This window comes from Rhododendron vialii, chromosome 8a, assembly GCF_030253575.1.
Source record: "Rhododendron vialii isolate Sample 1 chromosome 8a, ASM3025357v1".
NCBI classification, from domain to species: domain Eukaryota; kingdom Viridiplantae; phylum Streptophyta; class Magnoliopsida; order Ericales; family Ericaceae; genus Rhododendron; species Rhododendron vialii.
Window position 1 is genome coordinate 30403941 of NC_080564.1, and position 51573 is coordinate 30455513.

General features: G+C 39.7%; 6 protein-coding genes across 7 annotated transcripts in view; 4 read left to right on the plus strand and 2 right to left on the minus strand.

Annotated features, from left to right (window-relative positions):
* The first annotated feature begins 6661 nt into the window (after nt 1-6661).
* Nucleotides 6662-9366, plus strand: LOC131335216 (bidirectional sugar transporter NEC1-like). Its single transcript, XM_058370476.1, has 6 exons — nt 6662-6829; nt 7872-7908; nt 8016-8226; nt 8338-8499; nt 8628-8747; nt 8874-9366. The coding sequence occupies exons 1-6, from the start codon at nt 6778-6780 to the stop codon at nt 9144-9146; spliced, it is 855 nt and encodes a 284-aa protein (XP_058226459.1). The 5' UTR covers nt 6662-6777; the 3' UTR covers nt 9147-9366.
* Nucleotides 9367-12292: 2926 nt separating this feature from the next.
* On the plus strand, nt 12293-17893 carry LOC131335217 (probable protein S-acyltransferase 7). The gene is made up of 5 exons (XM_058370477.1): nt 12293-12788; nt 13779-13958; nt 15188-15475; nt 16534-16767; nt 17179-17893. Exons 1-5 carry the CDS (start codon nt 12684-12686, stop codon nt 17698-17700), a joined length of 1329 nt encoding a protein of 442 aa, XP_058226460.1. The 5' UTR covers nt 12293-12683; the 3' UTR covers nt 17701-17893.
* A 1614-nt stretch (nt 17894-19507) lies between these two features.
* Nucleotides 19508-22216, minus strand: LOC131335218 (mitochondrial import inner membrane translocase subunit TIM8-like). Its single transcript, XM_058370478.1, has 2 exons — nt 22034-22216; nt 19508-19868 (listed from the first exon to the last, which is right to left on the minus strand). The coding sequence occupies exons 1-2, from the start codon at nt 22079-22081 to the stop codon at nt 19671-19673; spliced, it is 246 nt and encodes an 81-aa protein (XP_058226461.1). The 5' UTR covers nt 22082-22216; the 3' UTR covers nt 19508-19670.
* A 5841-nt stretch (nt 22217-28057) lies between these two features.
* On the plus strand, nt 28058-30287 carry LOC131335220 (NAC domain-containing protein 83-like). Its single transcript, XM_058370479.1, has 3 exons — nt 28058-28365; nt 29215-29489; nt 29879-30287. Exons 1-3 carry the CDS (start codon nt 28185-28187, stop codon nt 30152-30154), a joined length of 732 nt encoding a protein of 243 aa, XP_058226462.1. The 5' UTR covers nt 28058-28184; the 3' UTR covers nt 30155-30287.
* A 4245-nt stretch (nt 30288-34532) lies between these two features.
* Nucleotides 34533-36194, plus strand: LOC131335222 (chromatin modification-related protein EAF7). 2 transcript variants are annotated; one of them, XM_058370481.1, is made up of 3 exons: nt 34533-35155; nt 35293-35354; nt 35765-36194. In XM_058370481.1, the coding sequence occupies exons 1-3, from the start codon at nt 34633-34635 to the stop codon at nt 35945-35947; spliced, it is 768 nt and encodes a 255-aa protein (XP_058226464.1). In that variant the 5' UTR covers nt 34533-34632; the 3' UTR covers nt 35948-36194. The 2 variants fall into 2 exon arrangements, with proteins under 2 accessions (XP_058226464.1, XP_058226465.1); XM_058370482.1 differs by having other exon boundaries at nt 35774-36194.
* Nucleotides 36195-36340: 146 nt separating this feature from the next.
* LOC131335221 (uncharacterized) overlaps nt 36341-51573 on the minus strand; it is a 19445-nt gene continuing 4212 nt past the window's right edge. The window contains exons 2-3 of the mRNA XM_058370480.1: nt 42511-42721; nt 36341-41357 (exon numbers count right to left, since the gene is read on the minus strand). Of these exons, the coding sequence (XP_058226463.1) occupies nt 36607-41357; nt 42511-42721 (4962 nt within the window). The 3' untranslated portion in view covers nt 36341-36606. The remainder of the gene's footprint in view (nt 41358-42510; nt 42722-51573) is intronic.

The window sequence follows — 51573 nt, forward strand, 5'->3', positions numbered from 1 at the left end:
ATGATTATTGAGCTAGCCACGTGAATAGGTCTTTTGTCACAATAAAATTAGGGTACATTAACCTCGCGTTTTGATATTTTCGCAACACATTTACGAATAGAAAAGAACACAGGTCATAAATGATTTATGACCATCAATAGATCGGACCATTAAAATCACGATCCAACGGCTGCCAGCGACATCCGCACTTTTCTTATTTGAGGGCGCCTCTCATAAGAAGCAGAGTGTAGAAAAGGATAATCAACATTGTCTGACCTCCGAATCGCATGTAAGCTAATTTGTTTGAAGTCTGTCTTAATTTCCACTAGAAAGCTCATTACACTACTCTCATGTACTACATTTGGCGTCGCGCAGTCTTCTCCCAAACTTAGAGAAGGGTGTATATAAGATCTAAATTGTCTTGCGTTTACAATATCTCGTAAAACCTACGGGACAACGAGACGTATACATGCTAAAAATAGAAACTACTTTGAATGATTGGAACCAATATTCATGTGCAACTTGTCACTCCCACAATTAACACGTAAAAGATTGGAAATGGATATGACCCGTTAAAGAAAAACATAATAAGTTGAGAGAAAAGATTGATGGGATAACGGATCAAAAGCGCAAATATTATACTCTACAATAATCAAAGAAAAAGCTTCTTAAGGATATTAGGCAATTATTCTTATTAAAGGGAAAAAGATAACAATGCCCCATGATGACATGCATACAAATTTGCTTCGTTAAGCCCTCCACTCAACAAGTTGCTTGGAAATCTCCCCAAGAACATATCAAATAAGTAAAATATCTTTTACAACATGATAACAATGGCCAGGATAGATGAACGAACCAAACGACTAGAGCCCGCAGTACATTGTTTGAGACTTTGAGTTAACTGTCTGCTTCAAACCCGGCTTGTTTACCGGACGAGCCGGTCTTCAACAACCTCTAATCGATGATCACGAGTAATTCTCGAGAAGTACGATTTTTTCAAGCATCATACAACTGAATGAACCAATTAAATCTTACCTTGTTTATGTATAATTTAAGGGCTTCATGACCAAAAAAAAAGGGGAAATTTACAGAAATAGTGCTCCTAATTTCACCCGAGTCTCATTTTCGTTCTCCAAATATCAATTGCAACTTTTTTAACCTTCAAGTTTGGTTTTTGTACCAAGTTGGTCTAATTGATAACGTCTGCCAGCTAAAATAGACAGAAAAAATTAGATTGAGGGCAGATGTTATCAATGGACCGACTTAGTACGAATTGAAACGTCCAAATTGCCATCGATCTGATTTTTTCTTTCCAATTTAACAAAAGTTATCAATTGGACCAATTTGGTAAACAAAACCAAACTTGAAGGTTAAAAGAGTTGTAATTGATACTTGGATGACGAAAATGAGACTCAGATGAAACTAGGAGGACCATTTATATAAATTTTCCAAAAAAAAAAAAAAAAAGGATCAAGCTAATTATTAGTTTGTGTGTGTAACGAACATATCTGAAACTCGAATAGCTTGGTTTGCTTTGCAACTAACACGGCTATTCCACAGCAAGTGGGTGGTGGGATTGGTCTCCTAAGATTAGTCGATCGAGATGCGTGTAAACTGACCCGACACCTGAATAGTTAAAAAAATATAGAAAGTCTACACACACAACAGATCTGTGCACAAATTGTGCACAGATTTCGTTGTGGGACCCACCACGGGTCCCACACAAATCATCCGAGCTGTTCATTAAATGTAAAACATTTTTTCAAGGGTCACCGTAAAAAATAAGCTCAATCCGATACCTATAGATACTCGATCCAACCATATAACTTTTCATTATCCGGAAATTTGAATGAAAAGTTAGATGATTGGATGAAGCATCTATAGGTATCGGATTGAGCTTATTTTTTACGGTGACCCTTGAAAAAATGTTTTACATTTAATGAACAGCTTGGATGATTTGTGTAGAACCTGTGGTGGGCCCCACAATGAAATTTGTGCACAGATCTGCTGTATGTGTAGCAGGACTCTAAAAAAAAACACAAGCGCTTCCAATAGAAGAAGGGCTGTTTATTTCAAATCTTGGTTGAATATTGGTACACAGGCCAAGTATTAATTAGTGGAGATAACCAAGCCGAAAAAGCTCATTAAAATTAACGGAGAATCGCGCTTACGGCTTGCCATTGGAGAAGCCAGATACGCTAGGCTAAACTTTAGATTATTGTAATTAATCAAACAATATACTACTTTAGGTGATTTGAACTACTAATTCTCCGCTAGGATGAACTGTGGAGTACGAGGTGGAGAGTTAATTAGAATTAAAATTTATTCGGTAAATGGATAAGGCTTCCTGTAGTGATCGAGTGTTGTACGAATTATATACGTCTTGTTTTGATTACAATATAATCTAAAGTTTAGCCTAGCGTATCTGGCTTCTCCAATGGCAAGCCGTAAGCCCGTTTTTCTGTTAATTTAATGAGCTTTCGGCTTGGTTATCTCCACTAATTAATACTCCTCCGTAGTTAGGTGTGCCAACATTCGACCAAGATTACTTATCAAAAAAAAAAAAACATTCGACCAAGATTTGAAATAAACAGCCCTTATTATATGGAAGCGCTTGTTTTTTTTTTTTGAACACTTAGATGTCCGGGACAGCTTACGGTAGGGGTGTAAACGAGCCGAATCGAACCGAATATCGCCATGTTCGAGCTCGGCTCGATCAGAATTCGTCTGGCTCGAGCTCGACTCGAGTTCGAATCGAGCCGGAAAAGTTCGGCTTGAGCTCGGCTCGACAAACATGTACAAAGCTCGAGCTCGGCTCGTTAGTATTCGGTCTGGAATAAACGAGCCGGCTCGGCTCGAATTCGAGCTCGAATTCGTCAACTTTTTGGCCTTGATATTAAAAATTGGTTAAACGAGCCGAGTCGAACCGAATATTGGCATATTCGAGCCGAGCAGAGCCAAGCAGAACCTATATATTTCGAGCAGAGACAAACCTGCTCGCGAACCTATATATTGGCATGTTCGAGCCGAGCCGAGCCGAATCTATATATTTTGAGTCGAGCCCTGCTAGGTTCGAGCTCGGTTCGTTTATCCTTCGAACCGAGCCGAACGAGCCCTTACCGAGCCGAACTCGCGAGCTGCTCAGCTCATTTACAGCCCTAGCTTACGGGCACCTCGATCGACTAATCTTGGGAAACTAATTCCACCACCTACTTGCGGTAGAATAGCCCTTGTTAGCTGCAAAGCAAACCAAGCTGATCGAGTTTCGTTACACACAAACTAATACTACTAATTAGCTTGATCCTTTTTTTTTTTCTTTTTCACGAAGCCTTTGAATTATACTTCAACAAGGTAATATTTGGTTCATTCGGTTTACGATGCTTGAAAAAAAATCTTACTTCTCGAGATTGAATTCTATTCTTATTTGATTGGATAGGAATTATGTTCGGGCTCTTGGCCTCTCTTCGGGCTGACCCGCATTTTGTCCATTTTGTGCCATGTGTCATCTCCCTCCGCATGCCATGTGTCCCACGAGTCTGTTGCCACACGTCAGTATCTTATTGGGCTGTCAACTGGTCCTTGGAGTCAAATTTTCCTTCAGACGCTGACCCTTCCCAACACAAATATATTATGCACATTCTGAGAAGAATTTTCAACTCGATCGTGGAATCAAAACCAAATTGAATTTATTAAAATTACATAATAGCATCACCATCATTGTTATCGCATCAAGTCACCTGTACCCATTTGGTGTTGTACCTCTGTTCTTGTACGAGTATACCGCAAAATCACACAAAAGATATTCAATAAATTGGTCAAAGTCTTTTTATATGATCATGTAACTGAAATTGCATGAAAACAAAAGTACAACTATTGTATTTGGATGAGTTTTTAAAAATTTTTGAATTTGGTTTTTGGAATAATAAATGGAGAAACAAATTAGGGTAGTAAAAAGACATAATAGAATCAATAAACGATATTCACAACTTCAACCGAATCAACCTTCATCGATCACAACAAGTAACTTAAGCCTCATACTCCGGTAACATGCCAAGCACTACCAAGGTCAAAATAATCGCATACGCCAGCAGGCCTTATGAAAAACAAATTTCTGATTTTCCCGGAGGACAATCAATCATATCCCATTAATCAATCAATCATTTCCTGGATCCGATGGACTTGCACGTATTCCCGTTTGCTTCATGATTATCAACCACACAAATATCTTACAAATATAATGGCATTACCGGAGTCAATCATAAGATTAGCAATACAAAAGAGTACAAACAGGGGATGATAAATAAAAATTAGTCCGATGACTTAGAATGTATTGTGTATACTTCCTAACTTATATTTGGGCAAAATGAATGTTTTTCTATTTTTATAAAGCTTAGAAGTTAATACTAGGAATTTCTATTAAAAGAAATGGGGCGTTACAATCTATCTCCTTGATTTAATTTCGTTCTCGAAATTTTGCGGCTCAAAATACAAGAACTATTAGTCTTTTCAGCAGAGACAAATACAGGGTATTACAAAGATTGTCTCTAAAATCCGGCCAATCATTATTGGGTACTCTTGGAGTACCAAGTGGCATTGTCACGTAGTAATCCATGCAAATTAACGATAACAGCCATACAACGTGGTTCACTACTCATTGTTTCTCAATCACTTAACAAAGTGAATGATAATCTCTCTACCTCGATCGCATCAATAGTTGGGATTATACCACATAGACAACTCCACTTGGTATTCCAGAAGGGCTGAATAACTACTCCTAAAACTTAGTTCATGTGCGCGTAAATTGACCGAGCACCCAAATACCAATTGCTGGCAGATACTACTACGTGCACCTGTACATTACCAATGGTTCTCGCTCCACGTTAAAAGAGACGATCTTTTGTGACATTTCAGTTTTGTCCCAGATTGCGTGCAAAGAAAGGAAACAATCATATCCCATGAAATCTTATCCAATATATTATTCGATGAAATTTTTTTTATTAGCAAAGAAAATTTTATAAATTTTTCAAAAATATTACAAAGATTTAACGGATCACAGGCACGCAGATAAAATCCCACCCAATAATCAAATTCAAAAGAAGGCAAAGAGCCAACCAAAACACCACAGAGAAAACCAAATCCGAAATAACCGCTGAACCAACACAAATATCATCGATGGAATTGGTGATATTTGTGGCGCACAACGTTAACTGCCTGCTAATTGGTTCACTGTTGGGGATCCACCCGAATTCACCCAATTTCTGCTTCTCTTCTTTATTGCAAGGCCGACAGGACAATGGTTTACTAAACAGAGAAATCCAATGAATGTGTGTTAGTAAATGATAGTATATGATACGTACACATACAATCAATGTTGTTAACCATTTTTACGGTACGAGAGAAATGCTACAATACACAATCACATTTGGAGTAATCAGACATTTGAGTTACTCCCATCATAATGGGTAATTTACACCAACCTCCGTGAGGTTTCTGATAAATACATTGCACCCCTAACCTTCCAACTTATTACACTGGACTCCCTTGCAGGCAAATAGCTTAGCTCAGTCAGATTGACTCCGATCCGTAACATCCTTAGTCCTCTGTTAGATTTGTGATTTCCAAGTTACTAAAAAATCTTTGTGTAGCTCCCATTTTTTCCTTAATTTTCCCTTCAGGCCAGAATCATGGCTATATATACCAGAGAACTAAGACCATTGAGGACTAAATTGGTTGGAAAGTAAAGCGAACTAATTAAGAAACTTGGAATCCACGAATCTTCGGAATACGAACGAAGTGTTATCTAACTGAGCTAAGTTATAATTCCCATTCAAGTGATGTTAGGGTAAAATTAATTAAAGATTGAGGGTGCAGTGTATTTGTAAGAAACCTCGGGGTGGTTGGTGTAAATTGGCCATTCGTTATCAAAAATATCCGTTTGGCTAGTGCTTATAATATTGCCGGCTTTAAGATTGTAAATAGTACGAAATACCGAACACTTGAGTTATGCAGATCATATTTTTGGGGTTCGAGCTGCTTCCAGACGGCACCTTCCTAACTTGAGATTTCTCATCTTTTGTGTTAAAAAGTTTTTTTTTTTTATCAGATAAAATGGTGGGAGGGAGCGACCGGAGTAGCAACTCCACTTGGGCGTAACCGTAGGGGCTTCCTACCCGCTGTGAAATGTCCGTTTTGAGCCATAGCTACTATCCTTGAGGACAGGCCATGGCACCACCTAGATACATGATGACAAGGGAACAAATCGTCCATTCCTTTGCCACTGACAAGACTCGAACCAGAGTTTTGCCTGGAAATGAAGGAGGCTTTTGCCATTCAGGCTACCACCATCGGTGGTTTTGTGTTAAAAAGTTAGGTGCATGTTTTTTTTCCAAGAGATAAACTTATTCATGGAGGCTCCGTGAGCCGGCGCAATCTCAGCGATCTATTCGAGCAATTAATGGTTGAGATCCTTTTTCAATTATGACCGGTCATAATTAATTGTTACTGGTCGTAATGGATTTTCAATCCAGACCGTCCTAAAACACTTTCAACGTGCGCGATTGACCTCCGTAAAGCCTTCTTTACAGATCAGCCCGCAAATAAGATTTTCTGTTTTCCCAATGTTCATTAAGCATTCTTGCAGTAATCTTTCACTCCCTATAAATATGGAATGCCCTTAAGCTCTGAGAATTACAGCATTGCTAATTCAAAGATACAGTGAGCTAGCTAGACAGGGTACCCTTAAGTGTCCTACTTATTTCTCTCAATCTTCGACCCTTTGAGTGCGAAAGAGGTCTAGAGATGGCCATTTTATCGATGGATGACCCATGGGTTTTTATCAGTGGTATTTTAGGTGAATTTACATCCATTTGAAAACTCACTTATTCATCTTTTGTCATGCCAGACGCGTGTTAGTCGTCTCTCTTACCTAGCATTACATGAGCTAGGCGTCGCTCCCTTTTTAATATTGATCGAGGAAAAAAAATCATCTTCTTTTTCTTTTCCTTGGAAATTACTTATTGGAAATGGAATGCGAGAAACGGTGTGTGTTTGCAATTTTCTTCCAAGGGCAGATTACCCCTAGTACAACAATGATTGATAACTACGATACAATGCTATCCATAGGCGCTAGGATAGAGTTAGATGGGGCTAGTAAGGATCGTCTTTTAACTCATTTGATTCAATAGTAAGTTCATTAGCATAATCTCTTGAATGAATTGAGGGAAAAAAAAGGAAACACCCCCTCCCCCTCTATAACATTGAAAAAAAAATTATCATCATATATATAGCCCCACTTCCTTAGAGATATAGCCCACCCCTCTCCGTTTTTTTTGTTAAAATAGGAGTAATAGTAATAGCTTTAATATTTTTTGAGGTTTAATTACAATCTTTTGAAAAAAATAAGAATACCAACAACAATTACTTAAAGTTATGGGCTAAAATAAAATAAATATTGTCAGTTAATCAAATATATATGCCTAATTTTAGTAGATAGGAGTAGAGAAACGTTAATACTTTTGCAATCTAAGTTGGTAAGTATAAGAAACATGTTTAAGGTTGATACGCATTGGTGCATGTTATTTTGTTTTTTTTTTTTTTTTGAGTTAATTAAAGTTCACATTGTTGTCTCTCTTTATTGTATTTTTTTTATTGTGAATATTTGCTCTCCCTAAGTAAAAATCCTGACTCTGTCCATAGACATAGATAAATAAAAAATGTGAGTAAAATTTGGGGATATATGAAAATTGATCCTCCATATGTTACTATTCTTCCTCTTAATTTTCAATATCGATCTTCTTTTCTTTCTTCTCTTTCACCTCGATCCATCTTTGATGGAAGACTATATTCGCTATTACGCTAAGAACTTACTCATTTCTATTAAAAACCTATTGCAGGTAACATTATCGCCTTCATGGTATTCCTTGCCCCGGTGTAAGTTCATCGTTTAATTTGATCTTCCTCAATAGTTGGTATATATATTCAATTTGGTAGCTAGGCATATGGTGACTAATGAGAAATGTACTCGTATTTCTTTGCAGGCCGACATTTTATACGATTGTGAAGAAAAAATCTTCCCAAGGATATGAATCAATCCCATATTTGGTTGCACTCTTCAGTTGCATGCTTTGGATATACTACGCGTTTGTCAAGACAAATTCTATGCCTATTATCACAATCAACTCGGTCGGTTGTGTTCTGGAGATAACATACATCGCGATCTACATTGCATATGCACCAGCGAGTGTCAGGGTATGCTAAAATTTACTCTATTAACTACGTCGCCCTTGAAATTTATTTATTTATTTCGATTCTTTGCTTAGTTTCGAATTGAAATACGGAGGGGGAATATTGTTGGTGCAGATGACGACTTTGAAGATACTTGGTTTCTTCAACCTTGGGGGATTTTCTTTAATTGCCGGTTTCTCCTATTTCTTCACCAAAGGACCCAACCGAGTCCAACTACTTGGATGGATAGGTCTTTGTTTTGGTGTGGGTGTGTTTGTGGCACCTTTGAGCGTTATGGTAAGAGTACTACTCAAGATATGCAACAAAATCTTTCTATTGCTTTCTCCCCGGGCGACGGCCGCAATTCTCTATTGTTTTCCTACATCGATCTTACGTTGAACTCTATTGTTTTGCAATTAATGCAGAGAACGGTCATACGTACCAAAAGCGTGGAGTTCATGCCATTCTCTCTATCTTTTTTCCTCACGCTGAATGCTGTGGCGTGGTTCTTTTACGGGTTTCTGAAAAATGACTTCTACATCTATGTGAGCTCCATATCTCTCTAAAATCATATCAAGCAAAATCAACTACGTACGAAATAAATGATCTATATTATCAATGTTTCTAATTCCTTTTTCCTTTTTTTTTTTTTTTTGGGGAATTTTGTGTAGCTTCCAAACATTCTTGGATTTGCTTTTGGGATAGTGCAAATGATTCTTTATGCATTCTACAAGTACTGCATCAAAGTCCCAGAAGAGGAAAAACAACAAAACGCTGGCCCCAACATAGTTCTTGAGATGCCTTCGGCCGATTCGTCTGAAATTAAAGAGACAAACGAGAAATTTGTCATTCACCAGATGAACCAGAGTACGCACAGAGAGTTGCCTCTTTCGAGTTTGGTTAAAAAAATCAAGAATTGCGCAATACTGAAGCCCGTAAGTTAGTTCGTGATCGAAGATTCGCGCTTGAGAGGGGCAGATGGGAGTGTTAAATTGTGTTTATCTTTCTTACGTACTTGTAACCGGTGGAATAAGTACTCGATATGTACTTCACTAGCTACATCTAGCTTGTTATATATGCTTATATGTGGCTTTATAAGCGTTTCCTCTTGTACGGGTATATCAATAACCAATAAAAGCTCCTACTCTTTAGTCTTTTCTAGTTCGTATTTACACTTTCTTGGATCTCTTAGTCACGTCAAATTGAGTAAAACTTTCATGTCATTCATTAAGTATTAGAGAGAAACGAATTTTGTGGTTACATTGGAGATGAGGGTATTGTTTAGCTCTTCTCGAGGAAGCCTTTCGAAATCCGAAATAGAGACGCCCCCTTTCCTTCTCAATCGGCTAAATTTGTTCATCGTACCAATTCACCTTAACCAACACCAGTGGCAGAGCCACTTGAGGACGAGCGGAGGCATGCGCCCCCACTGAATACTCTTCTTCTTCTTCTTCTTCTTCTTTTTTTTTTTTTTTTCAGATTTTGTATTTTTTCCTTGTAATTGGCTTCTTAAATTATTCTTTGTTTAATTACTTTAATACATTTTGTATATATTTCATTCTAAACTTTTTGTTTCCAATATTACAAGAATTCCACTACACTTGTGAAGTGAGATGTTTAATGAATAAAAAGAGTCACCACTCACTATTTGAAACTCGTCAATACATCATGTCCAAATTTGTAAGTGGCTAAACTATGGGTTATATGCATTATACTTCATTAATTATTCACTATTTTGAAAGTAATCTTGTCTATGTCGATAGAACTCACAACACGTGACGAAATTAGAGGTTTAAGCATAAAATTTGAAAAGAAAAGCACATTTTTTCTGATTGGATCAAGATTGCTAAATATTAACATTTTAGTTATTGTGTATCTAACTGCTATTAGACTTGGTCCATTAAGACAATTCAAACAATTGATTTATTTTGATAGTTTATGAAATTATTACCTTCCTTAGTAAATGTGTTACTGTAGCTTTTTTTAAAATTATTTTTAGCACAAGCATTCTTTTATTATTTTGGTGTTGCTAATTATGATTTTTTTTTTTGTTGAAGTGTGTTTAAAAAGTACCCCCACTATCGTTAATTATTAGCTACACCACTGACTGAAACCTTACAATCAGCAATCTAGCCTCTCGTGAACCGTCACCGCCCCTTCGTACGTATAGTTTGGTGAGCCCTTCACCGATCTGATCAGACGGCCAAAACTCAAACGTACATGGACCCGGCCCGTACCTTAGATTCCGCGGGAAACCGTTGGGTTGAACCTCGTGATGGCATGGGATGATTGAGAAATAGTAAAATCCAAAGAGAGATTTTTGCATGGCTGGCCAAAATAAGGTCCAAGTTTGACATTTTGGGCTGAGCCTGGTTCAAAATAATGATTCAAGATTCCAGAAGAAAGTCTTAATTAATTTGCAATCATTTACTGTACTAATCATTGATCATTGCTACCATTGAAAAATGAGAGAATTAGCCAAAGACGACTCTGAACCTCGGTATGATTAGTCATGATCAGGGTCAACATTAGTAGTGGTTGTGTTTTGATTCTTCTAAAATATGGTGCCTTGATCTCACCTACTTTCGAAAGTTGGAAAATTCTAAAATCAGTCCAATGGGCTGACAATAGTGAGTATGTGACGTGTATTAATGGGTATAAAAAGTACATAGAAATATGTGTTTTCCTACTTTCAAAGTTGAAAAATTCTAAAATCAGCCCAATGAGCTGACAATAGTGAGTGTGTGACGTGTATTAATGGGTATAAAAAGTACATAGAAATATGTGTTTTTCTTGTCTTCTAGTGTGTTTATCGTCAGCCCAGTAGGCTGACAATAGCAAGACCGTTCAAAGTTTGATTCTCAGAATATTATGAAAGCTCGTAGCCTCATAAGCCAAAACTGACTTTACAAAAAAAAAAGATCTTCGGAACCCAGCTCACAATAAATTTCTTTCCGAGAGATTCGGCCGAGCACAAAACTTACAAATGAGCATAAGAAATTAATACGAACAAAACCAAAAAACGGAAATTAACGGCCCCTTAGACTCAAAGGCAATGAATGATCTCCATGTATGAACCAATGAATCTCATAAGTCGTAAGTAACAAAAATTCTACATACGCGCAATTTTAGAAATACAACTTGAACGTGCTCATGATTTGCAAATTGAGTCGGGTTTGCATGCTATGGGATCCGGCCCATGTGCTTGATTCAACGACATTGACCGGTGATCACAAGAATTGCACTTGGGGTTTTACCTGGCCGGCTTGCTTAGTTGCGTTTAATGATTGCAAACCAACTGAACTAATTAATGAATTAAACCTCCGCCTTTTAATAAATCACGTTTCTTAATATTAAAATGTACATAGAAAAATGTTACAAAACGCACTTCTATTTGGGTCCGTATACGATACACACATTGAATAGTCTTGAGTTGGTTGTATTTTTGCATTAAAATTCAGAGCAATAGTCTTGCAATTCATAACTTTTTGTGTAGCAATTCATAATGTTTGGATAAAGATTCACAACATTTTTAAGTTACGATTTTTTTTTTATCTTGATCTTATGAATATTTTTAACTAGATGTTATAAATACCTATGCCCGCATTATGGCTCATTATACAAATGTTAAGTGGATGACGGTGACATTTCAAAAACATCAAGCGGTCTTTGATTTTGTCAGAAACCTGACGAGAAGTTGGTGAAATTTATCCAAATTATTACTCGTATACAACAATGGATTTTGATTTTGGCACTCCAAAATTTACTACCGGAACTCCACTTGTTAGAGCGCCGGCAGTAATTTTTCCTATTACAATTTTCAATTTAAAATATCTAAATCAACTGAGGCTAGTTTAGTTAGTCAAAAATTCGAATCTTCTTACCTACATATAGGTGTACCTTGGAGTAACAAACTTATTTCTTATGTTAATTTATTTGTCGGGATTGGTCATCTCATACACCCTATAACAGACTTGTTTCTTACTATATTAGTTGATTTGTCAGGATTGGTTGTCTCGTAAATTTTAAATTTTTTTTTAAAAATCTGCGTTGTGAGACTGCGATTAGGTCCTCCAATCACCCACTGCCACGTCAGGCAACACCTCGTAAATCAGTTAGAGAGAGAGAGACAGAGAGAGGGAAGGAATGTCTTTCCAAAGAAGAACAACCACCCAGAGTGCGTGCGTGAGCGTGTGCGCCATCACGACTCAGTCCATTTGCTCATATCACCTCTCTTCTTCATTGACTGTCGCCGTTCCCTTCAAATCGTGAATTCCAAGAAGAAGAAGAAGAAGAAGAAGAAGAAATAAAGCTAGGTTTTTTTTGGCCGCCGGCGACTGTTTCACCTTTTTGCCGCCGGTTAAGGAAGCCTGTTGGTCAAACCCTTCCAAAGGACCCACCTTTCTTACCCTTTTTCGCGTTTTTCAATCCATCTGTCCTAATCCTTATCGCGTTGAAAAAATAATCTTAGAGAGAGAGAGATGTATGGAGTGCCGCCTCCACATCAGCGTGCGGTTTCGGCCACCGGAACTGCCGATGCAACGGCGGCGTCGCTCCGCGCTTACGAGACCTGGAAAGGAAGCAACGTAAGTCGAGGTTTTTCACTCTCTGCGGATGTAGATATTAACAGATGCGCGACATATTTCTCAGTATGGATGATTAGATACACGTGTGTTTGTTCATTTTTCACTTGGATTGAAGCTAGGGTTTTGTTTTAACAGAATTTTGAATTAGGGTTTGATACTATGTATTTTATTAAGTAATCTACGTTAATTTTAGGCAGTGTTCTAAGAGTTTTAGGCGAGAGGGGTGTGTGGTGCCTAGAGGCCGACTAGCTCCGTAGGCGGCCGACTAGTCGGGGCATAGGACAATTTTTATCTAGGCGTTGGACCCCCACCTAGCACCTAGGCGCCGACTAGTCGGCCGCATAGACTAATTTTTAGTTTTTAGGTTTATAAGACCTGGATTGCGTCGATACTTTGGAAGTTTCTTTGATCGTTTTTGTTTTGTTTTTGTTTTGCTGCATCTGATTGTTAAGTTTCGATGTGCAATTGACATCTTCTCAGTTGTGTGTTTACCATTTATGCTTGTTAGTTAGGGTTCTATTTGGGAAAAACCAGATATTGTTTACTTTTGTAAACAAAGGAAAGTCTGTGGGTTAAACAGGTCCCATAGAATCAGTGAATTCCTTTTTGCATCAATCAACTGGCAGTTGAGATGCAGATTGGCTAATATGTCGTGTGAGCAATTGAGCTATTTTTACTTCGATTTTACTTGCTCACTAGGGTTTAACATGCTGCCCACATTCTTTACTGATTATCGATCAATTTGTTTTGCAACTCTGTTGTTGTAGTTTAGACTGCTGTAGTGATCTTGCCGTAAAAGGATAGGGCTAGGTAAGGAAGAAATGTAGTCCGCGTCTGTTGTATAGCTGGATAGTAAGATTGTGTTGACAGATTGTAATGTGATGGTGCCTAAGAATGGCAATGTTGTAAAGATTTAAACTTTTTAAATAATAGTTTCCAAGCTTGAGTTTGTTGCCTGTCAATCTCACTGTTTGTTTTTCCAATTTTTAGGTATTTCTTCTTCAGGGGAGATTCATATTTGGACCTGATGCGAGCTCACTTTTCTTCACGATATTCCTTATAGCTGCCCCAGTCGCCGTTTTCTGTGTTTTTGTTGCCAGAAAACTCCTGGACATTTCTCATCATTTGGGAATATTAATAATGGTGGTTGTAGTTGTATTGACATTATGGGTGAGTATTTTTCTCAATCCCATGTGTTACTTCTATTGTTTTATCTATTTAGACAGTTTGGTGAACTTTTTCCTTAAAAATCCTTGACAGTAATCATGTTTGACACAACTTGTTTCAACCTCTAATGAACTGGAAAAAGCTAGCTCACTATTGGCATCACTTATTTAATAGAACGACCACTTATTTCTTGTCATGCCACATTTTCTTTCCCTTTATTATTCTGGAATGTGGGTTATGGCGTTGGTTGGGATGCAGATTATGTTCTAGTATTTTTACCAGTCATTTAAAGACTTCAATTTGGTTCTTCTGTTAACTTCAGATCTAGATGGTTATATCAGAAGATATAAAATTAGGATTGATGGTGTTATAGTTGCCTGATCAGATAAACTTTGCTCAATAACCCTTCGTCTCAATTACATGCGGTCAGCTACAAGGGTCCATTTCTCCAATTTATCCTTACAGAATGAAGTCATAAAAACCAGAACTGAGACATACTAGAATGCAGTAGAACTATTCAAACTTGTTTGTTAATCTGGTCTTGAACAACTAGCATTATCTAAAAAGATTGTGACATGTAATTTGTTATGCTGACCAAAAACTTCAACTCCCTTTCCCTGGAGGTAGTCTGGTTCTTAGCAGTAGAAAGATGGTGCCTAGTCAAAGTTTCATACCATTTATCTCAGTCATTCTTTGCATCTTGTGTGTTGGTATATAGAGACATAGAGTTGATTTGTTCTACAAGAAGATTCTTATTCACAAGGACTCGATAGGAAACAACATTGAGAGAGCTTCTTTGCTAGGATATATGTGCTTTTCTATTTTATTATAAGTTAAATGTGTGATTTGTACATGCTGCCAAGTTCTTCCCAGTGGAAAATTTTCAGTGCACCGTTTCGAGAAAGGGATACGTATTGCTCATGTATCGTAACATTTTCAAAAAGTGCATTAAACAAGTTTCTGCAATGGCGTTTTGTCTGTTAGGTTATTTGAGTGTTGACAATGTATTCTGTAAGGACTGCAAACCGTAGTTGGTTGTCACATGTATTCTTGCAAGTTCTCTTTTTGTTTGTCCGGTTGCTAACATTAATGGGGGATTGCACTATTGTTACGTCAGGATTTATCCTGAAATCATGTTTGGACACACAAAAATTTGGTAACAGGGAGTGGTTGTTCTATATGATGTTGTCCTTTACTGAATAACAATATCAGCAGATAAAATTTACATGCAGGACTTAGTACTTCTTCTAATGACCTCTGGGAGAGACCCTGGTATAGTTCCTCGTAATGCTCACCCTCCAGAGCCCGAAAATTATGACGGAAATGCCGAAGTTGGGACACCACAGTTTCGTTGGCCTCGCGTAAAGGACGTACTTGTCAACGGCATAACAGTGAAGATCAAATACTGTGATACTTGCATGCTTTATCGACCTCCTCGTTGCTCACACTGTTCAATATGCAATAACTGTGTCGAACGGTTTGACCATCACTGCCCTTGGGTTGGACAATGCATTGGATTGGTAATGATTACTATTATTTATTTTCTTGGGCCCACCATTACTATGTTATATATATATATATACGGGGCGGTTCCGGGGACACCCAAAAAAACACCTCATATATATATCACTCCGTTTCACATGAGAGGGTCCTCATTTAGTTAAAATGCAGACCTCCCCATTTCTCCCCTTTCCCGATCAAATTTCAATGATCCGAGCCGCTCAATGTGATCAGAACATAATTTTAAGGGTACCCGCGAGAAATCTGCGAAAAAAATGACCGGAAAGGGCTTGATTTAAGCAGTTTTTATTTGAACCGTTCAATAAAAAACTGTTCGGGTGAAGCCCTTTCCGGTCATTTTTTTTGCCGATTTCTCGCGGGTACCCTTAAAATCACGGTCTGAACACAATGAGCGGCTCGGATTATCAAAATTTGATCGGGAAAGGGTGGTCGGCATTTTAACTAAAATGAGGACCCCCTTTTGAAACAAACTGTATATATTATATTTGCTTTTTCCGTTTAACTAGCCCTCTTAGACAATCATTAATAGGACTAGACAGCGCAGAGGTTTTTTTTTTTTTTTTTATAGTTATATTGTAAATAGCTGATGTTTAATTTTCAGATTCTAGTTGTTTAATCGGTCAATATGAACAAACATGGAGTTCTCCATTCTACATAGTTTGTACCTGGTAATGTAACAAAGACAAGGATCCGAATGAAATCTCAAGGCTGAGAAAGTTTGCATCTTAGAGAACCAACGCATGTAGAATCCAAAAGAGAACTCAATACAACAAAATTGTATTGTAAAGGAAAAGGAATAGAGAAGAAAAGCTCAAATGACCATTTCTGGCCACTGGCCTTGTTCAGTTTTTCTTTTACATCACGTAATTGAGACAGTATTCAGGTCGATTTGGCTTTTCTATAACCATTAGCTTGTTCTCTAATAAGCAAACTACTTTATCTACATACTTTTCTTTAGACATCTGAAAGTTCTTTCATACATTTGCTGAGGATTTATAAATTAGCTGATTTTATTAATGTGGTGTTGAATCTGAATTTCCATTCATTCTGGCTGCAGAGAAATTACCGATTCTTCTTCATGTTTGTCTCCTCATCAACCCTTCTTTGCATATATGTGTTTGGGTTTTGCTGGTTTTACATCATCAGGATCATGGATAGTGAGAGAACATCAATCTGGAAAGCGATGATTAAGACTCCTGCTTCCATTGCACTCATAATTTACACCTTCATAGCAGTCTGGTTCGTTGGTGGCCTAACTATATTTCATCTTTACCTCATCAGTACAAACCAGGTAAACACCACTCTTTCTAAATAATGACAACATCCTTTATCCTTTGGTATCACTTGGATGACCAATTTCTTATTGTATCGCTACACACGGACATGAGTATTTCATATCCTGTCGATATTTTTGTTTGAACCATTTCGTGGCATGCTTTTACTAGTGATAAGGATAACGATTTTGTTCACCTTCATCCAGCGAGGGTGAACAACACCCTCACTCTCATTGGTGGAGAGGGTCTTGGTCCCATAGAATCATCGCACTTTTACATATGAATAGGGTTACTTTTGGAGGGACCCGCTTTCTTTGCATCATTGAAAGTGGAGGTATTGTCAAAATGGACGCATTGAAAAGTGTTTACTGAACTTCCTCTGTCTTGTCATCAGATTCTTAGAGATCTCCTTTTATGTACTTTTGCAGTCCACTTACGAAAACTTTAGATACCGATACGAACGCAGAGACAACCCATATAACAGAGGGGTGATTGGGAATTTCAAAGAGATTTTCTGGACCAGTATTCCTCCTTCTAAGAACAAATTCAGGGCAAAGGTGCCAAAGGAGCAGGAAATTCCGTCTCGTACGGTGAGTAGCAGCTTTTCTGGCCCGTACATGCAAAAAAACATGGTTGATATGGAAATGGGAAGAAAGCCCGGTTGGGATAACAGTGCTGTCGACGATAATGATCTCGAAGGACAATTCAGCAGTGATGAGGCCAAGGAGAGTGAATTTGACAATGCATCTCCTGCACCTGATTTAAGCAGGAATCTTCTTGCTGAAAGTGCAGAGGTTCAAAATACGCTTCTTCCAAGGCGATCCAGTTGGGGAAGGAGAAGTGGGAGTTGGGACCTACCAAGCGAAATTCTCACCATTTCATCTCAAGCTGGGGACTCGAATCGGATCAGTGGAGTAAATGGAGGGAATTTGACAGAGTGTAGTCAATAACAGATGAACTCTTTCATCTTTGTAAAATAAGAATATAAAGTGGAGTTAACCACGAGTTAAAAGAACCATAAGAGAAAATTGGTTTTTAAAAGTTGATGCTAGCCATTGTTACTTTGTGCTTTTATGTGTATATGACTCTGGAAATGCTATGATGTTTGTTTCTTCTATGGCTATTTTTTCTTCTGTTTCTTTTTTTGAAGCTTGTCCTGCTCTCAGTGTGAATATTTTATCCCAACTGAAGAATGAATTCGAGTCTGTGTTTCTCCTTTCCTTTTAGCACTTGAGCCTTGGCCCTGTTGCTTCTGTGGGAAACTTGGATGTTTGATCAACAATCCAGGTTTCCTCCGCGGGCACATATTAAAATTGCCCTACCGGCCATCCCTGTTGGCTGGCTTGTTTTCGCAGCACCACAATGGACTTACCAAACCTAATTGGGTTTGCTAATCTCAAACTTTCTGGTAAGAACACCAAAACAAGAGGCTCCTAATGCGTAGACAGATCGCTCAGTTTTCCTCTTCACCCGTTACTGTTTCTTTATGCATCACTAGAGAATCAACATTGCTTCAAGAAAGCAAATGCCCCTTGGACTTGTACTCGACAGGTTTCTTCATTATCCGGAAGTTTGGGCACTACAAAGCCATGAAAATCCCAAGCTTAACGCTTTCACATTCATGGAAATGTTTCCCTCAGAAACAGGAAAGTGGAACTTTTGAGGCTGGAATTACCGTTCCCTTGCATGGCCCGCAGTGCAGTGTAATAACTCGCTGCTTTGGGTTGATGGGCTTGGCATGATCCTCAGCTTCAATGCTACCAAAGAGAAATTCAGTTTTCTTGAGCTTCCTTTCACTGGAACCTCCCAGTCCTTCCAACAAAATACAAGCTTGTTGCGTTCAAATATGGAGTTCTGGTGGGTTTCTTTCGTTCATGTTTTTGATTTATGTTCGCTTCAGCTTTGGGTGAGAGGGGGGAAATTGGGTGAAGTGGATGGTCATAGGTGGTGATTGTGAGCAACAATTTCGAAGTGTTGAGAAGATTGATTTAGTTTCAGAATAAAATTCAAATGGTGAATTGCATGTGGAGATCCGTAGGAGCTTATAGTTTAATCTGTTGAAACGTACCACTAACGGTTATATTGTATGTTCGAGCCCTTCTAAGCCTACCACCCTGATACTTAAAACAGAGCGGGGTAGACATACTTCTTAACCATCCGAACGTATTACTCCTATGCCATACCCCTCTGCTAGGGCAATCACTGCACTCTAAGCTCGCGTGCATGATAAGTTGGACTCACTGGTGTTGTTCGTGACAGGCTCATACTACAACTTTAAGCAGAAGATGGGTGAAGCAGTCCATGATTTCTCAGAGGAACAAAAGATTGAGGTTGTTCCTAACTCTGTGGAATTCCAGGGTTTGTGCAACACAGAACCCAGCTTGAGGCTTATGACTCGAGAGGTTAGAATTCTTTGTTTCCAATAAACGCCTAGGCTTATATTTAATTTTTTGTTTTATACTCCCTCCATTTTCGTAATTCCAATTTATTAAAAAGACATCATCATTACACATTTCATATAAACTTTTACGTTCATTTTCCAAAATTATCCTCAAACGTTTACTCGTTAACTTTTCAAAATGAACAGCCCAAAATGAAATACTGAACTATTATTTGGGGAAGGAAGGAGTACAATTTAATCAAAAAGCTAAACTTGTCTCTAACAAACCTGTTTGTAGAAAGATTCTGCAAATGTGGGAAACTAAATCAAATACAGAACAGAAACATCATTCCGAGTAGCATGTAAAACAGTAAAAGTTGATCAAGAAGTATACTTATCTCTGAGTGCTAAAATATTTAAATAAAACAGGAGGCTTTAGTAGTACTGCAATACAAAAAACTTTCAACTGTTTAACATGAAATGAATAGAAGCCATTATCTTTAAATCCGGGGAGAAGATGGGAGACAATGTCTGCGGCCTTCAGTGCATGGAATTCATGGACTGAAAGCGTTTCATGATAATTAGACTCATATCAAGATAGCGCTGAGCACAGTTTGAGAGGCAAGACGATTCGCTGGAGCTGAACTTGCTTCCAGGAGTACTTGTGACGCATTTGTCCCAGCACACGCTTGTAAGCTTTGCCACCATTTCATTAACCATAGCCTTTTCTTTCTCTTTCTGCATCGGTTCAGAAATTAAAACACTAAAATAGTCAGAAGCAATCAGTCTCTCAGTAAGCCGCAACACAGAACAAAAACAATCCATTGCATGAAGTTTGTTGGTCGGTAGCTTCTCTATCTGCTGGGTCAGTCAGATTTTTGAGTGTATGGAAATTACAAAGCAACAGGTGGTGTATGTAAAATTTCTTCAAAGTTTATACACACCCCCATTGCTTCACTAAAATTCATTTTCATCCTAAAACGCTTACCGAAGTTACCAATCTAAATAAAAAAGTGCCTAAGCTCATCTGGAGCCATCATATTCATCCCCCATTCAGCTTTGAACGGACATTTGGAGATGACACCTTGGTGTTCTCCTTTGACAGCTCTTCAATGTAACTTTGTCCACTGAAATCTAAATATTTAAGGAAGATGTGACGACCTACACAATCTAACAGGCATTCCACATTTGAGGTTCACTACAAATGTTCCTACATTCTTCTGTCAAGGACATTCCTGCCATTATATCAGAAAGCCTAACCAACACCTTTGAGAAAACCAGGTTTGGGTTTCTCTGCCAATATACCATCAACCAAATATTAGAGTCGTAGAAGATTTCCTTTTTGTGTTTTGATCAAACAAATCCACACGTCATAGCAGATTTACACACCCTGTTATCGCTACTTTTGCAATTGGCCCTCATTACAACCAAATCTCTTCAGTCTATATTGCCCTACATCATTAACTCGAGATATGATGCTCTGGCCTCCAAGTTCACAAAAAGTTACTTAAGTTACTTATCTAGCCTTCAAACTCATCTATCTCTGCATTGCTGCACCCTAATTCTTCAACAGATGTGATTCTGCCACACATGCAAAAAAGGGCACCAAAAGGAATAACCAGTTTTGTAACCATCTTGAGTCCTTGTATTCTACATCTATTTTCATAGTTATAACTTATACATCAGTTGAACAAAGCTCCTGTACCTCCATTGCATTTGGAGCATAAAAAGCTGATGTTTCATAGCAAAAGACGATTTGAGAAAGTAACCCTCAATAATTTTAACATGGTAATTGACAAGTGATAATTTAATTTCACACAAGCAAAAGAAGAGTAAAGCATAAACACCATACAGCAGTCGCCATAGCTGAAAAAGTGGAGGCATTACAACAATTACACCCATGTTTCCCCTAAAATAACCTTCCAATAGTCATTAATGAAACTACCACATTGGGTCAATTTTCTTTTTGGACACTTCATTTCAACAAATTAAAGCATTCACATAACTGCGGATTTATCTATGTATAGTTATATGGGTTGCTGACAGCCAGTCTCAAGACCAGATAAAGGAGGAGAGTTGTGTGTTAGGTCGTTGACAGCTAGCATAAAACAAAACCCTATTAGATCCTTACTACAAGAATCCAATTACGTATACAACTTATGCTAGGGCGTTACCTTCTTTGAGGTCCCATTTCAGCTAAACTACAAGTTGTAGACAACTTTTTTTTGTACTTTTAGGCTTTTTCTTGTATATTTCCTTAAAAATTTGAGTGTCATAATTTTTTAATTTTCCGATTTCTTGGCACAAAACTAACCAACGCACACAAAAAAAATTGAATAAGGACAACAAAAAAGTTGTAATCTACAACTTGTAGTTTAGCGGAAATGGGGCCTAATCATGGAGTGCAATGCCTCTATGTAGCCGACCCCAATTGATTGGAACTTAAGGCTTTGTTTGGTTTGGTTAGTTATCTCAGTGACTTTTATCATCCTGGCGGTTTATTACGATAACCCAAAACATTATCAGAACCCTAGAGTCTCAATCCATGGATATAGCTGTGGGATTGGTAAACAAACATAGGTTAATTTGATGATGCTAATTTGTAGCGAGCTGCTTACAGAACCTGCACATATTCATGTAATGTACGTATAATTTTGAATCTTTGATGATGATTTTCAAATCGCCTTCTCACGCGTGCAATCAGTATTCATCCATCATCATGTATACACGTATATATACGTACTATGTATTTATATATAGATACATATATATGCAGAGAGAGAGAGAGAGAGAGAGAGAGAGAGAGAGAGAGAGAGAGAGAGAGAGAGAGACGTATATATACGTACTATGTAGTTATATATATACATATATATGCAGAGAGAGAGAGAGAGAGAGAGACTAACGTTGATGTAGTGCTGGAGTTCGGCAGAGTTTAGAGAAGAAGGGTCCATTGAAGGTAGTGAGCGAAGAAGGTAGTTGAAACCCTACTAAAACCCTAGAAAGACGCCGCTCCCAGATCGTCGAAAAAGAAGAAGAAGAGGAAAGCTGTGGTCGATGTCGGTATGAAGCCCATTATGTTTTAGATTGGTCCAGTCCAGGTAGAATGAGTAGTGGGTTTAAGGCCCAGTAATAAAATCGCTTTTTGGATTGGACCAAGACTAGGCCTTTTTAGATGGGCCTTCATGGGATTGATGATCCCAAAGTGATTTGGGCTTGTACTTATTGTAAAATCAAGAGAATATTTCTGAGATGGAAACCAAACAAAGTAATTTTTTTTGAAAAATTGTACGGTTACCTATCGTAAAATCGAGACCTAAAAACCACTCTAAAAATTGTAGCTTCTTTTCTCTACGGGAGTTTCCATGTTATCCCGTCCTCCGGATCTAATCGTGGTGATTTATTTCTGGCTCTTGGAATTTATGTTGTTGAATTTTGCGATTAAACTCAAGGGTTATATTGCCATATCATTTTTTTTCTTTTCTTTTTTGTGAATAATCGAGAATTCAAGCTAGATTAGGCGATCGAACCTATACTAATTTCAAAACCTGAAAGTTGTTGACCGTGAGAGTTGAACATACGAGCTTGCGTTTGTAAATCTTTTACTTTCTGTCATGCTCCTGCTCGACCAATTGTTATAGTCATCATCGAGTACGAAATTAGACATATCCTTTCTATGTAATGAAGAGTCACCCAATTACTTTAGTAGTAGTAGTTATAACCAAGAATGAAAATCAAGAACACAAATCTCTTACAAATATACTGATCACAAAAGTGGAAGAGTTGAAATGGCCATGAAATCATTTATTTGTTGCTTCTTTTTTTGTGTGTGTGTGTGGGGAGCTGACTTTATGATTCCATAGAGCCAATAAAATACATTGAGCAACAAAAGCAACATCTTAACAGCGAAGGAAAGCACCCTACCGAATCTCCTTAATATAGTATGTATATATATAGTCAAAATGAGCTGGTTACCCACTGTTTGCCCTTTTAGAGGGGTTTTGTGCTTTCTCTTTCTAAACAAAGTTTTCCATGCTTTTGATCCCTTTGAAACAAATAATTATTCAAATCACCCCAACAAAAGAGAGACTTAGGGAGGGCTGCTGTGCCTTGAGGGACAGCAGCCTGCTGTCGCGGGGCAAAACAATATCGTCCCGAGCCCGAAAACTTGATCCGAAACGTTCGCTTAAAAGATCTCATCACGTACTATGGCCTTGCAACAAATCAAGTCGATCAAACATCGACAACCTTGTGAACATATCACTTTTTTGACTGAATTTTTGGCTAAATATTTTAGACATTGCTAACAGCACTTAAAACAGATGATTCGTTCACTACTCGATTGACTTGATTTTTAATAGGGCCATAGTAAGCGCTGAGATTTTTCAAGTGAACGTTTCGGATCAAGTTTCCGGGCTCGGGATGATATTGTTTTTCCCCGGAACAGCAGGCTGCTGTCTCTCAAGGCACCGCAACCCCCCCTCCTCCCAAACCAAAAGAGAAAGGCATCAATCTGCGAAAAAAAGTTTGTCTTCAAAAACCTAACCTTAGGTGTGACGATGTCATTCACACGTCACCTGTCAGTTTTAATGCAAACTTGGGTATTCTTTTGGCCTTAACTTAAACTTAAAATGAGAATTTTGTCCTTATTTGATTTTTTTCGCATTTGTTAATTTTGCGCTAAATTTTTATCGGCTATTGATTCGTCTCAACGAGAGGAATCGGTACTTTTCTCATTCGTCTCGTCTAAACGAATCAATAACCCACAAAAGTTTGGCGCAAAATTAACAAATGGGGAAAAATTAAATTCAAATAAGGACAAAATTCTCATTTTAAGTTTAAGTTAAGGCCAAAAGAATACCCAAGTTAATTATCAGTAGTACTTCCAAAAATCTATTAGAAAATGGTCTGACAATGTTTATCATGTTATCTATAACACCCTCCATCACCTGCAACCCCGTCTTACACATACGTGAAGATGCAAATTTTTATAGATATAACAAAACAGAGATGGATGGAAAGAAGCAAAATGCAAATTAGGAACAAATTAATGCGAAGAGAATCTTGAATCCAAGATCTCTCACAACCTGAGCTTTGATACCGTGTTAAGTTACCAATAGCCCTAAAAGCTATTAAGAAATTGGTCCAACAACATATATCGATCTATCAAACACTAATTACGTACCCTGGTTATAATTCAAATGTTATCAATTGAAAAATTATTAATAGATAGAGCGGTCTCTAGATTATATACATCAAACTTTTGGTTTTTCTAACCCTGCTTAAACGTGATAGACAAGAGGCAAATAAATGTCAACAAGGACTTGCAGGCTGTCCAAAACCATGCACTAACACCTCGTTATATATAGTTGGAAAGAATCCTATACCTGTCTCGCGTGGTTTTCCTAAGCAATCCAATTGACTTCGGTTAATCGAGTTAAGATGCTACTCTACCCGTAATCAATTGGTTCTAGGTTGCGCGCTTTTCAAAAATTCTAACACGATATTTGATCAGCAATGTATGAATGACTAACGGCCAAACGGGTCAAGCTTCTATTTGAGTCTATTTCTCCTTTGTTTTTCTTGTTCTCTATACTTCCATGCGTTACTAAGGTACATATGCATAATGCATGCAGTGACCAGCTTGACCATAGTTTGCTACTCGTATTCTCTGATGTGGAAACTTACACTCCATGTGGGTATGAAGCTTGCATGTGACTTGACTGTACTTTACCCGAAAATCTTCGCTCATTACGGGCAACATGAGTTGTGCCCGCCCATCTTTGCGTATCGATCGGATACTCAATGGGCTTGTGTAGTGCTGGCCCGCGTCGCAAAAGAAAATGTAGCTACTTGGTTGATCCTGCCAGTACCCATATTATACTTGTCTTGAAAATCGATTAAGTCATGCATGTGTTAGCTAGTATATATGAACTAATTTAGACGTGTTAATTTGACTTGTCTCGCGTTGCTTTTTCTAAATCTCCCAAACTTGATTTATATATATAGCGTAAGAGACTACTCCACCTGTTGTCAATATCTTTCGTATAAAGAGAAACTTATTCACGGCTCCGCCTTTTCTCCGAAAGAGTTTTATTAACATCCGAACCGTCCATAACAATTTGGGACGGTCGCGATTAGCGTCGTACACAACTATTCACGGCGGAGCCGGGAAAAAGATTTTCTCCTTTTGTTTTTACCCTCCATAATTCTAACTACTCCGAAGATTCTGAGTTGGAAAATTAAGTACTTGACTGAATTGCTCAGTACTTGAATGTAATCTTCCAGGATATCATTTTCACCTTGGAAATCAAGAGCGTTTAATTACTTGCAAAGAAAACCATATGTTTCTTCACTGCTAATTTACAGTTTCTTCCATATATATAATCAGACCTTTATCTGCTTTAGAGCAAATTATCATTCAACATAGTCAGAAAGCCACCATCTAAAAGAAACCACAATCCCAAAGTCGATCTTTTAAAGTTAAGGACGAAGCAAAAAGAAAGGAATTGCACTTACAGAAGAAAATAAAGGAGCCCAAAAGGATTAGTCCGGTTGGTCAGTGGGTTAATTTGCTCCCCACATAACTGATTATGGTTTGATTCACGGGGTCAGGGGCGAGAAGAGTAATTTCTTGTTAATCCCTTAGTCCCAGCATGGACGGTCTGTCTTGATCGAACTTGTGCGCGTAAACTGGTCTGGACACTCCCGACAGCCGAGGTAAAAAGAAAGAAAATAAAGGAGTAAATTACGTACGTACGCACATTTGGAGGGAAAGAGGAAGGCGCCGCTATATAACCAAGTGAATTTCTAATGCATGCTGCTGAGTCACTGGTGAGGCCCTTTAGTGTTCTTCCTCCTTCCTTCCTTCTTTTTCCTTTATATTAAGTTATTAACAAATCCTTGTGTTCAACTAACACCCCTGACATTAATGAAAAGTAGGGGAAGTTGGTTGCAATTTTCATACCCTAAGGAGCACGCACATCCCTTTCAAAGGAAAAAACACGAAGCACGCACATGGACACAGATACAGACACAAACATAAATACAGATATAGAACACGACAATTCTTGATGAACTTGGGCACAGCTGGGGACATGCATGGTAAAATTTAATAGCTATGTATTATTGTGATTTGAGTTGTCATTAACACTAGTATAAACACCCCAAAGTAAGAAAAATCAACACTAACTTGGCACAAAAATAAACGCTAACATTGTTTCTACATTCCTAAGAGATGATCCATCAAAAAAGACACTACACGAGGCACAAGCAATAAGTTTGTTGTAAATTTTCTCTTGAAATGTGTTTTTTATATCATGAAGTCACATCGTGTCACCGACGTGTCACTTGCTCAACTTTTACTATGATTAATTGGAAGTGGCACGTCCCATATGTATATATACGTACCTACATGCCATGCCCCGACATTTTAAGCTTATAATATTCATGTATTCTATTATGTTACTCCTCCCGTTCTAAAAAGATGATTATCGATCCGGTATGCAAAACAATAACTTCGAAAAACACATTTTCTCTAAAAATATTAATTTGAAGTTATGTTACGAAAGTACTCCTCGAGTTCGGCTTTTGTAATCTCGTAGAGTGTTTTGCTGAATAAAGTTAATATTGTTTGAGACTGATCACTTTTCTCACGTCCATAGTTTATAATGGTTAAAAAGCCACATCAATGCATGCAACTGCAATTCTAAGAATTGGTTTTTCTAGTTGCTTGTGGTTAACGTTATGGCACTACAAGAAATTTTGCTTTTCCCGGCATTTCACAAACGTCGTTAAAAGTTCAAAAAATGCCGGTAAAGAGTATTACCGGCATTTATTACAAATGCCGTCTAGAATTGTGTCGGTAAAGGTACAAATGCCGGGAAAGGTCTCTATAAATGCTGGGAATAGTTGGACTTATTTGCGGCATTTGTACAAATGTCAGGAAAAATTGCACCATATAAGACAAAATGCCACGTGTCCGCCACGTGTCACCCACCTCGCGCTTGCGTGGCACCCATGTGTCGCGCAAGTTTTGTGGAGAAATTGCTTCCCCCAAGATTTGAACTCGTGACCTTGGCCTCGCGCGCGAGTGAGGCTATCAACTGGGCTAGCAACCATATTGGTTCACCTTGCGCGATGAAAAATATTTATATTATACGAAGATTTTTCCCGGCATTTTTTTCAACAAATGCCGGTAATAGTTTGGCGGTATTATTTTGGTGGAAAACTCGACTTTTACCGATATTTTTTTAAACAAACGCCGGTAATAATTACTTTTTTTCGGCATTTCTTGAAATGCCGGTAATAGTGGCTTTTCCGGCATTAATAAAAATGCCGGGAATGACCATTTTTCTTGTAGCGTGGTTTAGCTAGATTCATCATTCATATACGGTTGGCAACGGAAGTAGTCAACCACCGCAATAGCCAGTGGCGGATTCAGAAATTTGATATAATGGCCGGCAATAATTTTTTTGTAACCGTAAAATAGGATCTAGTTGTAATTAAGCACAATCACACCAACATAATCTTAGCATCCGTGATCATATAGTAACAATGTTTAAAGTATGTATTTATTAATAACCAGTTAATTGGCCAAATTTGTGCACCTCGACTATATGCGTTCAAACAAAAAAATTATCACGTGTTCATCATCTATATATTTTCCTATTAATAACTCTACGTGTACAAATTCCGGGGACCAAAAATATTCAAAATGGGCGAGTTCACATTGAGTCACACACAAAGAGGATCGGAGACATTCATTTTGTAAAGGACCACCTAGGCTAATTTATCAAGTATCAACATTCACAAACTTAATTTCTGAAAACAACTTATTACTCCTAACCTATAGCTTGATATTTTTTTAGTCCCTCTCCATCTCACCCAGTCCACTTCCTCCTACCTATAAATGAACCATCTCGAGCTCTAAACCACATCCCCATTTCCCCCCTTCTCCCTAGCTCATCCATACCCAACAACTCTTCACATTCTGCTCTATCTGGTCATTAGTTGATCAAGTTAGTTAGTTTCCAGTACTACTACAAGTTTTAGCGTATGGACAAGCTCAATTTTGTCCAAAACGGAGCTCGAAAACTGCCACCGGGATTCCGATTCCAGCCCACCGACGAAGAAATCGTGTTCCAGTACCTGACCCGGAAAACGTTGTCCTTCCCTTTGCCTGCTTCGGTCGTCCCCGAGATCAGTGTTTGCAACTATGACCCTTGGGATTTGCCAGGTGTGGTCCATTCGATTGAACCAACCCATATTTTCGTACTTAGTAGGAATCCTAATATGCATAACTAGAGTACTTCATTTGCATTCACCATCCTAACAATTCTTGGGTTTTTTTTTTCCCTCTTATTGCATCACTTAGTTGGCCACAACAATTAGTGGCGGCTTAACCATTAGGCCGGCCATTTCGCCTGTCGGTTAGGCTTGCCGAAAACATTCCACAATTCGCTTTAGCCCGTTCCACCAGCTCGTCCAACCCAATGAGAACAGGGTTCATCTAGCGTTCGGCCTAAGACTCTAAAAAAAATCTTGGCACCTAGCGCTAGTGACGACATTGCTAGAACGCCCGTGAAGAAATCTAATGTCCGGAGTCGATCAATGAAATGTGTGCCTTATATTCACGATTCGATGTGGTCCACAACCACTTCATATTCGAATCTGGACCAACGCATACATCATATTTGAATCTGGACCATACACATTATATATATATATATATATATATATATATATATCTTCCGTGACCTCTATAATGCTAGTCGGGTTTATTAGGTGATCAGATACCGAATTTAAAAAAGGGGTGCTTAATATTAGTCATTTCTTCCATAGGGACTCGTGTTTTCATCCCGGTCACATTTGAAGGGGTTTTTTTTTTTTGTCAATCTTTAGAGGGTACTTTGATTGATACGAAAATCATACACCGCAAACGGGCAGCCACCCCAAGGAGGAGGAAAGCATCAAAGTAACCAAAAAGGAGGCCTAAACTCACAAAAGAACATTCAGAATCTCATTTGAAGGTTAACTATCATTTAATCTGTTCGTTAAACTCGATGCTTGTTCGACATTTGTGCAGGCGACGGGGAAGAGGATAGATACTTCTTCACCAGAAAGGAAGCCAAGTACCAGAACGGAACCAGAGCCAACAGGGCAACCAGCTCTGGTTATTGGAAAGCAACTGGCTCAGATAAACGGATTACATGTCCAAAAAGATCAAAAGACACAATGGGGTTGAGGAAGACTCTGGTTTTCCATACAGGGAAGCCTCCCGGTGGATCCAGGACCGATTGGATCATGCATGAATATCGCCTCGTCAATTCTGGAACTACAAGTTGTAATAATTCAACTAAGGTAGCCTTATACAGATATCTAACAAACGATGCCATAACGAAAAATGATCACCGAACCGAAATTGTTAAAACAAGTTCATTCAAAATATATAATATTCGATTCGCAGCAAAACAAAAATCGCAAAAGGACCAAACAACAACGATTTTGAACAAAATTGCTCCTAGTACCCCGTCATGGGATGGGCAGAGCCAAAGTCAGCTCGATCTATTCTTTTATGCACGTTCTCATTAGTCGGGAGCACCAGAAGTAGGATAATAATTTGCTCATACTCGCGTAAATAGTAATCCAAAGTCCAAACCAATCCAGTTCTTGACTCTAAACAAAAACATAAAGCTCTCGATCGATTTTATGTTTTGAACTTTTTCGACTTTCTGATTTGGTATTCGCAGAACAATGATTTGGTGCAAATGGGAGACTGGTTCCTCTGTCGCGTATTCTTGAAGAAAGGAAGCACAGAGAAACAAGACGAAGAAGAGATTAGTCAGCCAAGAGCAAATGATTTCATGAACAGGAGAGAGTTGAACGATGATGGTGGAGGCCCCAGCTCCTCCTCCTCTTCCTCTTGTGGCTCTAGTGTAATCACTGAGGTTACTGCAAATGGGTTAGATCATGAGGAAACCAGTGGCCATGGTTTTCATTGTTTTTCTCCATATCTTTATCGATGAGACCCCCATGAGAGAGAGCTCTTGTTTCTTTTCTCTGTCTCTAGTACTTTTGTACCTTCTTTGGTAATTATGAAGGAAAAATATTTTGACACATACGTCCGGATACATCCGGTCATATGTGTGTCCACAACTATCTGGTATGTGCGGAACCTGTGTGAATTATGGGTCTACGTGCAACGAACGACTACAAATGAGTCTGTATTTGAATCTGTGTCTGAATATCTGCCCATAACGCTGCAGATGATGAAGTGACGAAATAGACCTTCAAAATGATCAAGAAGTAGTCATCATGTAAATCATTTGATCACTCCAATGGTAATTAGTTATCATGTGTCTTTTCAGTTTTCTATTTGTAAAAAAGATTAAATTTATTCTCTTTGTAAAAATGGCTTTTATCAATGAGAACAAATCCTAGTCCAACAACAACTATTTTGAGCAATTTAAGAGAATAAAGGATGTGAAAATTTGTGTTCGTGATTTTCAACTAGTACCAATCTATTGGCCCCGGATAAATAAGGGGAAAACAAGTTCTATCAAAAGAAAAAGAGTCACAATAAATGAGCTCATAAAGGTTATAAATTTAAGATCCTCTACATAGAGATAATAGAGAGAGGGAGAACACCAATTGGTGTAATTTTTGAACTTGTGCAACAAAAGTGATTTTCGATATTGTCCTAATAAGAAACCAAATATTACAACTGCTTTTACTGAAATATGAATTAGGAAATTGATTTTGCCACTCGAGTTTCAACCATTGGCACTCAACTTGGTGTCTTGATCATGTGAGATTGCAAAGCAAAAAGTGGAATGCCAAAATCGCATCCCTATGAATTAACCATTGGGGCAGAGTAGTAAAATCATTCCAACTCAACCACCCACTCCCACACCCAAAAAAGCTAATTCCTACTCCACTTCCCACATAGGAGTAGAGGAACTTAAACGGGGGTCCTTTTCTATATAATACTTAACTCCTCATCTTAATGGATTTAAAAACTTATCTTTCCATCTTCAAATTCAAATAAATCCTAAACTACCCTTTCTCTCTTCTAATCTTTCACTTTTCTTATCTTTCCTAATTTATCTCATTCTTTCTCCTATCTTTTTCTCTCCTAATCTTCTCTCTCCAATTTTCTCTCACCTAAAATCTAAAAATAATATTTAAAAACAAAACTAACATCTACCAAACTTGAAAATGAATATTTATAAACATGAACATATATTCGTACAATGACAGTAAATAAGCATGCCATATTTCTATATAAATATCATCATAAATTTTCATGTTATATTACTTGAAATCCTCCATGAATTTGTCATGAATACGTATTATAAAATTTCCTCAACGAAACTACATTAAACTAAAATCATGACAAAATTTGGAGAAATCAGAACAGTCATACTGAAATCATGACAAAATTTTTGAAATCACCGTGAAACAAAAAACATCATGAATATGTATCGTAAACTTGTGCCAACGAAACTACACTAAATCGAAATAATGACAAAATTCAAAAAAAACTGAAACACACATGCCAAAATAATGACAAAATTTGTGAAATCACCATAAAACATAAAAAATGATGAACACGTATCATAATATCGTCCCGACGAAACTACAATAAATAGAAATCATAACAAAATTTGAAAAAATCGAAACACATGTACTGAAATCATGACAAAAAGTAATTGCTTATCCGCCAGTCTTCAAAATGAGGGGCGTGATGCTGCAACTAATTCGCACATGGGTAATACCGTAATGGTGCATTTTACAAAATAAATATAAAACTTGTAGAAGCACAATGGGAAATCGATAAGGGTAGAAATCTATCAGGACGGAAATCGATATAGGCAAGCGGCTCAAGCATTAGGACGGGACTCCTTCAGGGTCGACCGATGGGATCAGTGGCATGTGCCGTGGGTGTCGGTGGAAACGTGTGCAGTGGGTGTCGGTGGAGATGTGTGCAGGCATCGGTGGAAATGTCGATGGTGTCTGTGGTACTATGTGGGGTGTCGGAAGCGTGGAGATGGCACCGGAAAAGCGTCACAAGAGAGAAGAGAGATGGTGGTGGTGCGTCGGTGGCAGTTGAAATCACGGTTTAGGAGGAGATGGGGGGTGGATGATGACGAGAGATTTCAAAAGAAATTTAGATTTTGGTTTGACACTTTCAAAACAGGGAACCAGGGGAGGGGTTTTCGAGTGAGAAGTGGGGATCATTCAATTTTTTTTTCTTTCCACATTGGTAGGCGTGTGAGTCGGATAGCAAAACTGTTATGATACAAAATCCCTGTAAGTGGGGGATTGGAAACCTAAGTATATTCCACATATACATCTCAATACATTATTATGAAAATATATAGATTGGGGTATAATGGGGCAAAATGACAATTAGAGGATGTGAACATAAGTATTTAAAATCTCTTGGATGGACATCTAAATAAGTCTAGTAAAGAGGATACCTATTTAATTTCTTCAACAAAAAACAAGCAGAATATATCTATAGAGATATAGAATGATGGGGGTGAGTTCTTGTCCAATTGCGTTAAATTAAATTTTTTATCAATAATGTTTATACGGGCGAAAACATATATCACGTCACAGTGCAATATTTAACGGATCACGGGCACACAAGGTCACAGTGCAATATTATGTTTAGTTTCTACCATGTGGTTAGTTCAATAGGTAAGTTCTTGATTTTCCTCACTCAATGCTTGGATCAAGTCTCTATAACCGTTTGGCGAATCTAAACATACTCTTTAATTAGTCCTTGGAATATGCAATGGAACCTTAGCTTCAGCGACGACGAAAGTGCGGTGCATTGCCTTACAGATGCGTGTGGTGCTGATGACAATTCTACTAGCTAGCATATTCATTTGTTAAAAAGAAGCTAGATTTTCATAGTATAGCACTAATGCCTAAATAACATCTTGAAATTCCACTCGGAGTTTTTAAATATTCATCCTTTACATATTTATATTGACTTTAACATGATAAACAAACGTAAGAGGCAGAGCTCATTGCTTCTAAAGAATCTTTTTGCTTTAAAAAAAGCAACAGATTTGGCAAAGAAACTGATGGAAAGGCAGGACAAAGCAAGCAAGCAAAGGATATCCATAAATGTAACTTTGTGTAAAGAAGTCCTCTTTGGAGGCACCACCATAATATACATATATATCTATGTGTGTGTGTGTGTGTGGAGTCAAATAAAATCTGCAGATGGGTACCCTTAATTAGAAGTTGTTTAAAACAAACGTGAAATTCCTTCAGAAAATTGATGGCTGTAAAGTATTTTCCTTTGATCTTTTCAAAAAAAAAAAAAAAAGTATTTCCTTTGATCAGGCGACAGGTGGGACTTATAGAAGTCTCTACAACTGCATCTCAACCGTTCTTGGCAATTAAGGTCCAGATTTAAAAAAGAAAGACTCAAGGGTAAGATTCTTTTAACCGATTTGCAAGGTTACAAATATTTCTGAACGACCAAACTGTTGTTTGCAATCCAAACTTAGACAGCATAAAAGTCAGATTCTTAGTAACACTAAGTTAACACTCCATGAAGAAGTAAGACAAGCTTCCCTCTCTCAAGCACACAACAATTGCATAGCAAAAAGGGTTCAGGACTGCTCTGAATTTTGATCATCTACCCAGAAAATACAGGGGTTCTGTTCGGTGAAAATCCAAGTTTAAGTTACAGGAATCAACTTTTTCAGATTTAAAAACAACTGGAGAAGACTTGAACAATTAGGAAAGGAACAGTGCCGTTTTACGAACAATTGGGGAACTCATGGTGCCAGTAATGGTGCCAGTATGCTTGGTTGATAAGTGCGTTAAACAAGTCTTTTGAATGGTACTCCGAGATTACCTAATATTTTTTGATAGGAATGCGAAAAACCAACACCCTAATTGAACCAAAATCCACAATGTTTTAACTTCCATTGTAGTAGTAACTCGTTAAACTACGTTTATTCTACTATGTTAGATAGACGATTAACCTTACCAAATATATACACTATTTTCGGTGCTATGAATAAGCAACCTTAGAATGTGTGCACTTTTTATACTAAACACAAGAATTTTACTGATTGATTTTTTTCTATTCCTACCTCCAAATTCAAATCCTGGCTCTGCCCTAGTAACACTCGGGATCAGTTTCACCTGCAGTTGATCAAAACAAACTTATTGCAATACCTGAAATTCAAATAGAAGTCAAAATCTACCTGGGAATCCAATCTTTTTGGCCCTAAATATAGCTTTTGCCAGCTTGTTAAAAACCAGGGACTACCACACAAACAGTCAAAAAGTTTTACATGTCCGAAACCAACGGCAACCCCCTCAATTTAACACTATACTTGCTCCAAACCATCTCTGTTCTTTAAACCTCCAACATTTCCCTTCACAAACCATCTCTTTTTTTTTCTTTTTTTTTGGTGGTAACATTCCCAAACCATCTCTGTCCCTCGGCCGATGCGATTTCAGCTGTCCGATGGGGTGCGGTGGCTCGCGGCTAAATGCTGAACGTGAAGCCATCCCGGCCAAAGTCCGGCCCTTGCTCCGCCGGAGGATAGAGGAAATTCGAAGGCGGAGACATTCCAACGGAGGAAAAGACACGACTCCTTGCGGGACAGAGTTGTTGCTTAGTCGTGATGGTAAGGCAAGAGATGATGAAGATGAGATTGAAAATAGCATGGTGAGTTGCGTGACGTCGGAGGACTCGAAGGGGTCCACGGCCAAAAGTACAGAAGCACGGGATCCACAGAGAGAGGAAAGCCCGAAAGAGAATAGCAAGGAGGGGGGGAAAGAGGAAAAGGCAGCGAAGGGAAATGTCGAGGCAGGAAGCCAAAATGATGCCAAGGAGGAGGATGGAAGTCATGGTAATAAAGAAGATGATGAAGGTTTGCAAGGTGACGAGAGCAGCATATTGTTTCCGGGTTCGCCGAGTTTCAGAATCTATTTCACGGATAATTTGGATGAGGATGACGACGATGATGACAATGACAATGATGGTGGTTAGTATATTTATTCAGGAATATGCAGAACTGCAGATTTTCACCGAGTAAATGGTTTCGAATTTTTTTGGCATAACCCAGTATTGTAATTAGGTTTTTAAGATTTCTTTCCATTGAACGTCAATCGTGTAATGCAGGTAAGAAAGACATTGGCGGAAACGAAAAGACTATTAGGGATCACGAAACGCCACCGGAGAAGGTACATGCATGACCATCCTTCATTGTATACAGCTAGCTAGAAACATTTGGTGTCTGTATCTTTTGAACAACATACACGAATGTCATCCGAGAGAGAGAGAGAGAGAGAGAGAGAGAGAGAGAGAGAGAGAGAGAGTATAACCTAATTAAGATTGGAGACTCATCCACCAATTAAATCGACTCCCGTTCATTGCAGACATGCAGATAGTAGAATTACAACACTTGACTGCATTTTTTTAGTTTATGAAAGAAAATCATCACTATTACAATAACATGGTGCAATTGAAAAGAGGCTTTCATTGACACTTTCACGGACCGGGTTTCATGTATCCCGTCATTTTTAATTGAAAAACTGTACGAGTCAAAAGCAAAGCTAATTATCGTGTCTTTTCCCCTTCCGTGATATTCTAGGATTTGCAGGATTCTGATCCTAAGAAACTGAAGAAAGGGAGGAAGAGGAGCAGTTTCAGAAAGGTTATGCCAAAGGGAGGGCAAAATGCTATGAAGAACCTGTTCAATGTCAGGTCATGCTACACTCCGTCTTGCTCTTCCCACGATCGTGCTCATCTTCTTACAGAAAAGACACCGGCTTGATTGATTGAAGTGAGAAAAAAGAAGATAGCTTACACTAGTTCGTGGATTTCCTAGTCTTTCTGTATCAGCCAATACTGTGTCTATATATCAGTCAGGGACAAAGATGTAACTAATGAGGGACAACGATGTAATCGATTTATATTCTACAATGTTTAGGGGTGTAAATGCTTAAGAAAATATACGTCTTCAATCAATTTTGGCATCATGGACGAATCTGCCATTGTTAAGTGAGTTATTTATCTGCTAATGAGTTGTTTTATTGTTTGATAAGAAACAAGTGTAATTCATTCTCTTGCTTGTCCAATTATTACAATGCTGACAAGATAGTTGTGTTATGTAGGTTAAGCTGATATATCATGCAACCAAGTGAAGGTATCGCAAAGGAAAAGGCAAGAAATGAAAGCCTGCAATCACGTTAATAAACTACCGAAAAGCCCTTAATCAAGATTTTTCACTTACACAGCACAATATGATCACAAAGTTCAGATAAAACAGCCCCAGAAAGAAGGGTTATCAAAACCCTTCAAAGCCTTAATAGTACATAACAATATAACATAACAAATCCAAAGCAACCATTTCAAACACGTACTTCAGGAACATATCAGTACCAGAACACAGGAATTGAAGCGCTTCACAAACCCTAATAGTAGTTGACATACCTAATCAGAAAGGAAGGCCGAAGAGAGGAAAGTCTCATCCTCCAAAAACAGCTGTAGATTCATGGTCTTCATCAAGAACTCAATTGCATCCTCATTGAATTCCACAAGGAACCCCAATTTGATCAGCTCAGCCAGCTGTGGCATATGATCTTCTTTCTCCCATAACAATCCTTCGGATATCGCTTCAGAGAGACACATAGCATATTCGATCACACTTCTGTGCCCATCGGACCGGTCCATCTTCTGAGTAAAAAACTTCTTACTCTCCCTCTCCCATCGGATCATCCGTCTTGCTTCTCCTTTCAAGATTTCCCCTGAAGACAGCCGTAAACTGTAACCAATCGTAATCGGATCCACTGTCTCAAGAACAGTTATATCAAGAAGGGATCGGAGAGCTTCATGCCTTTTCTCTGCTTCCATTTCAAGAGAGAGATCAGCTAGAAAGCCTAAAATTAGCCTAACCAGCCCCTTTCCAATCAAATTTTCCCTTGGAACCACTTCCTTAAGCCCACCACCGTCCATTATAGATACTTCCTCTTTCAGCACAGACTCAGAGATATTTGGGACCCCAATCTTACTGTAAACCTCGAGTAGCTTACCCCTCGGCAGCGATGGCACGCTTGGCTGTGGATACCATACAAATAGTGGCCTTGAAGAAGACAGCTCGAAAAGATCCTTCAACTGAAGGTCATCAGCAATAAAAACATCATGCCTTTCAGACAGCATAACTCCATCTGGACCTGAATATACAGGAAGTTTCACCAAATGCTTATCCAGTTTTTTTTGAGTTTCCAAACCCCAGTGCTTTACAACATACTGCCAAAATGCACAACACTGTTCGTTCAAAAGTGGGTGTCCAGAACTTTCCCATGCCTTCCACAGTTTGCAATAGTCATCAACTGAAGGAATACGTCTTACCCCAAAAGCATTGGAAAAAAAGTTAAGCAATTTCTTGTCATAGTGTTTCTCCAGCACATTCAACTGCATGCCAAAGAGATCATTATCGTCAGAGAGGACACATTCTTCTGGGATTACCCACTCCCCGTCGTCACTTCCATTTGGGATCCAAATTTTCCTTCTTTCTCCACAATCAGACTCCCAGTTGAACTCATACAAGTATTCATAGATCCGAATAATAGTAGAGAAATTTGAATGGAAATCTAGGCTGGTGGCAAGGAGTGAGCACCCATTTCCAACCTCAACAGTAACTCCTATATAGTTTAGCTCTTTGCTGTAGGACTTAATCTTGGAGCCATAATATTCTTCATCAATAAATGGTCCATCCTCCTGATGTAAGAAAGAATTCCAATTAGAATCGAACAGCATGCAGTCATCAGGGGACCTATAACCAGCACAGGTTTTCAGCCACTTTTGAGATATTTTCTTCAGGAAAGAATCAGGTAAAGGCTTCGTCTGTTGATGCAAGTTGCGGACATATTCGAGCAATGAGTAAACATTTGCAGGAGTTATGTTGTCAGGATCACAAGGCAAATGAAGTCCATCAGGCACAAACCTGCAACCATTCTTAAAAGCAAGAACAACTCCCATACTGTTCAGCTCCTTTTTATATTCATGGATACCCTTGCCGTAGTAATTCTCACTGTCATCAATGAAAGGAAGACGAGAAATCGGGTAGATAGATTTCCAGTCAGGGCCAAACAGAATGCAATCTCTTGGCACTCTGTAATCTCCAAGGCGGGTTCGCAACCATTGAACATCGCGGATACATCTCTTCAGATCTTCAGGGAATTTGAAAGGTGTTTCCTGGAGCTTTCTGTAACAAGCCAGAAATGAAAGGACGGAATCTTTTTTGATGGAAGAAAGTGCTGCCTGCTGCTTGAAAACGCAAGCAAATGCTTTGGTTGCCTCCTCGAAATCCACTACTACCCCAAGTTTCCCCAACTCAGTTTTGTACAACAAGAAGTTAGAGCCATAGGAGCTTTGGTCAATAAGAGGGAAGCTGTGGAAAACCTGCAGAAGACAACCCCATTCAGGATTAAACAGATACGATTCAACTGGCGACTTGTAGCCCATGTTTGTCTTCAAAAATTTCTTATCTTTGAATGCCCTAACAAAATTGTCAGGTGATCTCAGATGATGTAAGCATTCCAGTACAAAAAGGCAAGACTCGGATGTCAGACCGCCAATGCGAGCCGGAGATTTTAGAAGGTCAAAAACAAGTTGGTAATTTTGACTGAAGTTGATTACCACACCCAGCATTTGGAGTTCTGTTTTGAAAGAACGGATTTCCTCACCGTAGTACTGTTCATCAATAAATGGGATGTCGCTGATCTGAGACGCCGCTCTCCATTCCTGACTAAACAAAACAGATTTAACTGGGGACCTGTCACCGACTGAAGTTCTTATCCATCTTTCTTCTCTGATACTCTGAATAAAATCCTGAGGAGAAATGTAGTTCTCCCGCAGAAACTTAATAAACGTGAGTATCGAAAGCACATTCCCCTTCGATAGAGTCGAAGAAGATGCTAAGTTCATAAGATGCTTCCCTATAAATCTGCATGCCTCTCCACATTCGAACATCACTCCTATTGATCGTAGCTCTTCCTTATAGTCGTATATTCTACTACCATAGAAATTCTGGTCAATCCTGGGTATATCAACAAGTACAGATTCATTCTGCAAAAGATGTCCCCATGATGAGTCTGTCAAGAATGACTCAGATGGAGACCTGTAACCAGGGCTACCACTCAGAGAGACCCTCATCCATTGTCCCTTCTTTATGCATGTCAGGAAATTCTCCGGCATGTGAACCCTCTTCCATTTCAAGCTCCGAATCCAATCCAAAAGCAAGAATGTGTTTTGCTTTGTAAGCGGAGCAGACATAGTTGGAATTACTGCATTGGGAGGGGATATATCAGGGACATCACAAGCTGAAAGATGAGTTTTGAGGAAGTTAATTAGTTGTTTCTCAGGAGTATGTACACTTGCGAATTTTCTTGAACGCAAATAGTCTTCTCCTAGCTCAACGAAACCTTGCCCTCTCCATGGGTTTGAACCAATCAGACTTACCCATTTGCTTCCGCTCGCAGGGACAAGAACCCCACTCCTTTTTGTGGACACTAGTCCATAATTATCCACTAGTGGCATACCATCACACAAATAAGAAACCTCTCCCTGAGACATATAGTTCGCTGAAAGCGAGTGATGTAAGAAATGAACATAGGTCACAACAGGATTCTTATCGTCCAGTGACCCGTAGATGAGAATTCCGTACTCATACACATTAACAGCCCCTATCCTCGCCTCATTTAAGAGCCATTCCTGTATTGTCTGCCTCTTGGAACACGAATGGAGAGCTTCTTGTGTCTCTTTAGGTAAAAAAAGGTGTGTTGCACATCTAAATTCCCTGTTCCAGTCAATAAGCCATGATATATGACGAGGCTCACGGGATATGAGAACCTTCCCCCCAGTCGACTGTGAGACGTCATTTACGCTTTTCAAAGAAACGTCCCCATGAGGACTCACGTATTTCAGAAGTGGTAGGTTCTTAATGCTGGTCTTGTGAAAATTGGACTTCCATTTCTCAGCTAGAAACAGTAGAAGCTCCAAATACACCCTTTCCGATACTCCCATTACCAGATTAGAACCCCGGATGCACTTTGCGTACCACTCATCCTCAACTGGTTTTACGCCCAAGAAATTCAGTATGGGATCGTACTTCGCCATATCAAATGAAGAACTTAGCACATATCTCCCATGGGATGAGATATTATGCAAATTCACGTTTTGCTCTGCGTTAATCAAGATATTCCAGAAAGCAGGCATTAGCCTACCCACTTCACCGGGTTTCTGAAAGAACTTCTGCTCCATGTATGACTCACAGGGAACAATATTCTCGTCCATTATCTTTCCTTTAATTGTCTCCCTCACAGCATTTAGTTCAGGATAGGGAGATTCGTTGATGGGTAAGAACCTAAACATAGGAGGCAAAGAAGATATGGGAGCATCTTCTAATGTTTTCACCAGTGAAATAAAGGCGTTGACAAAAGCCGAGGGCACGCATCCAAGAATCCCTTGGTTCCATTTGTTGTCCATGAGGATTGCTTCTCTCGAAGATGCTAAAAGAAAATCGGCCTGAATTATGAATGGAAAATTTGTAGCCATTTCTGTAGGAAGAAACGCATAAACCCCAGGCGACTTCATCCCTCTACTGAGCCGCTCTCCATATGGAAAAGCCAATGTGAGCACCCACTCTTCCACTTCCACTCGTTTTTCCACTTTATTCTCTGACTTGACAGGAAACCTCTGCTTCCACATGAAGTAGCTGCATTCCCCTTCAGAGTTGTCACCATTTTCATTTTCATCAGATGAGAGATGGAGCATGTAGGACTCCGCATCAATGTTCTTCCTTGTAACAAAATCAGTCTCAGATGAAATGGATATGGCACTCACAGAGTTGGGCCTAGGATCCTCGTTATCTTCCCTGATTGAAAGCCTCTTTATCTTAGAAAGAAACAACAGAATTTCAGGATGAATGCTTGAGAGTTGCTGCTTCACAGGTTTAACCTTGTCGGGCTTCAGGGGCAACACAATTGTTGTGGTTGGAAGCAAAGTGTCAGTGCCGTATATTTGCTTTATGGTGGAAAGAGTTGGGTTATCATCCACCCATTCGGGGACAATGTATCCAACATGGCACTGTGAGCAAGGTTCTTCATTAAAGCGGATCTGATAGCCATTACTGAATATGTATGGCCGAGCTGTGATTAGAAACACACTCTTGAATCCAATTCCTGAAACGCCATAACATTAGTTGTTTTAGAAACAATATTGAATATATGATTAAATTTTCGTAAATAAGCAAGCAGCTAAAGGAGCTAGAATGTTGTTCATATGCATCCAGCCATCAATAAGATAAAAGGCCTGTATGAAACACTATTAGCTTTAAGATTCATTCTATCGGATGACAATGGAAGGCAATTGTCAAACTTGTTCCTATCTTTATGGTCCTATGACAAAAGAATGATTGAATTGAGAAAGAAACAGAAATATCCAGGTTCAGATGTAACACAAGACTGATTCCAGAAAAACCATCGCTTCAAAATCCACAAGCACCCTAATTTAATTTCAATCAAATAAGAGATTTTTCCAGGTGTAAATAAACACAAGTTTCTAGTACATATAATAAGAGGGTAGTTAGGAAATATGCACAATAAGAATATATGAGAAGTGCACAATATCTCAAAAACTAAATGACAAAGAGTACCGAGGGAGACAAGCATTGAACTACCCTGAAATTCTCGTCCTAAGAGAGAGTACAATTTTCATCACAATAGAAAACAACCATATGTTCACCACCATTCTTTGTTGTAGTTCAAACAACTTGGGAATAAAAAAACTACATCTCATTTAATTTACAACGCCAAACTTCTACATTAAGGAATGACCATGGTGCAACTTTATTCAAGACTGAAATGCCCAGCTACCTTGAGTTTGTAACAAGGTCAAACTTCCACATTATTGACAACAACGCCAAACTTCCATATTAACGAATGGCCATGGTTAAGAATTTACCTTGAGTTTTGTAACATGTGGAAGCAGAAAAAACGCCAATCATCTTTATTTGCTTGGTTATACAAATGAAGAGAAAGGAAAATGAACTCCATGACAACCTAAAATTGATACTACTGCAAGGCATGATCGAAACGTGGGCTTTTGACATTTTCACTATTCCTCGTACCAATTTTCTCTTCACGTATCATTCTAATTTTCCACATCTTTTCTTTTCGCTTTATTCCCCTCCTAAATCAGGTACAACATAGGGAAGGAAGAGAAAGTCATAGCTTCCTTTTTTCTCTTCATGCCCACAAGTTCCAAACAAATTCTTTACACTTCCAAGCATAAGCAAATCTAATTGACACGGATTGGAACTCATTAGGTAGTTACCTTTCTCGCCAATATAACCACGTTTGCGAAAGCCTTTCTTGGTGGAGCGTCCAACACTGCAAATGGATTCAATATTTTTGGGAGAAAAACCCTTCTCGTTGTTGAATACGAGCAAAGTGGCCGAAGCTCCGGTGTCCGTAATATCCCGAGAAGTTATCACAAACTCCAGTGATGGTTTTACCCCTTCCAAGTAGTCATTGTCCTCTGCATTCTGTAAACAGAACAAATGAAAAGAAAAAGTAGCATTACTATACCTTGAAAAAAAAAATTTCAATTTTCCGATTGACCGAAAATATATATATATATATATACACAAATTATCAAGTGAGGGATCCCTCACTTTGTTAAAATACGGGACTTTCATTTCTTGATCAAATTTTGAAAATCCGAACCGTTCAATGTGTGCAGAACGTGATTTTAAGGGTCTCCGCGAGAAATCAGCGAAAAAAATGACCGGGAAGGGCTTCATCCGAGCAGTTTTTTTTGAACCGTTCAATGAAAACTACTCGGATGAAGCCCTTCCCGGTCATTTTTTTTGCTGATTTCTCACGTGGACCCTTAAAATCACGTTCTGATCACTTTGAGCGGCTTGGATCATCGAAATTCAATCAGGAAGGGGAGTCCCGCATTTTTTTAAAATGCGGGATCCCTCACCGGAACCCGACTGTGTATATATATATATATATAAATTCAGAACCATAACATAGGGTATCAATGTCTCATGCGAAAAATAAGAACAAGAATAGACATGGGAGATGGTCAAATTTGATTTCTTTTCTCTCAAGAGTTCTCTATTATATCCAAATTCCAAAAGCAGACCACCCAAGAACTACCCCATTAAAATTACATATCTCTGCTCGGTTTGGACTTTGGATGAATGTGAATTTTAAATAAACTTATTTAATGTTCAATCAATTCCATAGAGATACAAAAGATTCGCTTGAATTGTGAAACTACAGTGAGAGATGGAATAGATAAAGAAGACATGCATGTAGAGCATCTATTAGAGCTTGTCCCACGTTGTCAAAATTTCCTCCAAAACTAATATATGAGCCTAAACGATCTCTCCACTTATTGCCAATTGATTTTGAGATGGATGCTTTAACAGCATCAACATGGCCTTACTCCATTTTTGTCTCAAACACAAAATTTGAGTAAAAATCCTCGAAACACACTCCGCACATTTACTCACACCTTATACCAAATTGAGTTTCACTCTTAATTTTACCCAAAATCATGGAGACTCATTTTGAAAAACTATTTTCTCCCTCTCAAGACTCAAATTCATAACTATTCTTCGACTAATTACATAAACTTATACTTAAATTTGGGTCTACCAATTGGATTGTCCAAGAAAAAAAAAATTGGATTGTTCAAGCGTTTGGTCAAAATTTGAGTAAAAGCATGGGTAAAGAATGTTGGGTTTTGTGAAGCTTGATTCGATTTGGTTAGCATTTCACAAGGGTCCAGGTGACGGCGCCCACGGTGGGGGCTCGGAGCTTGGGTGCAACACCCCCAAGACCTAGATAGGGTTTTACGATTTATGGTAATTTATGATGAAGTTAAAAATACTAGCTATACACAGCCAATGTAACTAGTAATTCATTGTTTAGTCACGACATAATAGAAGTTGGTGCGAGTGTAGTGGCCCGAAAAAAGCGGGCTCGGGCCAACCCCGAGGCATTTATTATTGCATGCCTCAGGCTGGTCCCTAGTGCCCAACAGTGCATAGCTCTAAGCAATGTTCTTAAAGAGCTCAGGCAAACAGTGAGGTACTGCTCGGTACATCACGAAGTGAGGACGCGTTATGCCTCGGCTATGACCTTCATCCTCGGGCAGCCGAGGACCTCAATGATGAGCATCAGCATGATGTAAGCCGCGACAGTTACAGAACGAAGATCGTCATTAGGGCTAACCTGGCCATGTGCTCTGTAACTATCTTATCTCATACGTTACCCGAGGCGGTTACCCGAGCGTATGCTCCACGCGCTTACTTGGGGACCAAGCCAAGCAAGGTCTATAAAAGTAAAGAGATGTCATTCTACCCTAACCCTAGACCTATACATTTCTCTCTAGATCTAACTTTATTGTCAAAAGGTCACTGGGCTTCCACAGCCCTAGTGACTTGTTGCAGGTCTAGCGTGCAAAGCAGCAGAAGAAAGAACCTGAACCGACCCACGGTCAAGATCCCGATAAACCGAACCCCTACAATTGGCGACTCTGCTGGAGAACTAACCGCCATCTCAGTGTTCCATTTCTTCTCCTCCCTAACACTCCATTCAAATTACTAAACCAAAATTGTGGTGGTACAGGACCTTCTCTTATCAACGCAACGGTCGGACTCAAGCCCCTCGGAGCCCTCACTTTAGGCTCCGGAGGAGTCAAGGGCAAACAACACGTCTCCATCACCGCAATCCCATCAGAGTCGGCTTTTCGACTCCAGACACAAAGCCGTCCAGCGAAATCCACACCTACATCTGTCAAAAATTAAGCACCTCTTTCAATGTCCCCTTCTCGCTCTCGTTCTGGAGGAAGCCGCGACGGGCAAAGGAGCCACCACAACCCCCCCACCCCCACAAAGCCGTGGAATGGCCCTCCTGGTGGAACACCGATCAAGGCCCTCAGCAAAGGACCGCCTCGACCCACCAGAAGAGGTGGCCCACATCTGAAAGAATGGGTGGCGCGGGGAGCGTTCTCGGCCTCTTGAGCTGAATCCTAAAAAGCACCTAGTGAAGTGATTTGCCTTCGAGAGGCTCGGACGTGTTTCCGCCTCCTCCACCCATTCTGTCAGAGGGAGCAAGGGGCATACCGAGCCCACCTCTAGCTTCACGAAAATCACAAGAAAGGACAACAGCCTTATGGAGATCCAAACCAAGGGGTACCGTGATCGCCTAAAAAACAGACGTGAAAGAAGCCCAGTCACCGAGTGCCTCAAGCAACACTCTCGAGATAGCTATAGGTCCGACAGACGAAAGGACCGGTGCGAACACACCCCCCAGAAGTCAGGGAGCGTTCCACCGAAACCCAAAGACTATCTGAAATTGGACCATCTCACACCAAAGAAGCGCACCGCGATCGACCCAGCGTCCAGACGGCCCTGACAGTTCTATTCGACCTCATCGCGATGCGTGTCTTGAGAGACTCACGGCCTCGCCATTTATAAAAGAGATCGATTCAGTCACCCCTCCCAAAAGGATTCACCCAATCCAAGTTTGCCAAGTATGACGCCAATTCCGAAGCCTACACTCATTTGGTGCAGTACAAGCTCGTCATGTCTCTGTTCCTCAAGAACGGCCCCTCGAACGACGCCTTCCTTTGCAAAGTATTTCTTGCGAGCCTCAAGAACCTAGGCCTTACTTGGTTCAACCAACTGCCTCCCAAATCCATTTCCTCATTCGATTCCCTTTGTGACGCCTTCATGGCTCGGTTCGTGACGAGCAACAAGCACGCAAAGGAAATCGACTCTTTTCTCTCACTGCGCAAACGAAGCGACGAAACGCTTTGCCAATATGCTGGCCCCTACTGGGAGCTCTTTAACGAGATTGAGGGTGCAACGAGGTCATCTCAGCCCCCAGCTTTAAGCTCAGCCTCACTTCACTAGACGAGCAAGTATACGGACCCCGTTTTGTTTAAGGGTTTAGGATTCTAATCATTATCCTATTTTCCTCCAATCATTACTCTTATTTTTCTCTCTTTCTCTCTTCAATCATTTCATCTATTTTCAATCATTACCCTATTTCTCTTTACACTCATTACCTAAAAATCCAAATCCAAAATCCCAAAACAAATGGGGTCACGATGATCTTTCCCGAAACAAGCCGAGGTCCATGTAGGAGCTCATGACACACATCGAAGGGTGGTGCCAGCTAATTGAATCCAATGTAGAGCGGGGAATCGGGAAGCCCGCAGCACGGAGACCCCGTTCGATTTGGGATTTTGGATTTGTAGGTAATGAGTGTAGAGAAAAATAGAGTCATGATTGAAAATATGGGTAATGATTGGAGAGAAATAAAGAGAAAAATAAGAGTAATGATTGGAGAGAAATATGGTAATGATTAGAATTCAAAATCCAAAACCTTTAAACGAACGGGTCTGAAGGTCCCAACGGCCTCGACAGTCATCACGAGCGCTGCACACGTCCCAACCTCCAAAAAATAGGTCACCAATATAAAGCAAGCACCGAAGCCGAGTGATTTCATTGCTGAAAAAATCGTCTTCACCGTCCCAATCTACAGGGTCATTGACCAAGTTCAACCTTTCTTCTCCTTCCACAATCAGAAGCTTGGCATCAAGAACGGGAAGATCAATGCAGCTACCATAACAAGCAAGGCCACTTCAACACCGCTTGCAAACCCTTCAAGGCTTACTTGTAGCAGCTTGTCGTGGGCAGTCACCTCGGAAATCTCATTGACCATGAAAAAACTAGGGCTTGGTCACAGCGGGTCAAAAGCCAAACCGAAGGAGAGGTTCAAATGATCCATGTCATCCATGGTCCCATGGATGCCGAGGCCGCAAGGATCATCCACGCCTATCTTAATGAAGCTTCGTCATCCAAACAAGTCATGTTGGTGGGTCCCGAGCCAAAGCATGCTCGTACAGACAATGACTCTAAGTAGACTATCTCGTTCACCGAGAAAAATCTTGACCGAGTCCAGCTCCCTCACAATGACGCCCTTGTGGTAACACTGCGCATCGGAGCCTTCAACGTCCGACGTGTCTTCGCCTATCAGGGCAGCTTAGCGAAAGTATGTACTATTCCCTGTTCATGGATTTGAAGCTCCAAGAGTCCGACCTCCATCCTACTGAAGTTCCTCTAGTTGGTTTCAACGGAGCCCCGGTATGGCCCCTCGGACAGATCACCCTCCCCATCCGTGCTGGGTTGGTGACACACCAGATGAAGTTCGTTGTAGTGGACGTTCCGAGCCCTTACAACGCCATCGTCGAACGCACCTGGCTTCACAAAATGAAGGCTATCGCCTCCACCTATCACCAGTCATTCGATTCATCAGTGCGTTCGGTCATCAGGAAGACCTCTGCAGGGACCAAATTGTAGCTAAGAAGTGCTATGTCAATGCGGTCTGAAGCAACAAAAAGACAGCTCGGGTAAACCTCATCAAGGTCCCCGACACCCCAGTGCTTGAAGACGTCGGAAGAAGAGCCGACAAAAAAGCAATTGAAGATTTGATTACCATTTCCATCAACAAGGATGGCTCCCGATTCTTCCTTGTCGGCTCATCCCTCAGCGATACCGAGTGGGAGCAATTGGTGGATTTCCTCAAAAGTAACATCGAGGTGTTCGCCTGGATGACATATAAAATGCCCAGGGTCGACCCTTTATTCATTTGCCACAAACTCAACATTGATAAAAGCAGACGTGCGGTCGTGCAGAAGGCAAGGAAGTCCTCCCCGATACATTCCGAAGCCGTTATCGAAGAAGTCGGACGCCTCCTAAACACTCGGGCCATCCGCGAAGTTCAGTACCTAAAGTGGTTAGCCAACACTGTGGTTATGAAGAAAAAGAACAGCAAATGGCGTGTGTGCATCGACTATTCCAATCTCAACAATGCCTGCCCGAAGGACTTCTTCCCTCTTCTGCAGATCGATCAGTTAGTTGACGCCACCGCCAGTCATGCCCGACTCAGTTTTATGGACACTTATTGAGGCTATCATCATATAGCAATGAGCGACAACTATGTTGAAAATACAGCCTTTATTACCCCGCACGGTATTTTCAAATATCTCGTCATGCCCTTCGGCCTCAAAAATGCCAAGGCTACATTTCAGCGTATGATAACCAAAATGTTCGAATGCTTGTTGGGGGACATCGTGATGGCTTAAATCGATGATATGGTTGTAAAAAGCATGTGTTTGCGGCTTCCCGAGACTAAACATAAAGTTGCCTGACACAACGACGTATGTGTTTGCCCAAGACTCGAAGTCGACCAAGCTCTCTATCAACAAGTCCTTATGCTCGGGCCGACTAACAAGGTAATATCGACCATAGCCGGGGTTCTTCCCGAGCATGTACGCACCAAACAACTCTTCAATCCCAAAGGCCAGGTTTTCCTTCCTCCGCAACTCAGTGATGCTCATAATGATGCAATAGGAGTTGGTGGAGAGCTGAGAATAAGTGAGGGACAGTTCCTGATAAGAACCAAATAATGTATATTATTGGTGCTTAAGTCCTCTAGTATGTTGTGTTTGTGCATACATGTTATCGTTTTTATGTAATATTGCACGTAAGGTAGGTTTTTGTGTATTTCAGGTAATTCGTATAAATAAGGCGTGTTTGAACGCTAAGGAATGCTCCAGGTGCAACCAAGTACTCAAGGCCACGTGCCACCCCGTTGTGGTGCTCAAAAAGTCATGAAGAGATGGTTTTGAGGTTGCTCGGGTCGCCAAGGGTCAAGGGAATTGAAAGACATGTGAGGATTTTACCAAAGCAACTCATCTTCCGACCAGCTGAGGGTAGAATCGTCATAACTTTTGATGTACAAACTACTTTTGATCCAAACCACTTGGGTTAGAAAATAGACTTGACAAGCTTTCCAACGGTCCAAAGAAAACCAAAATCCGAGTTCGGGAGTGTCCGAAGCAAGCCCACGAAGTTTGCCCAAAAATCTGTCAAGCGGGTACCGATACTGGGAATTCCCAGTACCGGTACTGGGTGTCCAGAGATCAATTTTCCAGCCCGTTGAAGCCTGGTACCAGTACTGGGAGTTGCCCAGTACCGGTACTGCCTGGGAAAATCTACAGATTTTTGTTACCTTTTTCAACCTTCCATTTATGGAAAGTTTCCACTTGTGGAATATTTTTGGAATATTTTAGGGACCTTTTGGTCTTTTGTAAGGGAAATTTTGCAAACCCTATTAAAAGACTTGTATGCCTTTTATAGAAGGATGACCATTTCTAGTCTTTCTTAGGCCTAAGTCTTTTCTTTCTTCCTAGGACTCCATTGTTAGTCTTTCAAGCTTTTGATTGTATTTCCTTCAAGAACTCCTTAAGGTAATTGTTTTATTTAATTTCTCGTTTATTAATGTTATAGCTATGCTTTAGATATTCATATAAATCAAATTTATTTTCGTTTTCTTCGGTTAAATCTTTTGCTCCATTTTCTTACCATGTCTAGTCTTTTAGCTATGTGTGAGTAGCTATATAACACGGACACAGATACGGATACGGACACAGACACGGATACGGACACGGGACACGGCAATTCTAAAAAGATGGGGATACGGACACAATGAGGGACACGCCACATGTATAAATAAATAAATATATATATAAATACATATATACATATATTTTTTCTTTTCTTCCACTGTTGATGAAGACATGTCCTATATGAATGTATAAGATTACCATGGTCCAAATAAAGGCATAATTACAATTTAACCCAAATAGTTTTGAATAATTTCATATTAAGCCCTCAAAATTAAAAATATATATTACATTTTGACCCTCAGCCGTGTCCCCGGCGTGTCCCCCATCAAAAAATTATAAAAATTATTGGACACGCCACGTGGCGTGTCCAATACGTATTTGGGCGTGTCCCCGTGTCCAATACGTGGACACGACGCCCTTTTGAAGTGTCGGTGCTACATAGGTGAGTAGTCTATAAGGCCTAGCCATGGGGGAATAACACCTTGTGATTTAGGTTAATTTTGCTCATCTCAACTTAAGACTTGAGGTTTAGTTTGTAAATGTGCATAGTTTGCCCTTTTATATAACAAAACTTACCGATCTTAATCTCCGGTGATCATGTGCTTGCTCACACAGTTTCGAGAGCTATGTCTCGGTTCGTATTTGCCAAAAGAACCAAAGAATTTGCTCGTTTTCCAAACTATGCTTCTAGTTCATGACCTTGATATTTAGTTTGAATTCAAGTCTTGGCGTTGTTAATCTCCGGTGATCATGTGCTTGCACACATGGTTCCAGGAGCGATGTCACGCCTTGTGTTTAGCTTGTTATTCAAACTCTATATCAAGTCTAACCATTTTCATAGCTAAATCTTCCGGTTGATAGCCTATGCCGTGCGATTCAACCGTGTTTTCGTTGAGAATTGTTAGATGGCTTAAGTTACGGGCGTTAGTAACTCCATTGCCTTGCCGCCTTTAATTCTTAGTCCAAACTCATTTTCTAGTCTTTTTCATAAGGGTATCTCTCACCTTTCAAAGGAAAACTAAAAGTTGACCGCCTAAACGCCACAAACCCTTACATCTACAATTCGAACAAGCTATATTCGAGCTCCCTGTGGATCGACTCGGACTTCCTCGCTATACTATGCAAATCTTTAGTTGTAGTCCAGTTAATAAATAATTGAATTTGACGGCCGTTTGGTAAACTTCAACGACTACCGAATGGAACCATCAGTTCCCGAAGCACATGTCAGGCGAAATAATGGAGGGGAAACCTAACCCCGCCCTTGATAATGGCCATCAGAGGGAAGGTTAGCTCCCCCTCTTAGTACTGGATATCGTCCGGGCACGACACCCCTATTTAACTTGGACGTCAGGATTGATGGAGTGGGTCACCAAGAACTCCTAGTAAGACCCTGCACTTCCCCGTCGAATCTCCTCCAGAGCCTCAGCCTTGGCATCTGCATCTTGACCCGAGGAACTCACAGGATCGGCAACAGGGGACAACACCGCTGAGCCCGACATCTATTAACAAGAAGGATCAAGGGGCTCGAAATAATCCACGGGGACTGGAGTGGCCCAACGTACTTAGGCTGGGCAACGAAGGAAGTCGTCTATAAAGTCTTCTTCACTCGGGTAATGAATGTCGAAGAACTGCAAGAGCTGTCTAAGGAGATCTCAATGACCGTTCGCCCAAACCTAACAGGATGCACATGCAAGAGTTGTTAGCTACATGGATGCACGGAATCAAAGAGGTTCAATCGTTCGGGCATAATCAGGTCATCACTCCTTGGACACCTGAACATTAGGTTGAGAGCCCCGGATAAGGGGAATTCCTCCTCGGGGAGAATCTCAGGCTCGAGAAGAATACAGAGCTCGGAAAGAACAATGAACACTGTCTGTTCATCTTCCTTCCCGTTCTCCA

Excerpts from the sequence above, each read along its gene's own strand:
- LOC131335217 (XM_058370477.1), top strand. The coding sequence starts at position 12,684 with ATGTATGGAGTGCCGCCTCCACATCAGCGTGCGGTTTCGGCCACCGGA. Across the intron at positions 12,789-13,778 it reads AGACCTGGAAAGGAAGCAAC|GTATTTCTTCTTCAGGGGAG; the intron begins GTAAGTCGAGGT and ends TCCAATTTTTAG. Across the intron at positions 15,476-16,533 it reads TTGGACAATGCATTGGATTG|AGAAATTACCGATTCTTCTT; the intron begins GTAATGATTACT and ends TTCTGGCTGCAG.
- LOC131335222 (XM_058370481.1), top strand. The coding sequence starts at position 34,633 with ATGGGGTGCGGTGGCTCGCGGCTAAATGCTGAACGTGAAGCCATCCCG. Across the intron at positions 35,156-35,292 it reads TGACAATGACAATGATGGTG|GTAAGAAAGACATTGGCGGA; the intron begins GTTAGTATATTT and ends CGTGTAATGCAG. Across the intron at positions 35,355-35,764 it reads ACGAAACGCCACCGGAGAAG|GATTTGCAGGATTCTGATCC; the intron begins GTACATGCATGA and ends GTGATATTCTAG.
- LOC131335216 (XM_058370476.1), top strand. The coding sequence starts at position 6,778 with ATGGCCATTTTATCGATGGATGACCCATGGGTTTTTATCAGTGGTATT. Across the intron at positions 7,909-8,015 it reads ATGGTATTCCTTGCCCCGGT|GCCGACATTTTATACGATTG; the intron begins GTAAGTTCATCG and ends ATTTCTTTGCAG. Across the intron at positions 8,500-8,627 it reads TGGCACCTTTGAGCGTTATG|AGAACGGTCATACGTACCAA; the intron begins GTAAGAGTACTA and ends CAATTAATGCAG.
- LOC131335218 (XM_058370478.1), bottom strand. The coding sequence starts at position 22,081 with ATGGACCCTTCTTCTCTAAACTCTGCCGAACTCCAGCACTACATCAAC. Across the intron at positions 19,869-22,033 it reads AACTCCAGCACTACATCAAC|AAAGAGAAAGAAAAGGCTAT; the intron begins GTTAGTCTCTCT and ends GAACCGATGCAG.
- LOC131335220 (XM_058370479.1), top strand. The coding sequence starts at position 28,185 with ATGGACAAGCTCAATTTTGTCCAAAACGGAGCTCGAAAACTGCCACCG. Across the intron at positions 28,366-29,214 it reads TGACCCTTGGGATTTGCCAG|GCGACGGGGAAGAGGATAGA; the intron begins GTGTGGTCCATT and ends ACATTTGTGCAG. Across the intron at positions 29,490-29,878 it reads GTTGTAATAATTCAACTAAG|AACAATGATTTGGTGCAAAT; the intron begins GTAGCCTTATAC and ends TGGTATTCGCAG.